The sequence below is a fragment of the Brachycentrus maculatus genome, unplaced genomic scaffold, assembly GCF_059751285.1.
Source record: "Brachycentrus maculatus isolate JH-2025_06_01 unplaced genomic scaffold, ASM5975128v1 h1tg000061l, whole genome shotgun sequence".
NCBI classification, from domain to species: Eukaryota; Metazoa; Arthropoda; class Insecta; order Trichoptera; family Brachycentridae; genus Brachycentrus; species Brachycentrus maculatus.
In genome coordinates this window covers 1245659-1317747 of record NW_028280815.1, presented here as the reverse complement: position 1 = coordinate 1317747, position 72089 = coordinate 1245659, and the positions used below count along the sequence as shown (strand labels likewise).

The 72089-nt window shown below is 33.1% G+C and overlaps 5 protein-coding genes and 1 long non-coding RNA gene across 8 annotated transcripts in view; 4 read left to right on the top strand and 2 right to left on the bottom strand.

The window, feature by feature from the left end:
* Window positions 1-8688, top strand: part of LOC148311532 (uncharacterized) — a 167082-nt gene extending 158394 nt beyond the window's left edge. Inside the window, exons 2-3 of the mRNA XM_088256536.1 lie at window positions 5015-6710; window positions 7735-8688. Coding sequence (XP_088112662.1) covers window positions 5015-6622 — 1608 coding nt within the window. The 3' untranslated portion in view covers window positions 6623-6710; window positions 7735-8688. The remainder of the gene's footprint in view (window positions 1-5014; window positions 6711-7734) is intronic.
* Window positions 8689-15684: 6996 nt separating this feature from the next.
* On the bottom strand, window positions 15685-22840 carry LOC148311531 (sn-1-specific diacylglycerol lipase ABHD11-like). The gene is made up of 3 exons (XM_088256535.1): window positions 22319-22840; window positions 20853-21220; window positions 15685-20428 (listed from the first exon to the last, which is right to left on the bottom strand). The coding sequence occupies exons 1-3, from the start codon at window positions 22757-22759 to the stop codon at window positions 20290-20292; spliced, it is 948 nt and encodes a 315-aa protein (XP_088112661.1). The 5' UTR covers window positions 22760-22840; the 3' UTR covers window positions 15685-20289.
* Window positions 22841-24725: 1885 nt separating this feature from the next.
* On the top strand, window positions 24726-37710 carry LOC148311530 (phenoloxidase subunit 2-like). The gene is made up of 13 exons (XM_088256533.1): window positions 24726-24803; window positions 25536-25655; window positions 27071-27263; window positions 27956-28064; window positions 28678-28798; window positions 29239-29450; window positions 29838-30090; window positions 31352-31504; window positions 31598-31732; window positions 33181-33362; window positions 34028-34170; window positions 34604-34821; window positions 37311-37710. Exons 2-13 carry the CDS (start codon window positions 25545-25547, stop codon window positions 37536-37538), a joined length of 2058 nt encoding a protein of 685 aa, XP_088112659.1. The 5' UTR covers window positions 24726-24803; window positions 25536-25544; the 3' UTR covers window positions 37539-37710.
* An 8653-nt stretch (window positions 37711-46363) lies between these two features.
* Window positions 46364-53726, top strand: LOC148311528 (very long chain fatty acid elongase 7-like). Its single transcript, XM_088256524.1, has 6 exons — window positions 46364-46502; window positions 47445-47635; window positions 49276-49416; window positions 50827-50932; window positions 51963-52099; window positions 53456-53726. The coding sequence occupies exons 1-6, from the start codon at window positions 46442-46444 to the stop codon at window positions 53618-53620; spliced, it is 801 nt and encodes a 266-aa protein (XP_088112650.1). The 5' UTR covers window positions 46364-46441; the 3' UTR covers window positions 53621-53726.
* On the bottom strand, window positions 49443-51375 carry LOC148311529 (uncharacterized). Its single transcript, XR_015837233.1, has 3 exons — window positions 51220-51375; window positions 50989-51115; window positions 49443-50081 (listed from the first exon to the last, which is right to left on the bottom strand). It is a non-coding gene; the product is annotated as an uncharacterized LOC148311529 (long non-coding RNA).
* Window positions 53727-59390: 5664 nt separating the features above from the next.
* LOC148311527 (uncharacterized) lies at window positions 59391-69136 on the top strand. Of its 3 annotated transcripts, XM_088256520.1 has the most exons (6): window positions 59402-59944; window positions 60075-60129; window positions 63046-63175; window positions 64371-64577; window positions 66062-66298; window positions 67174-69136. In XM_088256520.1, exons 2-6 carry the CDS (start codon window positions 60108-60110, stop codon window positions 67793-67795), a joined length of 1218 nt encoding a protein of 405 aa, XP_088112646.1. In that variant the 5' UTR covers window positions 59402-59944; window positions 60075-60107; the 3' UTR covers window positions 67796-69136. The 3 variants fall into 3 exon arrangements, with proteins under 3 accessions (XP_088112648.1, XP_088112646.1, XP_088112649.1); XM_088256522.1 differs by lacking the exon at window positions 60075-60129 and having other exon boundaries at window positions 59391-59944; XM_088256523.1 differs by lacking the exon at window positions 59402-59944 and having other exon boundaries at window positions 59951-60129; window positions 66062-66281; window positions 67174-67305.
* The last annotated feature ends 2953 nt before the right edge of the window (window positions 69137-72089 follow it).

The window sequence follows — 72089 nt, the reverse complement described above, 5'->3', positions numbered from 1 at the left end:
TAAATCTTCTTTTGTTTAAACTAACGTAATCCGAAATTACACTATTTGAGTGTGCCCAAATCTTTGCTCGCAAATCCTGGTTATACCCCACTCAGGAGTTAATTTTTTTGTTCATTGTTTTTTGGTGATACTCTGTGGCTCATTTTGTAAAATTTATTAAACCAAAGCTTGTTTTCAACTACTTTATTTTGAATAGATTTATATTATCCACTGACACTTCGTGATGGAATTGCATTTTTAATTTATTATTAGATTAAAACCAATATTTTTAGCTTTTCCACTTTTTTATTTGACCAGCGACCGGGTTTCGTCGTTACCGACATCATCAGACTGGTGATGTCTGTCCCAGTCTGATGATGTCGGTAACGACGAAACCCGGTCGCTGGTCAAATAAAAAAGTGGAAAAGCTAAAAATATTGGTTTTAATCTAATAATAAATTACTTTATTTTTGGTACCATTTTTCCAACCGGTTTCAGTAAATACGTTGTCTTCTTCAGGGATAGATATATAATAGGTTAAATCCATCCCTGTCAAAACCGGCTAAAACTGGGTTACTTCTCGAAATTCGGTGATGGTTTTCCAAATTTTTATTTATTTAAATTGTCAGTGACAGGGACATTGTCGAAATGTAAATTCACTGTAAAATTGGTACATTACTTTTTTTTTAATTCGCTACTTAGTTATTCTTTTCTTTTGCTTTACAAACGAGGGTCTGACAGAAAGCCAAGAGCATCTGTATTGAATCCGGGAATGCGGCGAGAAGCTTTTAAAGTTAAAACACACAGCCTTTCTTCAGAATAAGCTTTCTATGCCTGAAATAATAAAGTAGCATAAACCTTCATCAATGCATGTGTGATTTTTTTGACATCTCAACATAGATAAAGAAGAATATGGAAGTCTGGGCATTAACGGGGCTTACGACCGTCATAGGCGGTAATAATATTATAAATAACTCCTATAATTGGAGGTAATTCAGGTTTGTGAATAAGTATTTGAACTCACTCCAAATGTTGTTAATGCATGTGTGGTTATTGCATGCATATATAAAAATACAATTTTTTAAAATGATTAAAATAATCGTGACGAGGTACTTACTTTTGCAACTTCCTTATTTACAGTAGGCCTATGGTGTCATCTCGTTCTCTTGAATTCTAGTGTTGCCATTAATTTTTTATATTTTTTATATTTACTTCCTCATCATGAAATCACATTGTACAAACAAGTAAAGTGCCTATCGACATATTATCCATTTGTTATTCTCTTCAAATATCTACTAACATGTTTTTACCATTATTATATAAACAAAAAAGTTGATTAATGCCAAATACAAAAATAACATATTTGTCCAAATTAGGGTTGCCATTCGTGTTGATACATCAGGATATGAGATATGATATCATATTAATTGACAGTGATGTCCCGAGGACTCGATGATTTAAAAAATGTCCCGATGTTTATTCGAAATATTGTACATTGCCTTGCAAGGGCTACTACATATTAAGTTTTTCAATTTTTTTTATTTGACCAGTGACCGGGTTTTGTCGTTGCCGACTTCGTCAGACTGGTGTCCGGTGTCATCAGATAGATTAGTTTGACAATGTCGCTAATGATAAAACCCGGTCAGTTATCACTAAATATATGTGGAAAGAACTATATAGTTGTTATTTTATTATTTACAATGCAGTCCCATCAAGAAATATGTCAAAACAAAACTTAAACCTAACATACAATCGTATTTAACCCTAGACCACGGGACTTGTTTCAATGTACTATTAATACGGGACCATCGCAAAATGTACGACGGTAAGAAAAACTCACATTTTACCAAAAAATTTTGCTAAATACATTTGAAAATAAGTGCAACATGTTTTTTGAGAACTTTATATAAAATACGAACATTAAATATCGATAAAAAAAACTAAGACACATGCTATTTGTCACTACATACTTTACACGTATTGCCTCGGTGCTCCCTACAGATTTGATGTCCGTCGTAAATTTTACGAATATCCCGTAATCTAGGGTTGTGTACAACATTTGTTAAAAAGTCGATTTTTGTCATCTGGTTCTTGTAAATTAAAAAAAAAATCAATTAAAAAGAGAGAAATAAATAGTGGTATATATGGTATGTACGAATATTAGTTCTGTCGCTCTTATTAGCAGTGGGTAAGAATTTATGCCTTAGCAAACACAATTTAACAATGCAAAGCGTATGCGATTGGTAATGAAATGTAATCATCTCGTATTGTGTTAATCCAAGATGATGTCACGAGACTTTGGTTCTGCTTACAAGTACGTGTGGAAATAATCATTCATTGCAATTTCAGACATTTTTACAATAAATTATACAAAGGAATAGGTACTTGCGCGAACGTTCTTACACGGTGCCTTCTATATTATAATATGGTTTGTGCTACTACCTTCCAATATACACTATTAATGGGTAGGTACCTATGATATATATTATATCATATCGCATCGCACATATCGCTCACTCCTTTCAAGAACGTCATAAATCAAAAATCGTCAATTTTGAGTTGTGCATGTTTTCGTAATGCCCAGAAAATGTACTATATTCCAGCAAAAGAGGCATATTTTTAACTTAATATTTACCTGCTACAGGGCAAAAAGTGTTATTTTTGCATTTTGAAGAAAAGGTATTGTTTAATTATTTTCTTAAATATACTTAATATTTTTCAAATGGAGAAAAAATATTCAGGTTTTACCTAAAAAGATCTGTTGCACAGTAAAAAGTTAAATAAGTGGCTTGATATTTATTTTTAATACATTGTATTTTATATTTGAACTTTAAAAACGTTCTTCTGAAAAATCAAGTTTTTTGATTTATGACGTTCTTGAAAGGAGTGAGCGATATTAATCGTTAATTGAAATTTCGTGTTAAAATTTATCCAATATTTTTGTTTTAGTTACAAATGTGTGACAAGTTGTTAGGTTACTTTGAAATGCTTCTAATTCCATATTAAGTAACTGACCATCATGCCGTTTTCCCGATGTGGTAGGCAGAGAAGAAATAGTCATGATAGATCGCCACTCTCCTCTGTCTTTCCAGACATGCTTCGCTTTTTCTTCATAGATACATCCCTTCATACACTCTTGTCGATTCTGACTAAAAAAATTGGAATACCTACTTGATCGTGTCATGTTTTTTTTTCGATCATGTTGTATATATTATACATTGTTTTTATATAGTAGGTATGTCGAAAAAAACATACTAACGTTATTATTAGCTTTTGTATAATATCGGGTTTTGTATTTAGCTAAAATTTATTGTTTTTGCTGTTGTTTTCCCTATTATAAAATAGTCAGTACCCAATGGAACTGATGCCCGGTTGCCAAATCCATCTCTCATCGCGTTTATTTTCCAGAAGGCACTGATAACATGGGGTACGTACCTACATCCACACGTGATGCGCGCGCATCCATGTCTTGAGTAAATTTAAATTTAATACCAACCTAACGATAATAAATAAATACATACATATTGCGATGTTCCCTTTTCGTCAAGGCCGCTGGATTACCAACGTATTGCTAATTATATCTATTTATATACTGAAAAACAATTATATTTTACTACACGCAATTCAAGAAATGGGTAGTTATAAATTCGTCCCGTTTATTTATGGCCGCGTCATTGTTTTATCACGTGCTGGTAAACATTAAGATGTTTTTTTTAGCAGGTAAAATGTATTGTTATGTTTCGTTATGCATAAAATTACATCCATATAAATAATATTCTTGGTCTTCATCTTCGCTTACCTTTATTATCGTTTACATCATAAGTAGGGACTTAATATGTGGTTTTTAAGTACCTACCTAATACCCATGTTAACATTTAAAAAATTGTGATTCGTTTTAATAATTATGTGTAATTTTATGATGTTAAAAGCAGGCAGGTATCATGCCTAGATGCTAATCATCATCATGCTTAGAAGGCTTGAATTGAGATTGGTATGAAGAAGGCTCAAATTTTTAACTAATTATTTCATGCGATTTTGCCGTTTTAGAAAATCATTTTTTTAATGAGACCTTCGGCAAAATTTGGCGCTTATAGCCTTTTCGTTGACTAGTGAAATGCCAACGAATTCTGCAAATGAATAAGATTTTATTATATCCATAATTGCAAATTACATTAATATGCCCTCACTTAGTTTTCCCGTGCTTGAAAAATGGAGAAATTGAAGAAAATTGTCTATGACATCCAACCAAATACGGCATGGCCAAATGATACGATCTATTTCAGTTCTACCATCTTCCATTATCCGTTTATGAATAGCTCTTTTAAATTTAGTTTCTATTTTTAACGACTTTATGGATAACGGATTTATTAATATTTCGGATTATTATGAATACAAAAAAATTCAAAAGTCCTTTAATTTGTGGATTATGTTAAGTCCGATAGTCAACCCGAGTGAAAATATCCCATTTAAATAAGAGCGTATTTAAATAAAGCCAGGCGCCGTGGCATAGTCGGGTAGACGCTTGACTGCGAAACTGGCGTTACGGGTTTGATTCCCGCCAGTTGCAAAATAAATTCGAGAAAGATTTATTTTCAATTGGTCTGAGTGTTTGTAATCTATTTTTCAAATCTACATCCATTTCCTAACTGTCCTACCTGCAGACAAGCCTCTAAAATAGAGGCTTTGCCGGTTATTTGTTAAGAAAGAGAAATAAATTTAGTTAGAGAAAATAATTAGGTTAGGTTTTCTTTCTGTTAGGTTAGGAGTTTCTGGTTTCGAGCCCACTCCCACAATTTGATACCTATTTTTAATAATGAGCCGCTTAGGGTCACAGAAATAGTATGAAATTAAAATATTTTTGTAAATTATAAAATACACAAATATTTCTCTTTAAAAAAAAATAGTAAAAAAATACGCGCAGTAAGACTCTTAAATATTTTTAAAAATAATAAAAACAAAAATATATGTTTATAAATTTTTTTAAAAAAGTTTATGAATGTGCAAAGTTTTAATTGTCATACATTTTTGTTTTTAGATAAGCCGACGGAGTGGACTATGGCGCTGGGGCATGCTGATCCTGGGCTGGGGGCTGCTGGCGCTGCTGGCGCTGCAGCTGCACGCGGGCCCCCTGGGCGGCGACCCGGGGCGCCTGGGCGGGCGCGGGCTGCTGCAGGCCGCGCCGCCCGCGCCGCCCGCCGCCACCGCGCTGCCGCTGCTGGAGCCGCGCGTGGACCGCCGCCCGCCGCCCTCCTCCGACTCCATGGCCGAGGAGATCGCCGAGCGCCTGCCCAGCCTGCCCATCGCCTACTGGGAGAAGAACAAGAACAAGCAGTCGCAGAAGTTCTTCAAGAACAAGACCTGCGCCGCCTTCCCCACCATCTACGACCTGGAGTTCGACAACGTCTACTGGCAGAACTTGAAAACGTCCAACGGGTCCTTTCACTTCTTCGGGGCTTACTACGACGTGCGACCCATGAACCAGCTCGGCCCGACAGTGAGAGTCCTCTCCATGATCGACAGAATAGAACCGACGGTCGTGACGCACTGTCAATTTTGGTTCGAAAATCAAAACGAACCGGTGATCGTCAAATCATTCGAGTACAAATATATCTGGTACAAAAAGTGGGGCAATTACAAGCAAGGGATCTTCCAACCGTACCTAATAGCCTGCCAGATCCCCGCGACGTACAAAAAAGTAGTCCCCGCTTCTGTTTCTCTGGTTGAAAAACCTTGCGACAAGGCGACGAATAACATACGAGTCATATACGATAAACCTGAGGAAAAAAAGAAGTTCGCCGTGTGCGTGAAAGGCCTCGATTTCCTCCACGAAGATTTGTCTGTAAGACTCGTCGAGTGGCTGGAACTGTTGAATCTACTGGGTGCTGATAAAGTATTCTTTTATCAGCTGCAAGTGCATCCCAACATTACGAAGGTTCTAAATCATTACGTGACTCAAGGAAGAGTGAGCGTCACTCCGTTGACTCTTCCCGGCGGTCAGCCGAATATACCGACCTTCCAGCATCTCTACTTAAAAAAGAAGCTGAATCACAAGAGACAGAACGAATTGATTCCGTATAACGATTGTCTGTACAAGAATTTGTATAATTACGAGTATATAGCGCTGCTCGATATAGACGAGGTGATCATGCCGTTGAAAGAAGATAATTGGTCGGCGCTGATGGACAGAGTTGTGCCGTTATCTCGCGCCGGGAGTGCTACGCCGAGAGCGTCGTACAACGTACGAAACGTGTACTTCCTGGATGATCTGCAACACGCGCACGGATGGTTCCGCGAGATACCCCAATACATGCACATGTTGCAGCACGTATACCGCGCCAGAAACTTCACCAAGCCCTTCCAATATGTGAAGAGTTTCCACGATACCGAGAGGGTTCTGACGCTCCACAACCACCTCCCGCTGGCTTGCCTCGGGTCCGGTTGCGTATCCTACTCCATCGATACGACAGACGCGCAGCTGCAGCACTACCGCGCCGACTGCGTGGGCACGCTGAAGAAGAGCTGCCACGAGTTCAGGCAGGAGAGCGTGATGGACTCGACCATCTGGAAGTACAAGGAGCCGCTGATAGCCCGAGTCACGGAGACTCTGAAGAAGCTGGGTTTCTTCGACCAGTCAGATTCCTGATCTCTACAATATTCCTTATCCCTAAGACTGATTATTTATTCTAAAATAATTATGTGATAATTATCGCAGCGAGTTTGCTATATATCAAGTAAGTTGTCTCTTCTTCTTTATCTCTGTTGACTTCTATAAACTTCTTGGTTTACATTTGTGGAGGTCCTCACCAAAAAGTTACATTTCCAATATTGCACAAAAAATCCTATAAATGCAAATCTGTTCTGTTTACTGTATTCTATCGAAAACTTGGCCGATCCTGTGTTAAACAAATATGAAATCATTAAATCGCACTAAAACGTAACAATTCTACAAGCTAGAATCCCTGATTACTTAAAATCTTTTTGATGGAAATGTAACATTTTGGTGAGGACCTCCACATTTATTGCCATTATGGCAAAGTAAATGGCATCTCTAATTGTTCAAATCCCGAGCGTAATATCTTATCAATGCAGGTGGTTGGAAGCATTTTACAATAATAATTTTGCCATCATTTCTCAGACTCATGGTAGATTTTATTTATGCATATATGATCACGGGTCAGGAGTGTGTACGTATGAGGAGATGCATGAATGTGAATGAGGCGAAGAATTTTTGCAAAGACAGAATGGTGTGGAGGGAAAACAGAACGAGGACGACTGAAAAAAACTTGGCACGATCAGATCAATCACAACCTAAAATCTGAGGGTGTCAAAAGTCTGCGTAATAAGAGGGCATATATGACTAGATGTATGGATGTGAAGGAGGCGAGGAGTGTATGTCAGGACAGAAGAGTGTGGCGTTCCATCCTCTCTGCCTACCCCTGTGGAGAAACGGCGTGATGGTAGTAGTAGTAGTAGCAGAATGGTGTGGTATTCTATCCTCTCTCTCTATTCATGGGTTAGCTGGCATAGTGTTTTTCTTAATTTTTTTTTTACTTATATATGTCAAACCCATACATAGACATCTCAAACATAGAGCATTGTCACTTTTTTCATTCTGAGATGCATTTTGATACTTAATTATATTTCTAAGAACTAAAAAACATTATATCTTTTACAAAAATGCAAAAACAGGCCTGGTTTTGTTGCCGAATGTTGTCAAATGATTTAGTGGTTACATTTTATTTATTTCTTTTACAGATCAATTCCTGCAGACATTTAAGATTTTTCTAAGGGATTCTGTGCCTTATCTTCTTATATGGACCCCATTTTCTGACTGAGAAATGCTGCTACTAAAAAAAACACATTGCTACTACTATATATACGAAGAAGACTTTTAAAAAATCTAGTGAAAATGTAAATGACTATAACAAAAGTGTCATCATCATCTTCTAAAGGCAGCGCCTTGTAGTGTCAGCCACTTGTCTCTGTCAGTCGCCATCCTCTTGAGCTGCGAATAGGAGGAGACGTCCATGAGCCGCTTCAAATCCTGGAAGTATGAAGTTCTTGGGCGGCCTCTTGTTCGTTTTCCCAAGATTCTTCCTTCGAAGATGTTGCTAAGAAAGGTGCTATGTCTAATTGAGTGCCCTATTAGCTTGGCCTTCCTCTTCAAAATATGATTTAAAAGCTAACAAAAGTGTATTGAACATCTAATGATGGTGATTTCAATAAATAAACTTGTGCCAACACGTGTTTGTGAAATTGTGGAATAATTTTGTAAATAATTTAATATTTAACATATCAACATGGGAATGTGAATGCTTGTGCATTTTGTAGATATATTTTTGTTTGATTTGTATGTATTTTTTATTAGGTAGGTTTATGCATATATTTACAAATTGTGACCAAAGTTTCAAAATAAACTCAGGCTTATTTTAAAATGTTGATGTTGAGTTTTGTTGCTGCGATGCGTTGTCAATTTAACAAGATTAATTATTTGTCATGTTTTATCAACTTTGTGACTGTCAACTTGAAAACATTTTTTTTTTAAATAAAGATTTCCGCTAAACTACACTCTAATTCTGTATTAAGATAGGAGATACGTTCCAAAAAAAATTAAAAATTTGTGAATAATGCGTTATGGAGAAATATGGAGAAATTCATATATTTAAAATTTTATTTTATACGAAATTGAACAGTTTGGTAAAAAAAAAAGGAAATATATTTCAACTTTTTATGTTTTTTTAAAAATCTTATTATCTTGTTACTTTTTTTAGACAGTAAATTTACATGTAATTTTTTTTAGACAGCAAATTTTTTAAATGTGAATTTTTTTGGTTTTCTGTAATCATTGAAATATGCTCATTTTCAATTTAAATCAAACCATGCCATTTTTTCATCAGGCGTGTGATGTTTGTTTAAATACTAGAAATTTTGGAACAAGGGTAGAAATGTCCAAAGTAACGGTTTTGATTCCACATCATTCGCTGTACTTGAAACGGTCCTTTTGTTGTTTTAACAAAATATGTTTTATTTTAAGTTGCGTTTGAATAGTTCTATTCCATTTTGAAATAATGAGATCAATTTATTGGAGTGTAGTCAATATTGACTACACTCCAATAAATTGATCTCATTATTTAATTATATTTGTTAAATAACTCAAAATAAAAGAAAATATAAAGAGAATCACATTTTTGGACTGTGTTGAACCAATAAAAACAGAATTAGGTGTACTATATTTGAAAAAAAATGAGAATTTTATTTCTTAAATAACTTAAAATCATTCATTCTCATTCAATAATGAATGAGCTAGTTATGATTTAAATTAATTGAAAAACATACATATATAATTAATTGTTATATCCAACATATGTAGAATCAATATGACAGTCCATATGATGGATATTTCAATGCCATCAGAAGCTTTTCATATCTTTAAAAAATCATATTTGCTTTCTTTAGGTTCCCCTGGTAAATTAAAGACTGGCCAAAACAATTTTTTTTTGTCAATGCCCAATATTTTTCAATTTCATTTGGAGATTCTTTGTCAATGATTAAATACAGCTGTAATAAAGTAATTTATAACAATATTAAAACTGAAGTCCCTCTTATCATCTCACAAATATGCTGCACTATGTATGTTGAAATTTGGTTTTTACATGTCGCTCACTCCTTTCAAGAACGTCATAAATCAAAAAACTTGATTTTTCAGGAGAACGTTTTTAAAGTTTAAAAATATAACACAATGTACTAAAAATAAATATCAAGCCTCTTATTGAACTTTGACTGTGCAACAGATCTTTTTAGGTAAAACCTGAAGGTTTTTTCTCCATTTGAAAAATATTTAGTATATTTAAAAAAAATAATTATACAATACATTTTCTTCAAAATGCAAAAACAACATTTTCTGCCCTGTAGCGGGTAAATATTAAGTTAAAAATACGCCTCTTTTGCTGGGATATAGTATATTTTCTGGGCATTCCGAAAACATGCACAACTGAAAATTTACAATTTTTGATTTATGACGTTCTTGAAAGGAGTGAGCGATGTGTGGTTTTTGTCCCAATGTCTTCAATGGTGTTAAGTCTTTTGTAAAATAAATGTCGCATTCAAACTTAAATTGCATATATTTACTATTATGTATATTATTCTTTTGATAGATAAAAATGTTGTATTGTTTTGTAATGTAAATAATAAATTGAAGACATGAGTGGATGCATGCATAAGTTATATTACTTTCAAAATATATTTACTTTTTTCGTAAATATTTCTTAAATACACATGGTTCAACTAGCTCAAAATTTTGATTTTGTGGTTTGTGAAGTAACACCGTTCTCCACTTGTGTCTTCAACTATTCATAACTAAGTCAAAATAGGTGTCTATTTAATTTTCTAAAGGTATTCATAATAAAACTTTTTTTATTTAAATAATGCCTTTTTGACAATAAATGCAATGCCGAGATGGCAACTGCATATGTTACTATAGTAATTATTATAAATATGGGTTGTGTGAAAAATTAAAAATGGTTTATTATGGTATATAAGATTTAAGATTGCTAAACGTAAGCTGCCATTTAATTCATATATCAGGCATTGATTGTACAATGTTATTTTCTTCATCCATCAAACAAATAAGCAGACATTTAATAAAACCAATATAGTCTAAACCTGACATTTATCAGTGATTATATAAAACAATATTTAAATAATCTGTGGAGAAATCCATAGAAACTGACATAAAATAGAAGAGAATTGTGAAGATTTCAACAGACTTTTCTTCTGTATTATAATAGTTTCTGTGGACTCTATTCATAGACTAATTTTCATATCATATTTTTTGAGGTTAGGTATTAGATCCCCAAATATAAGTTTTTTTTTTTGTAACAATGTATAATTTAAATATTTCAGTACATTTAAAAATATTAAATATTGGTTAAAATGAAAACTGTAGAGTTACTAGTTTTTACCTTTAGGAAACTTAATAAAATTAAAACACCAAAGACATAAGTAAATAAATAAACCCCTAAATAGGGATTGAAAAAAGGAATTTTATTTAAATTAAAATCGATATTTTTATCTCAGTCCACTAGACTTCATGATAATTTATGTATATAATGTAAATTATATTCGAAGAATTAGGGTATTTATTGGTAACAAACATGGCAATTTCTAAATCTGAATACTTTTAATATATTATTAGATTAAAACCAATATTTTTAGCTTTTCCACTTTATTTTTATTTGACTAGCGACCGGGTTTCGTCGTTACCGACATCATCAGACTGGTGGGAGGCTGTACAAATTAATAACATAATATAATAACATAACAATTTGTATTACCTCCCACCAGTCTGATGATGTCGGTAACGACGAAACCCGGTCGCTGGTCAAATAAAAATAAAGTGGAAAAGCTAAAAATATTGGTTTTAATCTAATAATATATTAAAAATGCAATTCCATCACGAAGTGTCAGTGGATAATATAAATCTACTGAATACTTTTACAAACTTGTCTGTTTTATTTTTTTATTTGTATTTTTACGATGGATATATAACAAAGTCATATTTTTTTGTACATAATTTTTGTTTTGATTTTGCTACTTGCCTTTGACTATGATTGTTCTTCACAAAAAATCAAAGATTACTCCCTAATCTTTCAAATAAATGCATAAAATCTTTTTAAATCATTTAATCCGCAACATCTTCAAAGTTTTACGCATTGGTTCAATATATAGCTAAGCTTATATATATGTAAATATTTCAAATGACTTAGCTTGGAAATAAAGTTTCGCCTTTTTTGAATACATGAAACATAAGTTATAACAAAAATATATGAGTAACCAGCTATATACTAGAAAAAAACAGTAAAAATATTTAAATGTAGATGAGGATAGTACTTTATTTTACTTCTCTTCTAGAATGTGACGATTTCTATGGATTTTAATTGTAAAATTTACCAGTGTGTAGATACACACTAGTTTCATATTCAAAGTTAGGTATGCACATTTAATAGTAACATGTTACAAGATTTATGATTTGGAGATTGCCATCTCTGTTACTATCTGTAAATTAATTACCCTTAAATAAAAATAATAATTTCTTTTATTATTGGCAATACTTAATATTTCCTATTGCAAATTTTTCTTTGATATTTTTAGTCTACTGATGAATTTCAAAACTGTTTTTGATCTTAAGGATTTTTCTGTGCCAAACATAAGGTATTGTTTTCCTAAAAATGTTTTATTCTCTACTTTATTATTGTAAGAATTTAATAGGAATATGAAAAATCCAAAATATATTTGTATGTTTTGGTATTTTGTGTTTTGGGATATGGATTACACATATGTACATAGTAACAGGTTATTTGTATGTCAACTTAATTTTAAATGAAAGGTGTTATGAAAAATAATGTAATTTTTTATGCATATAAAAATGGAACTTGTGAAATAAAAACATTTCAGCAATTCATCTAAATATAAGCGCCTATAGAATATTTTCATAAATTTTTTAACTGTTTGGATATGAAATATTTAATACCTCATTTATAATTATCTGATGGAAACACACTTTTTTCACGTGGTGTAGTCAATAAATTATATTAATACACACTTATAAATGGTAAACGGTCCAAATATTTATAATAATATTTTTCCTACACTATATTATAGTTTGATAAATGTACATATATAAATATAATATAATTTAATGTTTTTGTTATCAATCTACTTCATTCAATTGTTTTGTGTTTCTTCAGTGAAATTTCCAGTCATATAAAACTTATAAATTTAGTTTTGAGTTTAGGATCTATAATTTTTTTATCTTAAGGTATTATTTTTAGCATTCATTTTTTAATTTATTCGCAAAAAGATGTGCTTGTTTTCAACCTTAGATACAAAAAGACGCTGAGCGTGTATAAAATTTATATTTCACATTATTATTTTCACATTTTGGATTATCTAAGAATTTTTTTAGTTTGCATAAGCGTTTGTTAAAGAAAGGAGATTGATGGAGTTTGTGTCTTTTTCTATTTAAAGTTGATTTAGCCTTCTTTTGAATGTAAAGCATTATTAAAATTTAATTAATTTACAATATACAATGGTACTTGAAAAAAAAAATGTAAATAAAAAAATGTTAATAAAATGAACAATAATTCTTATATAAATGAATATTACTTCTATATGAGAGTACTTTTTAAAACATCTGTCAAAGTTAAATGCTTGTTAATGAATTAAGTCATTCAAAATGATTCGAATGTAATTTTGTCATCCACATATTGCCAGGAAATTAAATTATTTATTCAAAACATATATTCACAAAAGTTGACTTTATATGAGAGGGATAATAATGGAAATGTTCACAAAAGGTTTTTCTAAAAAAATACATAATATTGTAACTGTTACATCACCGGGCTGCAGTATCTTAAAAACTCATCTTCTGACCTTTATCTGCATCTAAAGGTGTACAAGGCACTGCATCAGAATAATTATATAAGGGCAGGTATCATTCCATGATAATTTAAAATAAATATTAAAGTGAAAAATCTCTTATAATAATTTTTACCCCCCCTGGGAATAAAACCTGGAACCTTCAGCATAGTAGCTAAATGAGTTAACCACAATATGGAGGTGGGCTTATGAAATAATATATTTCAATAAAGCTACAGTAATCGATGCTTAAAATGTTACTTTTTTATTATTTATCAGTGTTTACAATTCATGGAAGTAACGGACACATTGTTGGTTCTCTGTACCTCTTATAAATGAAAATATACACCAGGTTCAAGTAAGATAGCCGATTTAAAAATATTGACTTTAAAAAACAACAATTACGTTGTGTATAATAAAATTAGAAATATCCAAACAAAATTTTCTTTTTAACAGCAGTGTGACATTTGAAAATGTCACACTAAGTTTCACTGTTAAAAAGATTATCAAACAATTATTTCAAAATAAGAATTTCATTGTTTATGGCTATTACAATATTTCTGATTTGCCGATTTACCGCTGTCAAAAAAAGTTATGTTGGCTATAATGACAAATCACAGATAAATCATTTGTAAAGTAGGCACTTTGCTAAACCTGACAATATGTTTATATAAAATATAATGCAATCTATTTTTGAATGACTTGTACCTATTGTATGTTGCGTTTATAGGTTGAGTCTCGTTATAATGTTGAATCAAATCAAACAATTTAGTCGTTTGTATATGGATACAAAAAAAACCTGAATAGATATCCCGATTTCAATGAAATATTTTGATTGTTGGTTTGAGGTTCATTTGAAACACTAGAAATCGCTAGTAATTTAAATCACAGTGTCTGATAAACTAGGGTTTATCCCTCCAGATAAAAAAAAACTTATAAACAAAAGAAACCATAAACAGCAGAACAAATTGTGTAAAATAAAAACAAAAATGTTTTTTATTGAATAGAATTTTAAAATAGAAAAAGGAAAAAAATAAGTATTTATAATTTTCTTGTAGATTTGTTATAATAATAATTGAAGACCTTGTGACAAAAATGACAAATGTCCATTTTTTTAAATTTCTGGATTCCTTATCTATGAAACTACCAAACACATTTGGTTTTTACTATCTCTTGTAATTTTTTTTGTGACTTTTGTCCCAAGATCTTCAATTGTTTCTCTGTTTTGTATAGCGAGACTTAACCTTAAATATAATATTTATTGATGCCATTTCGATGAGTCAATCATGTAAAATATTGTGATGTTTTGTGGGGGTATGTATGTTCCCTACACAATATCAGCCATATTATATACTTCCCGAAGTAATAAGCGAGGCAATGTGTGCTTTATATAATCAATAAAGTATTTTTGAATATCGAAATGCCTTTTATTATTTATTTGCATATGTTATTTCTTATTACCCATTGCTCAGTGCTCATACTTACATTGAACATGCTCCAAAAATGTAAGAAATATATATTTTACTCTGAAAAATATGTAGCCTGCGAATGTGTGAGTATAAAAGTCACAATTTTCATACAAAATAATGGAATATTGACAAACAATATTGCCATTACTCTGATATTAAAGTTTAAATATGTGATGGCATATGGACCTACTTAAGTATATAAAGCTTGACAGCCATAAATATGATATTTTATCATCTGGCAACCCATCCACTCTTCAATAGCTTTTTGAGTATCTATCTCTTTCATTCCTATCTTTTTTACATTACCCTCCATATATATTTACAAAAAATATTATTAGGCTGGATATGATAGACGGACAATAGTCCGCCTCTATAGTGTAGTGGTTAGTGCGCTTGGTTACCATACTGGAGGTCCCGGGTTAGATTCCTAAGACGGTCAAAATAAATATTACTGTTTTTTCAGTCTAAATTTATATAATATGACCCCTGAAGCGGAAGGCTGATCATATTTCCTTTGTGTATTTAACGATCAAGATAAACACTGTTTCTACACGCTGCAGTGACCTATGCACCATTAAGTGCGGATAAAGGTTAGAAGTATGATAGACATATTCTATCTCTTTCACTGATAGTCATTAGTTACATTGTTGTAAGAAGAATGAAGGTATTCTAGTCACATCCTTATCAGTCTCGGTTAATTTTTCTGATAAATTAATCCTTCTTTTTTCTCTTTTTACCTTTTGGTAAGTCTTCTTATTTTTCTTATTCCATGTCTTTGTCCTTTACACGCACATTGTTAATATTTTATTGAATCCGCCGAGAGCCAACATTTAGACTCCTACATCTTGTAAAATAATAGGATAAAAAGAATAAACAAAACATAATAACAATAGGAAACAAATTTTTTCAGGGAAAATTTATTCTTTGAAATCACAATATTTTCCATACCGAAAAAGGTTGTTTTGTATACATTACAGTCTGGCATATCAAAAATCTACTAAGGTCATTGGTAAGTTGCATTCAAAGCTACATAATACAGCTGTGAAACATAAATTATTGTAGAATTAATAATTTACTGATTCAAAATAAGAAAAGAAAACTTTTAGAACAATCTTTTCGAATAACAATGAATGTTTGTATTTAAAGAACCCTTAACACTTGGCGGAGTGGCAGTGCCCTTTAAATTTATCAGCCCTTCGAGCCAGCCATCCTCTGGGCTAATTGTGTAATGATAACAATATATTGATCACTCCTTTCAACAACGTCATATATCAAAAAACATGATTTTTCAGGGGATCGTTTTTAAAGTTTAAAAATATAATACAATGCATTAAAAATAAATATCAAGCCACTTATTGAACTTTTTACTGTGCAACAGATCTTTTTAGGTAAAACCTGAATGTTTTTTCTCTATTTGAAAACATTTTGTATATTTAAAAAAATAATTAAACAATACCTTTTCTTCAAAGTGCAAAAACAACACTTTCTGCCCTGTAGTGGGTAAATATTAAGTTAAATATATGCCGCTTTTGCTTGGGATATAGTACATTTTCTGGGAATTTGGAAAACATGCAAAACTGGAATTTGTCAATTTTTGATACATGACGTTGTTGAAAGGAGTGAGCGATATATCAGAGGTTAAAAACTAATATCTCTCGTAATTTACCAAAACAATGTGTAAAGCTTCTAGACAATTTTCATTTGATTATAATCCAATAAATAGCTCGTAATAGTTCCAAATAATACCGGAGACTAGATGAACATGTTTTATGTGTGAGCGCCCACCTGATATTAATGACTAAAACACCTACTAATAAGTAATCAAACCAAAAAGTGTTCATGTATTTTTTTATTAAAAATTTTACAGTCTTAAAAAAAGGTATCATTCACAATGTATATGAATTATTGCCCAAAAATACATTTTTTAATAAATAATAGTAATAAAAAAAGGAAATTTGAGGCTGAAGAGTCAAAAAAAAATGGTAGCAAATAGTTAAAGATATACCATCCAAATAAAATATTTTAGAATGCTTTCTTTAATACAAACAAAGGTTCAACTCTACGATGTCAATTAAAAAAAATTCAAATCAGATTTTTAATTTAAAAAATTATGCTTTCACTTCTTAACGGATAATTTTGGCTGTTAAAAACATCGTAAAAGCAAGGTTCGTAAGAAGAGAGAAAATAATAATAAAGAAATAGGGTTATGTTAGAGAAGTTTTCAACATTGACATTAAAATGCTGTAAATAAAAATTATAGTTGACAAAAAAAAACCACAGAATATGGATAAAATATAGTCTGTTTCTGGATAAATTACATCAATTATACTAACACAAAATAATGTTTAATAGGTAAAAAAAATAGTGTATCATATTATAAGGTAATTTTTTTTACATACATAAATTATTGCTCTAAAAGACGACACAATTAACAATGGTAAATTTAGGTTTAAAAATAGGTAAAAAAAAACAATCAGTACATAACAGGTGTGTACCAAGTCACAGGTATTTTTTTTGTGAAAGACATTCATTCTACCACATCACATATACCGAATCACAGATATTTGTGAGTTTGCTAAAATTAAATAAACCTACTTATAATTTACGAGTAGAATTAAATTCACAGTGAATTACTTATTTTAAGTAAATATTTTAATAGGATGATACGTAGAGCTTCCAGTTTTTGATGGAAGTGCATGTTGACTGACATCTATGGGGATGGTGAAGTATTAACAACCATCAGCTGGTGCTTGCAAATAATTTACATTTGACAGCTGTAACCTTGATCTGTCATTTTTTGAGGTTATATATTTCAGATTCATCAAATTAAGTTAATCATTGGCCCTTAATTTGACAAATTCAACCATCTTATTAATATAAATGAAAAACATAATTTATAATTCTATTGAATTTATTGATTATCGTGATAGCTGCTTCGCCAGCGAGGATATAATCAAACTGTGCAAGATGAGACATCTGTTACATGAAAAAATCAGTAGAATTATATACTGTGCTTTCATTTACAAGTATAATACATTTCTTTTTACCCTATCTGCAGCCAAAAGTAGATAGGACGCCGCATTGGATCGACATAGTGTCAACTTTATTGTCAATTACATGAGCGTTTGGTGATCAGTCCTGTTCTCTAAAATTTTCAACATAAGAATGAAATATTTTATAATGGGATACAGATGACTTGAGTGAAGCAGTTCAGATTGAAAGATGAAGGACAATTAGAAGATTGGATAAAGAGAATGGAATAGACACTCGGGATTGCGTACCCAACCTTGCACTAGCATGTATAGGTTTTACAATTGAGCAGTAATATTGATAATAATTCAGTATTCAGTACATTAAAATTATAATAATTATTTTTAAACCAAAAATTATTCAAAATTTAAATGGCTACCATAAATAGTTGTATCTCTCTGTACATAGATGTCAGGCAAAACTGTTGATGTATTGAGGGGCGCTCCCTTGTGTTTTTGCAATGTTTTGAGTATTAACATAGTAAAGTATTTGTTATAAGAAAGAGTATTTATTGAATATTATATGGTAAGAGGGCAAAAACCAATGATTTTATAGTTTTTGACTTTTAATAAATAGTGAAATAAAGGCAGAATACTATTTATTCATAGATTAAATGTTTAAATCAAACACTGATTTTTGAGTCTATTAAGTTGTATTTATTGTAAAAACCACATTAAGAGATTTTTTTCTGACAATTGACCTTTTTCAAATGAATGCCATAACAAGGCAAAACAATTGTCACAAAAATTTATTTTTGTGTTTTTTTTACAATAAATACTTTTTAGTAGACTCAAAAAATCAGTGTTGGATTTTAAAATTTAATATATAAATTAAAACAGAATACTATTACTCATTCAGGTGTAAAATTCTTGAAAATATCTGCGTTTTTAATATAATTCTAGCAGACAGCGATTGCAAAATGCTGACTGTGGTCTGCTAGTATCACACCATTTTCATAAATTTTAAACACATAATTTATTGTTATAAAAGGCTAATTTTATGACCTAATGGGGTCATAGCTCTTAATATAATATTAATTGTACATCTAAATTTATCTTATACCACAATGAACTATGTACACACATAATGAAAACTATTTATATAAATAACTAAAATTTCCATCATGTTCATACTAAATATGATATAAGTTGAGACTTCATTACATTATATTAGGGTCATTTAATAAGTGTAATAAAAAATAAATATATAATACAATTTCATGATCCTCACCAAAACGTTACATTTCCATTTAAAATGATTTCAAGTAATCAGGAATTCTAGCTTGTAAAATCACACGTTTTGGTGCGATTTAATGAATTCATACTGTTTTAACAGACGATTGATCACGTTTTGTCACAACGTTAATTAAGATTTCGATAGAAAACAGTAAACAGAACAGATTTTCATTTAAAAGATTTTTTGTGCAATATTGAAAATATGTCTTTTTGGTGAGGACCTCCACATTTGATGACATGACAGTTGAATACCATCTTATTAAATAGTGTCATGTCAAATTTCTATCAGGGTTAACACGTTGATGTGCGCAATCACTAAAATAAAACTTCGTCAATGGCGAATTTCAGAAACCAGGCTTTTAATTGATGCCTCATGGACTACATTCTCCAGACTGACTTCTTCCTTCTTTTAGCTTAGAAATTTGACTCCGATTTTTTGCCTGGTTAGGTTGTCATCCCTGCTGTTCATCAAAAGCAATCTCTTGAAAAGCACTTTATCTATATAGATGTGAAATACAATTTAAAAAAGAATAAATATGTCAAAACATAAGTTAAGTAATGCTGTCAATTTTAGATACACATTTTTGAAACATGGCTGACAAAAACATTTAGTTTTCTAAGGGACGGAAATACCGCGAACCCCTCAAATTTAAATTATCCTGAGACATAAAATGCATATAATTGATTGATTTGGCATTAAGTTTGTGGAATAATATGATTTTAAAACACTGTTTTTTTATGGGATGAAAAAACCGGAAAGTCCTCAATTTAAATTATCTTGAGAAATAAACATGATGATTTAAATATATCACTTGTATAAGACCACTTTTGTGTTTATAAATGTAAACAGAATTACAATTCTTTTCATCAACAGTTTTGTATTTTCATCTTTAGTTCTCAAAACTAGTTGTGTTTATATTAACAATGTCAAAAGTTGTCTTATTTACGTATATTTAAAAATTATGTATTTTTTTAAATGGCAATTTTAATAATTTATACAAGCCTTTTTGGTTATCATAGTTATCAAATGACCCATGTATGATGTAGTTTAAAATTAATTAATAAAGATATTAAGTTTAGTCTCTCATACATCTCTTTCGAAGTTATCCTATACATAATTTGGCTATATTTTTTTCAGTTATCTAAACACAGCACTTAAGTCAATTTTTCAGTAGGAAGTTACAAACAACTTTCAGGAATTGCTCTGGTTTTTGACTATGAACCCAGTGACCAGCGCCTTCGATGAATACGAGGTCAGCTTTCGGAAACATGTTTTTTAGGTTAGGAAGTTCATCTCGCCTGTAAAAGTAAAAAATCAGTCAACATATTTGAGTTATCGAAATTTTAATGGTATGGTTCTTATAAAAGCATGAGTTTCATTATTGTTTTTTTTTGTGTTAGCTATGTGATTTTAAAGCTGTATGATAAAAATAAAAATGGTTTAATTCGGCATGACTAACTGGTTGCAATACTTATCAACAACGTAATGTTCAGGTTTTTTATACACAATTATAGAACTAAGAATATAAGTTCTCCTGAAAAATCAAGTTTTTTGATTTATGACATTCTTGAAAGGAGTGAGCGACATGCACCATTCGCGAACACTGCTTGATCAAAACAACATCTTAGATCTCGCATATCTCTCTTATCCTGGTGTTCCTTATTCTATCTCGTAGACTCTAGTCAGATATGCTAAATAAAATGTTGCAAAATTAAAACTCACCCAACATAATCAGACAGTCCCCCGGCAACAAACAGAGTAGAACCCGGATACTTGATATAGTTCAAATTTTTGGGAAAACCGGCTATGTTGGCCCGGAAATTCTTCTTCAGCACCGGTAGGTTGATTCTCCAAGTATACTCGTTGGAATCCGACTGCACCAAGTTGGTAATGATGAAGCTCCGGATGGAGACGTCTGTGACGACAGCGGACAGCTGGTCGTCGGCAGTTTTCCTCGCCTGGGAGAGTGGAATCCCTTTGGGTATGTTCACAACGTGCATCGCATCGAAGAGCTCGTCCATCGAGAAGATGTTGGGACTGGTCTTCAAGGGAGATATGTCACCAACGATGAGATTTGATACAAGGTCCGGCTGCGAAAGTAATATTCAATGGTTATAATTTAAAAATTGTCCCCCTCCGTAGTGGCCAGCACGCTGGGCTACCGTACTGGAGGTTCGATTGGAGGCTACCGTACTGGAGGTTCCCGGGTTCGACTCCCAGGGGGGGTTCAAATAAATATAAATGATTTTTTTAACTATGATATTTATTCAATAATACCCTGGACTGGTACCTGAAGCGGAGGGCTGATCACCTTTCCTTCATGTGTTGACGATCAAGAAAACACTGCGTTTTCATGATGCAGTGGCCTATCCACTGTCAGGTGCAGATAAGAGTTTAAAAAAATAATAATTTAAACCGAGAAAAACTTGGCACAATCAGGTATGTCAAATACTTGAAAACGGAAAGGTTAAGAGTCGAAATAATCGGCGGGTATGCATGAGGAGATGCATGAATGTGGAGGAGGCGAATAATGTTTGCAAAGACAGAGTGGTGTGGCGATTTATTCTCTCTGCCTACCCCTGCAGAAGCTGCGTGATGGTTGTTACTATTAATTATGTGTACTAACTGATGTGTTTTCATATTGGTGTCATTACAAGAATAATGCCGTTTTCCAAAATATATGAATTGAGGGAAACTTGGCACAATCAGGTATGTCAAATACTTGAAAGCGGCCGGGTCAGGAGTCCTAATAATCGTCGGGTATGTATGAGGAGATGCATGAATGTAGAAGAGGCAAAGAATGTTTGCAAAGACAGAGTGGTGTGGTGTTCGATTCTCTCTGCCTACCTCTGCGGAGAAGCGGCGAGATGGTTAGTTAGTTAGTTAGAAAAACAACATTGAGTTATACAATTTTGCGGCTATTTGGATAATGAATATCTCGCTAAAAGAAAGTGATTGAAAATCTGTGATTGTATATAATATGGGCCAGTTATAAGAATGCTTTGAGCCGTGTTGCGCCAAACAGCCGCAACTTGAGTTACGGCTAGTTGCCTTTACACATTAGTGTTGTGGAAATAAGGAAACAAAATAACAAAATAAGAAACACCCTTTGGTGACGATAAAGAAACAAAATGACAAAATACGAAACACCCTTTGGTGCAAATTAGGAAACAAAATAAATTGAATACCTGTATAAGAGCTAGTATCATAGCTGTTCTCCCGCCCATACTGTGGCCCAGCAGAGAGGTCTTAGGGATGTTCAGCTTCTTCATCAGGGCGATGACATCTTCGGCCATATGTCTGTAGGTATGTTCGTCAGAATGCGGGCTGTCTCCGTGGTTCCTCGCGTCGATGGCAATCACCTTCCTACCAGTGTTCTTGTGTATAGCCTTACTCATACTCGTCCAGTTGTTCTTAGACCCCAATAATCCGTGCAAAATTATCAAGGGAGGTAGCCCTTTATTTTCAGAAATAGCTGTTTCGTAAGACGCGTACGCAAGGTCGACCGTTTTAACGGGGGATGTTTCATTTTCTGTGTGTGTCGATAATGTCTTCGCTAAATTTCCGCTCAGACGGGAGATTTTCAAGGAATTGGTTATAATCGCACTGTAATTTTGGTATTTGATCATTTTGAAATAGGCTATGCACTGGGTTGATTTAGATTTAACATTGACGTGCCAGAAATGTCATTTTCAAAATAAGAACAAGGTTATTTTAATATCAGCTGATCGTAGCTGTCAAAATATAAATATTTTATTCTTTGTAAAGCTACTCAGTGCATGAAATAACTAGACACATGGCTAAATATTTGTTTAGTACTTACCTTTTTCTGTAAATATGGGGTAAAATGTAATATATAATTTAAAATATTCTTATTTTGAATGAAAAGTCGCATGCAATAATAAAATAAATTCAAATACCGTATCATTTTCGGGTACCTAGTAAAGTTTCATATATTTAAAACAAACATTTCTCAATTTTTTTATTGGTATAAGCTTGATACGATAATAAGGATGGCAATGAGGATAGCCTGGAATGACTGGTTGTGATTAGTAGCTTAAAGAGGAAAATAAGGATATGAAGATCCCCACACGATGGACCAATTAAGTTGGAATAGCAATAGGCACCTAAGTAGTTGGAACGCTACTTGCAACGCAGTCAAGGGATAACTTAAGAAGAGTCATTGCTTCGACAAGGATCACAGCCCTCAGTAATGAGGAATAAGAGGGAAAAGAAGACAGAAGAAGCAACTATGAGTGTCCTAGTGATTGCTGTTATTCTCCTTGTTCTCTCATATAACTTCTACTTCTTCTTGATTTCTTTTCTTGTATAGCAGTAATGTCCTTCACCCTGAGCATCTGCATTCACGTCATCCCGTAAAATATATTCCACTCCCAGATCCTTAAATCTGGAGCTCATGACTGATCACTTTTAATCAATGACTGACACCGTGGCATTATTTTGTAAATAACCACAAAGACAATTTTTATTGACAGTGAGTGATTAGACCACAAACCATTTTTTTTTATCAATTGATTTTTTTATCCTTTGTAATTTGTTTTCAAATAAAAAAAAAATTGTATGGGTGTATCCCTATTATACAGAACATAAACCACAGTTTATCTGTCTGCATAATTTAGTGGTTAACACATTTGGTTGCCATAACAGAGGTGATTTTTCACTCTGAAATGAATTTTATATCACCCTGGGATTGGATGGTACTTGAATCGCAGAACTGATCACTGATGTCTTCATGTAAATAACAATCAAGATGATACTGCGTCAATTTGATGCAATGCCTTATCCGCCATTGGGTGTAGTACCTGTGCACCAATTATTAATAGATTTTTAACTTCTTTAATCTATATATGTGCCCAAATAGTGCATAGGGCACCGCATTTCATTGACATGGTATTAACTGATTGTTCAACCACTTTAAAACTCTACATCACGATTACTGGTTTCGGAACAACCATTCCCTCATCAGGTTAACTAAAGTTCATAGTTGATAGTTTATAGTTTAAAATCTAAAGTTAACCCAATGAGGGAATGGTTATTTCGAAACCGATAATTGTGAAGTAAATTTTTCAAGTTGTATCATACGAAGTGAACGATGAATGATAAAAAGAATGTTATACTACCATACCACAAAGTTAACAATGGTTTTAAAATGCAAAATAAAGGTAAAAAATGAAGACGGGATATTCAATAGCCCGTAACTTAATTTTCTTTAACTTTTAAGGCAATTGAATTTTTTCTTCGAAATATATATATATGGTTTTGAAAAAAAAAAAAGCTATTGAAAGGTTAGATGTTAAAAAAAATAATAAGAATGTTCTTGAATACACATAATTTTTTTTTTATTCCAATACATATTCATCAAAAAGGCATGCATTTGGTCTCTTACTAATTCAGTATATTTGCAAGTACCCCCTTAAGAGTAAAATATTAATTTATGAATGATAACGAGAGTGTACTATATACCTATAAAAAATATAATCCTGCTTGTTTTTTATTATGAGGTTTTGCACTCGATAATCGTTTCCTCCTTCTGTGATAAGAACTATATATAAGACATTTAACAGATGTTTTTGTGGTTGATGGGTGCTTGTTATTTTTGAAGTACAGATCACTTTGTGATTCATGTGACTTTACAGAGTTTTACAAATACCCGTAAGTCCATTCCACTCAATTGTTTTATTAGACTATACTTTTATAAATCATGAAGTCGCTTCCGACGGATCTGGTATTTCTCAAATAATTTTGGTAACCAGAGGGTTTTAGTACTTCCTTATCTATATTTGTTCCCTGTATGGAGCAAATAGAGTCCATAAACTGCCTTCTGGCTTTTCTGTCGGCCGCCAGCTCCCTTGCATCCTTCCAAGTCAGGTCACCATTCCAAAGTTCAGCTGAGAACTGCCAACGATTGTCAGCTGTGGACGTCTTGTAAAAGAGCCAAGCTTGATGGCGGTTTTCATGAGGCATGCATATACATGGCCTGGCCAACTGAATTATCTTTTCTTGGCTTACCTGTATCACTACAAAAATGCTTACCTAATGGTTAAAACCCAACTAGTCTTCTTGATTCTAACAAACAGTACCATTAACACAATTTTTACGGTGTGCACATATTTGTGCATTTCACAAACTGTATGTCTAGGTGGTGCTCACATTTTTGTGCATTTTGGTTACCTTCAACTTCAAATACAAAAAACATATATTAAATATTTGATTTCTTATCATGTTCCTTTGTTGTGTAGTGGATAGACGTCACTATAATATAAAAAAATATTATTGATTATTTTCTGTCATATTGCTTGTGTCAAATTATATTTCTTTAACAAACTCCACCGTAACCAGTGTTTATATATTCTAATAATAAAAAAATTAACATAATTTTTACAGGCAACCAAAATGGCTGATGTGAAGAAGAGTATTCAACTGCTGTTTGATCGGCCCGGTGAGCTGTTGTTCATGCCCAAGGGCGAAGAGAATAGCGTGTTTGAAATAACTCCTGAGTTTCTGGTAGGCATGCAATTTAAGAAATACATGAAACATTACTATCCATAGAAAGTTCCAAAGAACCCTAACTGTTCATTATATCATCCCTTCTTTGGACATCTTTTCCATCAATTCCTTGCCTGATCATGCTCCCTGTGTCTTGCTTGTTTTCATAAATTTACAGATTCATGAATCTAATTACATATAGTGATGTATGTTGTCATTAATACTTCAAATCCTTCATTTTTAATGTCCATACCCTTTTTCCTGTATATTTCCACTAATTCATGTCTGTGTAAGCGCCCTTGAGGTAGCATTTTACGAAAAATTTGCTAAATAAATTATCCAACTTATTATTAGTATTAACTGATGATGAATTTCTACTGGTTTAACCTTTTTTGAGTTCGTACCTGGTGGGTGAACTAAGAGGCAGCTCCATCCCAGACAACAGTCAAGCAGCATCTGACCTTCCCACAGACTTTTTATTTTATTTTTAAATATATAATGGCGTTGCATATAAAATATATTGCTTTTGCCAATATCAAGTTAATTAAATAATATTACTTAATTATACAATATGATAGACTTATTATTAAACTTTAAATTAATTCCGTGCAATTTAAAAAAAATAACTAAAAGTTTGTAGATAATTGGGTTCCTGCTCGCCAGGATGAGATGGATATCTGTAGGGAGGAGGGAATAAGCAGGCATCAACTTTGGACTGGTGCCATTCTGTAGTGAGGGAATCAAAGAACGCGATGCTGTTGGCGGATTTTAACAGGCGCTGTTTTAGTAGTTGGAGACTTTATTTTTTTAATCGCCCTTGTATAATTTTAAATAAGAAGAAGACATGACAAGCGACTATCGCTTGTTGTCTTTCTCTCTTCTCATATTGTATATCTTGAGGTCAGTGGCGTGCACAGAGAATTGATTAGAGTAGGCAGTAGAGGTAGGTAGTATGGTAAGCTAGTACTACTTACTAGGGTAGGTAGTAACGTAGGGTAGGTACTGGTTGCGTTTTTATATGTTATGCAGGTAAGTTAGGATAGGCGCTGCTTTTCTGCTTATATGGGCGTTTGTGCACTACACGGAATTTTCCGTCCGGCATGTCAGTCGGCGTTTTAAAACAATGATTGGCTTGGATTGGCTTGTGCTTTTGTCCATCTTTCTTGGAATCGGTACTCTTGATCGGTGCGTGAACACCTTGCGTGTAAATTCGATCATGCCAAACTGTCATAGTCGCTTTCATTTTTCTAAACCGGACTACCGGACAGTAAAATTCTGTGTAGTGCACAAACACCCTATGGAATGCACGCACCTGCTTGAGATAGATATTTGAAATTCTATTGGGAGTTAACAAACCTTGTATTGGTAAATGTGCATCATGATTAATGTGTGCAAGTGCACAAAATATAATCATTTTATGTTATTTCTTGTAGACCAACCGGTATGCGGATCTCGGGATTGCGTTAAGCAATCGATTTGGTGAAGATGCGTCCAACAAGATTCCTTTGAAGTCAGTAGCGATGCCGGATCTCACGGTACCTGCGATGCTTCCCAGAGATGCCAATTTCTCCCTCTTTATACCAAAGCACCAGATTTATGCAAGGGAACTCATCGGAATCTTTATGTGTAAATACGATTTGAATAACAATATTTTTTAAAAAGATATTCATAAATAATAAAGTTGATTCTATGAAGATTTTGTCCCTATTAATTCTTTTAAATAGAATTTTTTTATTACATTTCATTTCTCAATGGTACATTATTTGATTTTCACGTGGTATAATATAATTTGTATATTAAAAGCATTGTTTACTTTGTGGTATGGTAATACATATAAAACTCTTGTTATCATTCATAATTCACTTTGTGTAATACCACTTAAAACATTACTTCATGACTACTGGTTTCGGAACAACTATGCTATCATCAAATCTACTTTTGACCTGATAATGGAATGATTTTTCCGAACCCAGCATTCATGAAGTAGTGTTTTAAGTGGTATTGCATAAAGTGAACGTTGAATAATAAGGTGAGTGTTATTTTAATTTAATTAATATTTTTTTAAATGGCTGGCAAAATAAGATTAAGAGTAGGAAATCACTAATTTACGTGAATTTGAATTTCCACATCTTGATATCTATTTTTTTTGTTATTAATAATCAACTGATCTAATTTGAAGCATTTAAAATAATTTAAAAACCACAGCAACATTTATGCATTGGAAGTCTTAAAAAACAAAGTAGAGCTATTAATGTTATTGAAATATTTAGAACAAATAAAAAAAATAGATCTATTAATGTAATTACATATTCTTACAGCTGTGCCGGAAAATCAACTAGATGATTTTTTGTCTATTTGTGCCATATGTAAAGACAGAGTCAACCCAAAACTTTTCAATTATTGTCTCTCTGTTGCATTGCTACACAGGTAATTATATTTTTCTACAACTGTTTTACACCATCAAATTTATCAAACTTTTCTAACCCATGATGTTTATTAACTTTTCTAACCCATGATGTTTATTAAATAAATATTACTTAGAAAACATCTTGGAAATAAAATATAATCATTCCAATGTACTTTTGTATTAACAAAATGATATTTTTGTCTGAGACTTAGTCAAAGTTACTTTTAAATTGTATGACTGGTTAAATTCCATGAGTCATTAATATATATTCTATATGTTTTGTAATGGAGTCTAGGGTTGGAATTACAGTGACAAGATAACACTCTTTTTTAGTTGCCTTAATTTTAATATTTATTAGTTGTCCAAGAAAATTATCCTTGCCTATTACTTACAAGGATTTATAGCATATTCAGTTTAAATATCTTTAAAATGATGGTTAATGTGTATAGTAAATAATAAATGACTAAGGTTGATCCCTAAAAACAATACAATAGATACCATACAATACAATAGATACAATGGATTCAATATCTTATATCAATCAAGATTTGTCACATAGTTTATTTATTTGTCTCATTCATCTTGCCACTTCAAGTATGTACATAGTAGAGTATATTAATAATTGTATTTCAGGCCAGATACAAAAGACATTCCTTTAGCTAACTTCGTGGAGACCTTTCCAGCAGAATTTGTAGACTCTGCAGCATTTCAAGAAGCAAGAGAAGTCAGCAAGGTTGTTCCAGCACCATTACGAGTAAGGAAGAGAATCAGTAGCTCATATTAGTCATGACTGAGTCTAAAAATATTGGTTATCGAGAGGCAATGGAGTGTATTGTATAACTCCCAAATGGACAAAACCCAAATTGTGAACAAACATTTGGATGTTGAGATATCAATTTAACAAAATATAACTCCTAAGTGTACTTGATCCACATTTGTGAACAAAGATTTGCATTTTGAGATATCAATTATAACTTCTAAATGGACAAAACCCACATTTGTGAACAAGGATTTGCATTTTGAGGTGTCAATATAACTCCTAAGTGAACAAAACCCACATTTGTGAACAAAAATTTGCATATTGAGATATCAATATAAAAATATAACTTCTAAAACCTTTGTGAAAGATTTGAACATACTTGGAATTTCAGTGAGTTTTTTTTTACTAACTTTTGTTGTATATAAATCTTTCAGACTCCAATAATTATCCCAAAAGACTTCACAGCCACAGACTTGGAGCAGGAGCACCGTCTGGCCTACTTTCGCGAGGATATCGGCATCAACCTCCACCACTGGCACTGGCATCTCGTGTACCCCTTCGACGCCCCGGACAATATGCGCTATATTGTGGACAAGAACAGGCGGGGAGAACTGTTCTACTACATGCACCAGCAGATAGTCGCGAGGTGGGTTTACAATTATAATATACTGCCAAAAATGTAACTAACTAACTAACGTTTACGGGACTTCTCTGCGGGGAACGGCCGAGAGAATTAAAAGCGAAAGCACTTATCAAAATGAACATGGGTGATTTTCACTCTCATATTTATTTCATATCACTCTGGACTGGTAACAGAAGCGCAGGGCTGATCACCTTGCCTTCACGCAATTAAAGATCAAGATGACGCTGCGTAGCTACAATGCAGTGCCCTATGCACCATTGGGTGCGGATAAGAGTGAAACTCACCCATGTTTATTTTGACTCCCCTAGGAATCGAGCACATTTTATCAAACTATTGTAGAAATCCATCCGTAATTTATGTACATAACTTACCATTTCATTTAACTTCAAGGTATAACAATGAGCGGCTCTGTAATAACCTGCAACGTGTGAAGCGGTTCAACAATTTCCGTGAACCTATTCTGGAAGGCTACTATCCTAAACTGGACAGTCTTACCAGCCGGCGAGCCTGGGTGCCTCGCCAGCCAGGAATCGCTTGGCAGGACCTCAACAGGGAGGTGGACGGGATCAAGGTCAGCGTCAGCGATATAGAGAACTGGAGGGACAGGATCGAGGAAGCCATCAGCTCCGGGATGGTGCAAAAGGTAACATTGCTGTTCCCTTTGGGGTGCAGTTAATTTAGAACCGGTCACAAACTCGAAAGGAATGGAAATATATTTCCTTCTATTTAATACAAGGGTGGCCAACCACGCGCTATTACGTGCGGCTCGCGGTTAAGTATGACGATTTAAAAAAATTATTATATATTTTATAATGTATTTAAGTTATTAAAACTAATCAAGTTTCTGTAATTACATGAAATGCATACGCGTATATTCTGGTGAAAAGAAACCAAATCTGGCACTGAGTGGCTATTGATTTATTGGTTTAAATAAATAAAATTTATAATATTGTTTAATTTTTGTGTCCTAATTTATAATTTTGATTGTTAAAATTTATAAAAATGTTTATTACTACATTCTTTGTTTGTTTAATGTGTGTTTTCTTCTCACATCTGGTTGTAGTAATATTTTTTTCACATTTATTCTGATTACTTCAGCATTGTAATTATTTATAATATTTTTAATTAATGGTTTACTTAGTAAATACCACTATTTCTTAAAATCTACTGTGACACGTGTTTCGATGCATTCCGCATCATTTTACGGTGTTTGAAAATGATGCGGAATGCATCGAAACACGTGTCACAGTAGATTTTAAGAAATAGTGGTATTTACTAAGTAAAACATTAATTAAAAATGGATAGATTTTACCACAAAGTGACTGCCGAATCAATTAATGAAATTATTTATAATGCTTACAAAAAAATCAATAAGTATGAAATTCGTTGTAATGTATTCTTTTAATTATTACTGTCTGTATGCGGCCCTTAGGAAAATTTTAGGTCATCGATGCGGCCCAGGATGCAATTTGGGTTGGCCAGGCCTGATTTAACACACTGGTTATAACGAAACAACAATCCTTATTCTCCATAACTGTGACACACTCGCCTGCAAACAAAGTCATATCCTTGGAGGACCACTACTGGACTCCGAGAAGGTGAAACTCCTACCACCAAGACAGGTCGTGAGCTACATGACTTATGGAGGTCTTGAGAGTGAGCCATGATACTGAGGGAGATCACAATAGACCTAATATGGTCGCAGTGACATAAGGATGTAAGATCCAGTGACGCAGTGACGCAGGGATGTAAGATCCCTTGACCTTCTAATAATTAAAAAAAAAAACACATTGGCCATGGTAAAGTTTGTTAAAGAAATGTAATTTGACAGACATTGCGGTAATAAGCAATCTCAAAATTAAATATAAATTCTGCACCAAACATATTCATTTGTATTCTTCCAGGCAGATGGGACCACTCAGAAACTGAACATTGATACTCTGGGTAACATGATAGAATCTAGCATCATTAACCCCAACAGAGCTTATTATGGACAACTTCACAACTATGGACATCTGTTTACTGCCTATGTACACGATCCCAATCACCAGTATTTGGTGAGTTCTAGTAACAGTGCAGTTTGAGTAACATTTGGCAGCAACTTTTTATAGTGGGATATATATTCTTTACGATTTCTTTAAACCTTCCAGGAAACAAATGGTGTGATGGCTGATGAAGGAATCACTATGAGGGATCCGTTCTTCTACCGTTGGCACGGTCAGATAGATTATTTCTTCCAAAAGTTCAAAGGTTCTCCATTTGTGCAACCATATTCTCGAGCAATGGTAAATCCTTTTAAATGACTAAAAACCAACAAACTAACTATCCACTACGACGCAGGGGTAGGCAGGGAGAATAGAATGTCACACCAATCAGTCTTTACAAACAATTTTCGCCTCTTACACATTATTCGCCGAATATTTGAACTCCTGACCTGACCGCTTTCAATTATTTGACATACATGATGTTAAGTTTTCTTCCGTCTTCCTCTATTCCTTTTCCCAACTACATTAGCTTCATAAATTTATTTTACCGTTCTTTCCTCACTCGTTCGCTCCACATGTTCAAATCCAAACATAACTTTCTAAATTTTATCGATAATGCTTATCTCAGCTTTGAATTCTTTCCTTCACCATTCAAACATCTATCATACATCATTTTGCCGCACAATCGTCAAAGGGTACAAAACGATATAATTAATTAGAAAATATGTGATTTTAAATGGATGAGGGCATGATATACATATATAGGGAGTAAAGATCTGATTAATCTCTGCAAGGAATGTGGGTATGTTGCCGACAGTGGAGAAAACAACATCCGGTAACTGTCTGAATACACACGTAGTCTGTCAATGGTCATTCGAGATTAGTCTCTCCTTAAAAGCAGTCACTCACTTAGAGCTACTATTAATTTATATTGCTCACTCCTTTCAAGAACCTCATAAATAAAAAAACTTGATTTTTCAGGAGAATGTTTTTAAAGTTTAAAAATATAATACAATGTATTTTATTTATTGTTTCGGCATTAACTTTGTGGTAAGACATGTTACATGTTACAGTGGCCAGTACGGCAAATAAGGCAAGTTACAAGTTACATGTTCTTTGTGGTAAGACATGTTACATGTTACAGTGGCCAGTACGGCAAATAAGGCAAGTTATTATACAGACCTGAATGATGGAAGTTTAACTTCTGAAACATGTAGTCTATAATAAAACTCAAGTGGTAAAAAACAAGTGTTTTCTTTAATCATTAATACAATGTATTAAAAATAAATATCAAGCCACTTATTGAACTTTTTACTGTGCAACAGATCTTTTTAGGTAAAAGGTTTTTTCTCTATTTGAAAAGTATGTAGTTTATTTAAAAACAATAATTAAACAATACCTTTTCTTCAAAATGCAAAAACAACACTTTCTGCCTTGTAGCGGGTAAATATTAAGTTAAAAATATGCCCCTTTTGCTGGGATATAGTAAATTTTCTGGGCATTCCGAAAACATGCACAACTGAAAATTGACGATTTTTTATTTATGACGTTCTTGAAAGGAGTGAGTGATATATAGAATAAACTAAAGTCAAAGAACACACAATCTTTTACGGATATCCTTCCACCGCATGAACCAACAACAATCTCTTTTTGTATATTTTTTTTACAAGGTCAAACTTTTAACAGGAACACTTAAGAATACCGCCATACTGCTAACTAATTTTGAAAACCAAAATATTTATTTACAGCTCATGAATCCAAATGTGACTGTCACATCCATCCAAGTAACTGATGATCTTGGAGCCAACACACTGCACACTTACTGGATGCAGAGTGATGTGGACTTGTCCAGGGGTTTGGACTTCGCGGAGCGAGGGGGTTCTGTATATGTCCGCTTTACCCATCTGAATCATCGCCCTTTCACCTACAAGTAAGAGTTTTAATAAATTTAAAAAATTAGACACCTGAATAATACTACTTATTGAGTTTAATTTCATTACACATGGCTAGTTTCGAAAATTTTGAAATAATCAACACGTCATTCTACAAAGTCAATGCCGAAAAATTTACATAAAAAATAATCATAGCAGACTATGTTGATCAACCGTTGGATATATATCTCACCCCACGCCTTCTCCATTCCATTCAATTTTGTGCCTTTCTCATTCATCAATTTAAACCTTTAAGCCTTGTCCATTCATCTTTTCAACTTGTGTGTAATGTCTTCTACAAGAGAGATAAAATGCAATTCATAGCTTATTGTCAACGTTTTTTCTTTCTTTTACACTTTGTAGGGTATAATTTCCGCCTCATTCATCACGTCCGCCTCCGTAGTGTAATTGTCAGCACGCTAGGCTACCGTTCTGGAGGTCCCGGGTTCGATTCCCAGGGGGGCTCAAATAAATATGTTCAAGTGATTTTTTCACTCTGATATTTCCCGCAAATGATTTGTTAATAAACAGTTTATTTTTTGTGACAATCATCAGTAGTCTAACTCCGTTGGTGAGATATACCATACATTAAATAACAGAGACTATTATACATCAAAGATTCTTATAAAAAGGTTTCAAATAAATATTGTACATTTCTTTTTAGCATCAATGTGAATAACACTGGTCCTGCCAAGCGTGGTACTGTCCGCATCTTCATTGCCCCGAAGACGGACGAAAGGGGACTCCCGTGGAGTCTCACTGAACAGAGACTGTTGATGATTGAGCTAGACAGATTTGTCACAGAATGTAAGTTAACATTGGTCATACTCAAAATCCTTGAATGAACTATTTATAAGTAACTGCTTTTTACATCTGAGCATACAAGAAATTGATCGTTCAAGAACAATCTGGTTTTGATGATCCGTTTATAAACATTGTTGAGTGACTGGATCCCAATTTTGAGTGAATCTTATGCGTAAATGTTGACCTGTCCACCCTTTAAATGATTCACAGCTACAATTCACTGTTTTTTTACTGATTGATCTCAAAAAATACACCCTCATAGGCACCATTTGTCTAACGAAAAACTCATTGTTCAATCGATCTAGTTTTAGTAAAGATCTTACTTACCTATACAGCAAAATTACACTACGATAAACACTTTAATGGTCAAACAATTGGAGAAGGTGTAAGCGATACATGTCACAATCTGTTAATTTCCATTAATCTTTGTTTCTAGTGAAAGCTGGGCAGAATACCATCACAAGACGTTCCGATGAGTCATCAGTGACCATTCCTTTTGAGAGGACCTTCCGATCTATTCCTGCTGGTAATAGAACTGATGAATTCAACTTTTGTGGCTGTGGTTGGCCACAACACATGCTCATTCCTAAGGGAACTAGCACAGGAGCTGCCTATGAACTTTTCGTCATGGTTTCTAACTATGATCATGATAAGGTAAGATTAGTAATTATATGGACCATGTATGGGACGGCCAATGCATTGCCAGTGCAGAAAGGCATTCTGGCTAGTATAATGGTATTTAACTTACTGGCTAGGAATGCACATTTACAACAACCTAAAGATATAGAGAGTAGGTACTGACAGTTCTTAATTAAAAAAAAAAAAAGCTTGCTTTCTTTCTAATTTTATGCATTGGCAACAAAAATTTATGAGAAAAGAAGATGGCGGAATAATTGAATAGATTATTTTATAAAACAAAACAAATGAAATAAAAATATATTATAAAAATATAGTTTTGTTTTATGAATAAAAAATACAAAAAGTCCCGATAAACTGCTAATGAAGCAGTTTGTCATTGGGTTTTTAAAGTAATTGTTTTTTCAAAGTATAAACAATGAGTATAATATATGTTTATAATAAATATATATATATATATATATATATGTATATATATATATATATATATATATATATATATATATATATATATATATATATATATATATATATATATATATATATATATATATATATATATATATATATATATACATATATATAAATATATATATATATATATATATATATATATATATATATATATATATATATATATATATATATATATATATATATATATATATATATATATATATATATATATATATATATATATATATATATATATATATATATATATATATATATATATATATATATATATATATATATATATATATATATATATATATATATATATATATATATATATATATATATATATATATATATATATATATATATATATATATATATATATATATATATATATATATATATATATATATATATACATATATATATATTTATTATAAACATATATTATACTCATTGTTTATACTTTGAAAAAACAATTACTTTAAAAACCCAATGACATATATATATGTATACATATATATATATATATATATATATAAATACATAAATATATATATATATATATATATATATATATATATATATATATATATATATATATATATATATATATATATATATATATATATATATATATGTATACATATATATATATATATATATATATAATACATAAATATATATATATATATATATATATATATATATATATATATATATATATATATATATATATATATATATATATATATATATATATATATATATATTGTTTTCTAGAAGCATGTGTGCAGTAATTATACGGGATTGCAAAGCATTGATATGTTATATTGATCGTTAATGTAATTTACAGGGAGATATACATAAATATTAGGGTGAAAAATCATATCTATTTTCTTACCCCTATGGAATTGAACCCAGAACATTCAGCCCAGTAGTTAGCTACCAGGCTGAAACTATTTATTTGTTGCTAAAAAACTAAAAAATATTTATTTGTTGCTTTAGAAAATTATCCTTGCCTTTTATGTACAATGATTTATAGCATATTCAGTTTATATGATTTAAAAATGATGGTGGATGTGTATAGTCAATAACAAATGAATAAGGTTGATCCCTAAAAACAATACAATAGACACAATGGATTCAATATCTTATATCAATCAAGATTTGTCACACAGCTCATTCATTTGTCTTATTCTTCTTGTCATATTTTCTAAATAAGACACCACTAAATCTTTATGTCCTATTATCTCATAAATTTTTGTCAACTGCATACCTTCATTGAACATTATACAGTGGTACCTCGACATATGAGTTTAATTCGTTCCGCAACCTTGCTCGTATCTTGAACTACTCATATCTCAAAGCAAATTTCCCCATACAAAACAATTGAACTACCATTAGTCCGTTCCAACCTCCAAAATGTCACCCCCAGTTATTTTTGTAACGTGGTTTTGAATAATAAAAACGTATTTATAAATATCAAATATTTATTGCACAAAAACAAAAAAGAGAATGTAAAGAAATAAATTAGATATCCTCACTGGTCTTTACCTTTTTTGCTACATTTTTCTCGCTTTCACCTGTAGGCCGTTTAGAAAAAAACATGTCCAAGGAGGTTTGTTTCTTCCTCCCTCTCAGAATGTTCCGGAAATGAGTTGGGCAAGTGTCATTAAAAAGGTCAGATGCACGACCTGTTGCAACTTTTTCTGGGTGTTTTTTTCGAACCGAACTCGTATCTCGAATTTCGCTCGTAACTAAAAGCAAAAAATCACTTGCTCGTCGGCTCGTATCTCGAAAAACTCGTATGTTGGGGCACTCGTATGTCGAGGTACCACTGTATTTCCAATTTCAATCTTTCTTTTTAAAAAATTGGACATACCCACAGTAAGTGAGGTGACATCTTGTGATGACGTCTCATCACATTCACAAGTAGAGTTTTGTCTAATTATAATTTTCTATTTCAATTATTAAATCTAGTTTTTCCAACATTTCTTTATTATTATATTTTAATATTTCGGTTTTTAATTTTTCTTTTTTTGCAGGTGGATCAGAGCATCGATGGCATTTCTTGCGCTGATGCCTCCAGCTTTTGCGGCATCCGGGATCGCCTTTATCCGGACAAAAGATCTATGGGATACCCTTTTGACAGGCCTCCGAATACTAATTTTCCTACCCTGGCCGACTTCCAGCAACCAAACATGGCCATACAAGATGTCGTGATTCAATTCCAGGATGTTACTGAACCCAACCCGAGAAATGCAATGCCTTAAACAACTGACCTGTTTTCCAACCTAACCTACATATAATATTTTACTAATGAACACTAACCTAACCTAAATTTAATCTTAAATTTCAATTTCTATTTCAATTTATTAAAAAATGAATATATATACATTACAAACTAATATTTAAGGCGTATACATTAAAAAAACAAATTAAAAAGTAAGCAAGAAGATTCTTGTTAAATGTGTAGAAGAATCCCGCTTCGGAAGACTCCTTCGGACACATGAAACAGATCAATATCCAATGTGATATTGTTCAACATAGCGGTAGCTCTTCCTACAGGCATAACCATCGGCAGGTTGGTCCTGTGTATAGGAAAGTGAAATAATCTATGCTGACGCTGTCTTAGGTAACTATCGGGAACATACAGACCAATGCTCCGGATAATTTCAGGATTATGAAATATGAGCTATGCAATAGATGTGAGTTGTTTGTGAATGGCCCAATCATTATGATCTCTTGATTTGCATTGATCACTGCCTGATTGATACCTAGATCCTAATTATGAGTGAATAATATTCACCATAGTAATATCATTTATTATATCGACACTGGATTTATACAACCGGTATTTAAAATAAATATTAGTGATTTTACACTTTTGTTCGCCTCCGTAGTGTAATGGTCAGCACGCTTGGCTACCGTTCTGGAGGTCCCGGGTTCGATTCCCAGGGGGGGTCAAATAAATATAAGTGATTTTTACACTGCAATATTTATTCAATATTGCCCTGGACTGGTACCTGAAGCGGAGGGCTGATCACCTTTCCTTCATGTGTAAACGATTGAGATAATACTGCGTTTATATGAAGCAGTGCCCTATGCACCATTTGGGGTGCGGATAAGGGTATTATTATTATTATTATTACACTATAGTATTTATTAAATATAACCCTGGTCCTTGAAGCGCAGGAGTGATCACCTTTCCTGCATGCAAGTACGATCAAGATAACGCTGTGTAAGTACGCTGTAGTACCCTATGCACCATTGGGTGCAGATAAGGGTTAGAAGAAGAAGATTTAACAAGTGTAATTTAAATTGAAAATGTATTATTTTATATTGAAAATGATTCTTACTTGTAAAGGCATGTATTTTTTAATTAAAATAAAAATGTGTTTATGATAAGTGATAGTATTTTATTTTTACTTTTAATAAAGATAAATGGTTTTAAATAAAAATAAAAACAATATGTATAATAAAATTTATGGGTAACAATAAAAACATCCAAACATATTTTGTTTTATTACATTATTCTTTTATTATTTTAATTATTTTTTTATTTTATTATTATTATTATTATTTAATTTTTTTTTAATATTATTTTTTGACATCTCATCAAAGATGAAGAAGAATATGGAAGTCTGGGCATTTACGGGGCTGACGACCGTCATCAGCTGGTTTAAGTGATCACTTTACACACGTGTAACATTCACCAATTCTACCCATTATTGACAACCACACTACTCAAATTCTTGGAAGTTCTTTATACATGAACCAATTTAGAAACCTTGTTCTTGAATCACTAGAACTTCACTAGAGACATCTATTGGTGAGATGTAAAGAAGCTTTTTATTAAGCAGAAACTCTTATATTAGTTCTTATATTATGGACACACTCAAAATGTTGTACATTATTCTTATTTTGCTATCTTATAATAGCCTCCATAGTGTAGTGGTTAGTAGATCTGGTTACCATGCTGGAGGTCCTGGGTTCCATCCTCAGAGGGACCAAAATAAATAAAAGTGTCTTTTTCATCCTTATATTTGTTAGCTTGTATGATTCTTCTCTCGGTGATCCAGAGACTGGCAATGTATTCTGATATTACATAGCCTTGGCCAGCTTGCGGGATCCCAGGGCAAGCAAAGTGAAGCAGAGGAAACAAGTTCATCCAAGGTTGTAGGTCCTATAACCTAAGGAGGAGGAGAGCTGACCCCAACAGTCTACATAGACAATAAGTTGCGATGGAGCCAGGAAGAAAAAGAGATTTGTTTAATATTGCCTTGATTATTTTTTGACATCTCTTCAAAGATGAAGAAGAATATGGAAGTCTGGGCATTTACGGCGCTGACGACCGTCATAGGCTGGTTTAAGTGATCACTTTACACACATGTAACATTCACCAATTCTACCCATTATTGACAACCACAATACTCAATTTTTTTGGAAGTTCTACGCATATGAACCAATTTTTAAACATTATTCTTGGATCACTAGAACTTCAATAGAGACATCTATTGGTGAGATGAACAAGTATTTGGACACACTCAAAATGTTTTACTCTTGATTATTACGTGAAGTGGAGATCTGATCACCTTGCCTAAATTAACTAACTAATTGAATATGGTGTTTCCTCGCAGGGATAGGCAAAGAGAATAGAATGCCATACCAATACATGTCTTCAAAAAATCTTTGTTTCTTTATCATTCATGCGTCTCTTTATACATACCCCCCGATTATTTTGACTCCTGAGTTGACCGCTTTCAAGTATTTGAAATACTTGATCACGCCAAGTTTTTCTCTGCTTCTATTATCAAACACATTTGCTTCATAAATTTGATTTACTGTTCTTTTTTCACTCATTCGATTCACATACCCAAACTGAGGTGGTATGGAAATGTGGAGTGAACTGACAGTTGGTACACTCATTCGACATGCCCAAACCATCTCAACACACCTTTCTTAATTTTAAAGATAATGCTTATCTCAGCCTTGCATTCATTCCTTATATTGCTATTCGAACATCTATCATACAATGTTTGTCTGAAAGATCGCATATCAAATGTATTCAGTCTACTTTCATCCTTCTTTTGACAACTCCATGTTTCACTTCCATACATTAAGGTCGGAACCAGGATTTAATTGTGCACCTTATCTTTATATGATAAATAATGTGTACCATGGGTGTAGGTAAGTGTCATTAGTAGCAAAGTATTTATATTATTCTACATTTATCTGCATTTAAAAGTGCAAAGTGTAATCTGTTGCATTGGAAACATTCTGGGGTCCCGGAACTCACTTCATGTTAAGCTTTATACCTCAAAAAAAATAAAATTTAAATACCATTTAAATATTTATTACAATACCATATTTTATCATTTTGACAAATTATATAAATATAGATTGTAATTATATAAGCATACACATTGTTACGTCTAATTGATTTTGAAAATTAACACACTAAGGAAGGGAAAGATATTTCTACCCGTTCGGTCGATTGATGCTTAAGGACGGGAAGGGTATTTTTACTTTCTGCACCGGCCTCATTTCAAAGGCAGAAAAGAAGGAATTGATTAATATTTTTATATAAATATTATGTATCAAAATCTTTGTTAAGGTCTCTAAACTATGTGTACATAATTATCAAATCCCTTCGGCAGAGGTCCACAGGCATAAAAAAACACCCGTCCGAATGTGTTTAAAATAAAAAAATCCATGAGTGGTGCTTGAACGCCGTTCTACCGCATTACAAGGAAAAAAAGCCTTGCCTATATTCCTACCAAGTTGTGTAACTTGGACATTGGTATTTAATACAACTTGTCTTCAACTATTTTTAATTTAAAATGAAAGCATAATTGTATTTTGATGTCTTAAAATATTACAATGTGTTCATTGTTGACAGGAAATGGATAGGTGTTTATATTATGCACGGAATTTCCATTCATTCAGAATGTAACGTAATAATATAAAGTGGTACCAGGCACTTGCATTGTATGATAATTGGATGTTTACAGTGTAAAATTTAAAATGAAAAGAGGATAATTACACCGGTGTCAGTTCAAGAAATATGATAATAATATTGTATTAAGTATGTCCAAATACTTGTCACAAATCTGAATTATCTCCAATTAGGAGTTATTTTTTTGACATCTTTTTGACGCAGATAGAGCCCTAAATAATAGGGTATCAACCTATCGTCCAGAAATAACCTTAATAAATAATAATAAATCGACCTGAAATATCGTAAACTTATGTATTTTGTTTAGAATTTTTTTTTTTATCATTGTTTAAAAAACCTTACATGGGAACCAATACAATAAACTTATTGTAGTCGTACAGTAGAAAGTGACCAAGTGCATTGTTTTACAAAAACGTGATCATTGACTATTTGATATCTTACTAGCTTAATATTACCGTGAAAAAATCCCAAAGGATTTTAAACTTGGAAGTATAATATATTGACTTGTTAAAAATGACTAACTGCATTGATGTTTATTTTCTTGCCAAGCAAAAGTGACTTAAATGGCCCTCCTGAACATTTTACGTTTTGTTAGTTGGTCACTTTCTCCTGTATGACTACGATATAATAAAGTACATTTTTAACATCTCAACATAGATGAAAAAGAACAATATGGAAGTCTGGGCATTTACGAACGTCATAGGTTGGTTTAAGTGATCACTTTACACACATGTAGCATTCACCAATTAAACCCATGATTGACAACCACACTACTCAAATTCTTGGAATTTCTGTATATATGGTTCAATTTGGAGACAGCGCTTGAATCAATAGAATTTCAATAGAAGCATCTATTGGTGAGATGAAAGAAGCTTTTTATTGAGAAGAAACTCTTTCATTTGTATGTAAGGTCCGAATCTTGGAATGCCAAGTATTTTTTCGTCCTTAAGGCCCAACATATGTTAAATCGCAACTTAATTTTATTTAAACCCAGGTAACATTTCACAAACACCTTTTTTATATTCAAAAAAATATTTATTCTTCTTAATAAATAATGGTTTTGAAAAGAGTTGAAAGGTTAGGAGTTAAAAATAATTAAAATATAATAATTAAAAAAATACGGTCGTGAAGTGACATCCAGCTGTCAGCGGAGCCGGGCACGTAATGAATTTTACTATTGCAATAAAACCCTTCAAATCAACACACGTTTTTTAGACAACATTTTTAATATTTCATTTATTATTTCAAAAGGAAATGACAATAATTTCCATAATTAATAAAATAAATTAATGAATTAGTAAAATAAAATTATTTTACATAAAATTAGAGTGTGTATTTTTTATAATTTATGCATTTAGTGTGGTTCAATGGCCACTGGTGTATCAATCCGTGCTCAAATTAAATGCTTAATGCAAGAATGATTTATATTCAACTAGTCTGGGTATTTGTCATGTCGCTCACTCCTTTCAACTATTAGTCAATTATTAGTTGTGCATGTTTTCGGAATGCCCAGAAAATGAACTATAACCCAGCAAAAACGCCATATTTTTAACTTAATATTTACCCGCTACAGGGCAGAAAGTGTTGTTTTTACATTTTGAAGAAAAGGTACTGTTTAATTATTTTTTTAAATATACTAAATATTTTTCAAATGGAGAAAAAACCTTCAGGTTTTACCTAAAAACATCTGTTGCACAGTAAAAAGTTCAATAAGTGGCTTGATATTTATTTTTAATACATTTGATTATATTTTAAAATTTAAAAAACGACGTTGTTGAAAGGAGTGAGCGATATGTATAATATACTAATGTAATATACTAAATATTTTTCAAATGGAGAAAAAACCTTCAGGTTTTACCTAAATACATCTGTTGCACAGTTAAAAGTTCAATAAGTGACTTGATATTTCTTTTTAATACACTTTATTATATTTTTAAACTTTAAAAATGAACTCCTGAAAAATCGAGTTTTTTGATATATGACGTTGTTGAAAGGAGTGAGCGATGTGTTTTCACATTTACCTTCCCTATCCTAAGTATCCTACCTGCAGACAAGACTTTAAATGTGGGTTAGTCCTTTAAAAAAATCTAATTTTTTTCTGTGTGTTTTTTTTTTTGGCAACTCAACAAAGATGAAGAAGAATATGGAATCACTACTTAACCACAGTATTAATTTTTTTTTAACTTGGACTAACCCAAAATGTTGGGAATAAAATAACCGGTCAAATTATAAGCTATATAAAAAATAAAAAAAATCCCGTTTTCAGGCTCAAGTATGCCAATTTAATCCAAGATTCAAACCTGGCATACAAATAGAAAGAGTATTTGCTTAATAAAAGCTGTCCATAATCCAACATAGATGGCTGTTGTAAACTCACATGTCCTAGGTCACGAGTTTGATCAATATATCTAGAAGTTACAAAAAAAATAAAAAGTGTGTTCGTCAATTATGCGAAGAATTGGTAAATGTTATATGTGTGGAAGGTGATCACTTAACCAAAAAGGCTATGACGATCGTAAGCCCCTTAAATGCCCAGACTTCCATATTCTTCTTCGTAAGCGGAGATAACCCAGATTTGTGAACAAGTATTTGAACACACTTAAAATGTTAGAGAAATAAATATTAGAGTGAAAAAATTACTCTTCATTTTATTTACATAAGTCAAAAGTAATGTCCATTTTGTACCACGCTGTAAATTTACTTTTGCTGTAACTCAAAATGCTGTAAATTTTCTTTTGAGGTTTCAGAATGGCCGAGTTTTTAAATGTGTATTTGGGCCACAAAAATGTAAGGAAAGTACTTACTACCAATAAACGATGTATGATTACATTGACAGGTAAGGTCAGGTATAGACTAAATAAATTATCCATACAATAAAAAAATATTTGTTGACATCTGACACTTGAAATGGATTGATTAATTATGCAAAAATTCTGAAAATAAATTGTAATGGTATATATATATATTTATATATATATATATATATATATATATATATATATATATATATATATATATATATATATATATATATATATATATATATATATATATATATATATATATATATATATATATATATATATATATATATATATATATATATATATAACGTGGTAATATTTTTCTTTATAAATTGGGTGTAAATAATATGTAAAGTGGGCGTATAATAATAAAATAAACAATGTGTTGCTTTGTAATTAAAGTTTATTCTTAATTTATCTTTATAATATATCTATCTATCTATCTATCTATTTGATTCTTACAGTTAATAATATTATCGGAAGTCTTTTGTTTTATTCTGAGCGACGCATGCGGCATCTGGTGGTAGAACTGTTTTATGTAGGTACTTTTTGTAAGTACTTAATAAAATGTATAGGTAGGTACCTAGGTATTTTATTACATATATATATATATATATATATATATATATATATATATATATATATATATATATATATATATATATATATATATATATATATATATATATATATATATATCTAAATCCTTATCCGCACCCTAATGGTGCATAGGGCACTACATCATATAAACACAGTGTTATCTTCATCGTTAACACATGAAGGAAAGGTGATCATCCCTCCGCTTCAGGTACCAGTCCAGGGTAATATTAAATAAATATTAGAGTGAAAAAATCACTCGAATTTATTTGACCCCCCCTGGGAATCGAACCCTGGACCTCCAGAACGGTAGCCGACCATTACACTACGGAGGCGGACACATATATATATATATATATACATATATATATATATATATATATATATATATATATATATATATATATATATATATATATATATATATATATATATATATATATATATATATATATTTATATATATATATGTCCAAAAATATGATTTAAAAAATCATATTTTCATATGGTGTACAGAGTGCGTGGATGTTTTTGGTAAGGGAAGGGTAATTAACTATGAGTATTTCCATGTTTTAGAATTTAGTACATAAACCCTGATGATGACAAGGTTCTTATCGAAACCGGTTGGATAAAGTGTACTAATAAAAAGTGGTTAAAACAAAGTTGTTTTATTTTATAAAGTTTCTTAGAAGATATTTATTGTTCAAATATTCATAATTCAGAAAGGTGTGTTGAGGTGGTTTAGACATTTGGAATGATGGAGTGAGGAAAGAATGGTAAAATAAATTTATGAGGCGAGTGCAATTGCAAATGGGAGCACATTACGATGTATGATTACATTGACAGATACATGAATGTGGATGAGGCAAAGAATGTTTGCAAAGATAGAACGGTGTGGCTTTCTATTATCTCTGCCTAAGTGACGTCAGTTAGTTGATAATAATAATCATAAATCGGGATAGTTTATATAGCGCCATTTTTGTCAAATACTACCTCAAGGGCGTGAATGAATTGGAGAAAAGAAGATAGTAGAAATGATTTAGCAAACATATCGCTCACTCCTTTCAGCAACGTCAGATATCAAAAAACTTGATTTTTCAGAAGAACGTTTTTAAAGTTTAAAAATATAATATAATTTATTAAAAATAAATATCAAGCCGTTTATTGAACTTTTTACTGTGCAACAGATATTTTTAGGTAAAACCTGATGGTTTTTTTCTCCATTTGAAAAATATGTTGTTTATTTAAAAAAATTATTGAACAATACATTTTCTTAAAAATGCAAAAACAACACTTTCTGCCCTGTAGCGAGTAAATATTAAGTTAAAAATATGCCTCTTTCCTGGGATATAGTACATTTTCTAGGCATTCCGAAAACATGCACAACTGAAAATTGATGATTTTTTAAATTATGACGTTCTTGAAAGGAGTTAGCGAAATGTGTTTTTAGTTTTTTTTTAAAAGATCATCTTACTCTCGCTATTTCTAACTACTGGTGGAAGAGCATTCCACGCCATCGGTCCCACGACAGTAAAGACACGCTCGCCAAATTTAGTAAGTCAGTTTTAAATGTAATGTAAAAGACAAATGTTCTAAGCCGACTCCTCCCAACAGAATGGTATTTTTGGTAAAGGAACGCTTAAATTATTCAAATTAAACGCTTGCTTACGTGGTCGTTTTAAATAATACTTTCTTTGTGCCAACAAAAATGATTGTCAAATCACTTGTTACATCAGAATGTTGTTGACCGCGGAGTGGTGACAATCGAAAAATATTTTGTGCATAGAATCTTCTGGAACAAGTCAGACTGTGTGAAAATGTTTATTGTTTTACATGGAATCTATGAATTTTATCGGTATTTAAATTATGATCTAAGTGGTGAGTACCACACAAATTATTATTATTTTTTTAAAAAAAAGATAAGATATGATAAGATAAATATTTGTGTTTTTATTATTTAAATAATAATAATAATAATAAAACCCTTATCCGCACCCCAATGGTGCATAGGGCACTGTTTCATATAAACACAGTGTTATCTTGATCGTTTACACATGAAGGAAAGGTGATCAGCCCTCTGCTTCAGGTACCAGTCCAGGGTAATATTGAATAAATATTACAGTGAAAAAAACACTTATATTTATTTGACCCCCCCTGGGAATCGAACCCGGGACCTCCAGAACGGTAGCCGAGCGTGTTGACCGTTACACTACGGAGGCGGACATATATATATATATATATATATATATATATATATATATATATATATATATATATATATATATATATATATATATATATATATATATATATATATATATATATATATATATATATATAAATATATATATAAAAAATTTATATTTATATATATATATATATATATATATATATATATATATATATATATATATATATATATATATATATATATATTTATATATAAATATATACATATATATATAAATATATATTTATATATATATATATATATATATATATTTATATATATATATATATATATATATATATATATATATATATATATATATATATATATATATATACATATATATATTATTATATATTATTATATATATATATATATATATATATATATATATATATATATATATATAAATATATATATATAAATATATATTTATATATATATATATATATATATATATATATATATATATATATATATATATATATATATATACATATATATCGAGTCTAGATCTTTATTGAAATATTAATAAAAATCTTTACATATTAATTATTGAATGCTTAAAGCATGTATTTGTGTCATTTCAGATCCCAGATCGAGAGATACTTGGTTTTTTCTAAATCCAGCATGCATGGTCTTAGCAATGATAGTTTATTACAAATTAGTCAAGGATTGGGGCCCAAAATACATGGAAAAGAGAGAGCCTTTCAATTTGGAAAAAGTTTTGATAGCGTATAATGCATTTCAAATATTCTGTTCGGCATTTATTTTTTTCGAAGTAAGTGTTAAAACCATATTTCAACCCTTACTGGTCCAATGTCCAATCTCATTCGACATCGATTTTTTCCTCTTAGGTCCCATATCGGATGTTATTTGTCATTTTTTTCATCATTAGTATTATTTATTAAAATTCCAAGCTTATATTTTTGTCACTCGTATCTATTACAACAGTATGTGAAGCAGAGGACAAAAGATTTTTTTCCAATTGGAATGTAACATGGCACGATCAGGTATGCCAAATACTTGAAAGTGGTCAGGTTAGGAGTCGTAACAATCGGCGGGTATGTATGAGGAGATGCATGAACGTGAAAGAGGCGAAGAATGTTTGCAAAGACAGAGTGGTGTGGCGTTCTATTCTCTCTGCCTACCCCTGCGGGGAAGCGGCGTGACGGTTAGTTAGTTTTTTATTGGAATGTAACTGTCTCCCTAGATATTTTTTTTTTCATTTTGGGGGACTGGAAAGGATTAAAATACATTTGAATCTATGAATTTACTTACACAATTGTACAAAGGTCGCCAATCTTGCGATGCCACAATGTTTGTAGAAAGCAAACATCGTGGTTTTGCAACATCCGCGACCCGACTGGGATGAGAGGAGTGGAGAAGGAGTAGGAAGAAGAAGAATTGTACAAGTGTGTTGAAATGGTGCAGTTAGAAAGATTTTCTCTGATTCCAAAGCATAGAGGTTCAAAATAACCACTTACTACTTAATATCCACATCCGCTCCTTATGTGGAACGTATGGAGTCCACAAACTGCTTCTAGGCTCTCCTGTCAGCTATCAACTTCCTTCAAGTCAGGTCTGAGTCTTGGAATTCAGATGAGAACTGCTAACGGATTGTCAGCAGTGGAGATCCTGGGTGATGGGATCCTTATGTCTTGTATAAGAGGCAAGCTCAATGGCGGCTCTCAGGAGGCATGCGATACACATGGCAAAGGCGACTGAATCGCCTTTTCTTGAAGACATGGGTTGCTGTATCCTATGTCGTATTCCCTCTTTCAAAAATCAAACCACCACATGCCTAAAATTCTTCGCAGGCATTTATTCTCATTGCTAAGTATACGGCTGGTCTGGGCCCTTCTAAGGTGCCATGTCTTACAGCTGTGTGAGAGAACAAGAACGAGGCGGGCTTTATATAGGTGGCATTTGGTCTTCACCGAGTACGAATCTGATCTTTAGACAGCCTTCATACTGTTCATGCGGTGTTATAATATATGCGGTCCTAAACACCAGTTCTGCCGGGCTGCCATGATATTCGGTTAAAAATAAACATTATAATTTTTTACGTTACTAACTAATTAACTAACTATCAAGCTGCTTCTCCTCAGGGGTATGCAGAGAGAATAGAATGCCATACCACCCTGTCTTCGTAAACATTCTTTGCTTCTTCCACATTCATGCATCTCCTCGTACATACCCGCCGATTAGTTCGACTCCTGACTCCTGATTGTGCCAAGTTTTCCTCTACTTCTTTTTCCAATTACATTTGCCTCATAATTTTGTTTAACCATTCTTTCCTTACTCATACGTTCCAGGTGTCCAAACCATCTTTACACACCTTTCTTAATTTTATCAATAATGCTTATTTCAGCCTTGTATTCTTTCACAGGTCAAATAATGCCTGTGATGTTTTTTCAGTGTATACGTCAGTTATGGTGGAGTCAATATTACAATATTCTTTGTCAACCCATTTCATGGGAATACACACCAAGGGAGTTGAAGATTGTTCAATTTGGGAGGTATTATTATTATTTGAAGGTTGTGGATTTACTTGATACGGTGAGTAATAATAATTAATTCAGAACTTGAATATTTGAAGCCAGGCATCCATTTGGTAAAAATCTGATGATGCCAATCAGCGCACTAATTTGGTTGCATATTGCACAAAGAATGGTGATGGTCCCAATAGTGAAAATTTAAAGATAAGTACAACACTTCAATACGTAGTTCCTTCCATTTTTAAGTTGTTGCCGACAGAGATAAGAGAGCAAACAACAATATGGATCAAAGGTAATATAAAGGAATGGGTACATAAATAATCAAGAATTAGTTCTTTAAAAAATAGATAATTAGTTTTAATTTTTACCCTTTTTTCTTTTCTTGTGTGTATATTACATAAAAACAGGTATAAATAATTAAACAAGTATGTAAAAAAGAACTCTACTGATACACATAAGGTGTCTTGGTGGGTATCCGCCAAAAAAAGAATGGCTACTTATTAGTCACAGCCCTAGTCTATGTGATGCAGTTGTAACATATAAATATCCATGCTGCCCGTATGATGGCACCACTACTTAGTCTGTGGAACACGTACTGAGATCTTGCCCAATGTTTGAGCAAAACAGGTGGATTCTCCAACTGGAGTGTGATACTCACAACATCGACTCCCTGAACCCGCAGGAGATGCTAAGAAGCGGAGTCGTCCCCAAGTGTACATGGACTACCTGGAAAGTATAGTTGTGGAGATGAAAAACTACAATGAAGGAGGATAAACATCAGAGCCGGGAATTGTAGAACAACTATGACCGATATTTACGGAGCTAAAGTGTAGTGGAGTGGAGCAGCTGAACGCTGCTCTACCCTCTTTTTTTTCTCCCACATAATGCATACTGGAAAGGACTTGTGTCCGACCCATCATGACGTATGGAATCGAAAGTAGAGCAGACACCGCTGCCACAAAAAACGCGCTTAGAGTGTCAGAAATGAAGACTCTGAGAAGCATAACAGGCAAGAGTCTTCGAGATAGAATCAGAAATGCCAGGATCAGGGAAATATGCGAGATCGAAGATGTCGTTAGGTGGGGAAGGCAACGAAGGAGACAATGGTATGACAATGTGAGGAGAATGGAACCATCCAGACTCCTCCACATCGCACTGTACGGCCAACCCCATGGTAGATGACTCCCGGGCAGACCACCAAAGAGATGGGTCGATAGCTGGGAATCGACGTCGCAGGAGGCTAATCCCTCTTAAAAACAGGCTGCAAGGCCTATAATAAGAAGAAGAAGAAGAAGAAGAAGAAGAAGGAAAGGACTATAGTAAGAGTGTAAGAATTCCTTACCCGTAGCATGACCTTGCATTTATAAGCAGGGTGCAAAAATGGGGGGAAAAAACCATTTGATATGAAAAAAATAATATAAATCCGTGAATAAATAATATTTTCGCATTATCAATGTTTGTATATTTTCAGGTTTTCTTTGTACTGAGAAAGAAAAACAATCAAGTGACATTTCTTCATGTGTACCATCATATTCTGATGATATTTTCTGGATTTATGTCGGTTAAATACATACCCGGTAAGACATGTTTTTATTATTTTCATTTCTCTGTATTAAGTAAGATCTTCATTCACCTTCTTCTGACTCCTATGTTGGCTTTGTATCAGCGCGATGTTGACTCAATCGTGATTATATGAGGGAAGGACAATCAGTCCTGTGGTCCAGATTCATGGATATAGGAGTGGAATGTTACTGATTATACTGAAAAGAAATGAAAAATAAAATGGTAGATATCATGGGAGAAAGATCTTGGAATAGTATCAATGGTAAGCTGGTAGGGGTTGTATTTGCGTATTCATACTAACTTGTATAATTTATACACTGCTAAGGTGTGCAAATTCCTTGAGATACAAAGGAGGAGTGGAATATGTTTGATGGGATGCAGATGACATAATTCGGAGGAGATCAGGGTGAAGAATATTACTTACTATACTGAAAAGAAATGAAGAATGAATCATAGATATTATAGGAGAGGGAACATAGAATAGCATCAATGGTTAGGCACTAGGGATTGTACATCCGTATTTATACTAGCTTGTATAATTTATACCCTGCTATGTGTATGAATCCATTGAGATATAAAGACCATCTTCTTTAGCTTTCTGTCCTCCACTGCTTGATATAGGCCTCTTCCGTATCCTTATATTTTTCCGTCTTTTGTTGCTTGCAGCCAGTTTATACACCCCACAACCGCTATGTCGCCAGACCATCTTTTTTGAGGTCTTTCGACGCCTTTTTTATTCTTAGAATACACAGACCATAGGCAATTAAAAATAATCTCCATAGAAAATTCTCTTATGAAAATTTGCTAAATATTACTTTGAAGTTTCATCTTGAGTTCTTTCAGTCGCGTCAACTATATCCCATCAATTTACAAGCGCAGGACCAATCACGTCGCCTTCACATAATTAACGCTCTAGATAACACTGCGTCAATGAGATACAGTGTCCTTTGCACCATTCGGTGCGAATTAGGGTCAGCAGTTGTTATTAGTTGTGTGTATGATGAAATAAAGAAATTGATGTGATTTTGTTTACTCTTATTTCAGCTGGTCATGCAGCCATGCTCGGAACAATAAACTGTTTTGTCCATGCAGTTATGTACAGTTACTACTTGCTAACTGCCATGAGCTCAAAAGACAAGAAGATAATTTGGTGGAAAAAATACCTCACGCAAATACAACTAGTAAGTGTTCTTAAATTGGAAATGCCAACATTTTATTTTGTGTCCAATTTAAAAAAAAAAGGCAGATTCAAATTGGAAATAGAATGTGCGAAAGAAGGCATGCAGTTGGCAAAAATAATTAGGCAATAGGACATAAAGATCCATCAGGTTTAGTGGTCTCTGCAAGTCATTTTACATTTACTTCATATATTATTATTATTCTTTTTGATGTAGGCCTCGTGGCCTGTTTTTAAAAGGGACTAGCCTCCTGTAATGTCGATTCCCAGCTCTTTGGTGGTCTGCCTGGGAATTATGTACTTTGGGACTGGCCATGCAATGCAATGTGGGAGGGTCTAGATGGTTCCATTCTCCTCACTTGCGCATTGTCTTCTTCGTTGCCTTCCCCACCTAAAAACATCTTCGATCTCACGTGTTTCTCTTATCCTGGTGAACCTTATTTTATCTCGTAGACTTTTGCCAGATATGCTCCTTAGAGTCGTTATTTCTGACACTCTTAGCTTGTTTTTGAACTTTGATATACAGATTATCCTTGATAAACAGAAACTAATATGAAAGCAGTAAATTGCACCAAAATGTAACAATATTATAAGCTAAAATTCCTGATTACTCAAAATAATTTATAATGTAAATGTAACGTCTTGGTGACGACCTCCACGTTTGTCTTCTTTCTCTCTTTCAAAATTATAAATTAAATTCTTTCAACTGTCCAGCCTTTTACATATGAAAAACATCGCGTAAATTCAATATCGGAGTTAAAGAACATCTAAGGTGTCTTAATAATAATAATTTTTCGGTATTTGCTAATCACCTTATATCTGAAGACCATAATTTTAATAAATCAATGGGTATAGAAATTTTAAATGTAAATAAAACTGGCCTTTGTTTGTCCACTTTTGAAAATATTCCCATTATGATTCATTTGTCTTCTTTCTCTCTTTAAAAATTGTATTTTTATACAAATGTCAAATTGTAATAATTTTATTTTAATGACCTGATGATAGAATGATTATTTCAGTTAGGACGCTTATCCACTACCCAGAATTACACGGAATTTTACCGTCCGGCACGTTAGTTGGCGTTTTAAAACGATGATTGGCTTGGATTGGCTTGTGCTTTTGTCCATATTTCTTCGGATCGGTGCGTTAGCACATTGCCCGTAAATTCGATCGCACTAAACTGTCGTAGTCATTTTCATGGTGAAATCCGTGTAGTGGACAAACGCCCTTAGTCACAAATAAGTGTTTATAAAAGTGGTATTACACAAAATGAACGATGAACGATAAGGAGAGTACTGAATAAATTAATTGGAAACTGGATATTTAATCGTACATTACATATAATACTTATTTTTTCCAGTTGCAGTTCATATTACTCTTCATCCACTTCACACACGTCCTCTTCAGACCAAGCTGTACCTACCCAAAGTGGATTTCTGTCGCTTTTCTTCCACAAAACGCTTTCATGATTGCCATGTTTGGGGAATTCTACTATAGGGAATACATCAAGAAAAAAAACCATTGAAAACCACAAGCATTAGTGGTACTGTAAACCAAACTTTTAGAAATTAAAGAGTTAGCACATAAGATAATAATATTATACTAAATGCAACATCTTGGGTGTGTCCAAATCCTTGTACATAATTCAATTCAATTTATTCATAATTAACATACACATTACAAACTTAAAATGCAAAGCGTTTACATTAAAATACATCAAAATCGAAAATTTGCAAGAATGAGATATCATTAAGATATGATAAATATGTTATCTAAAGGTGTAGAAGAATCACGCTTCGGAAAACTCCTTCAGACACATGGAACAGATCAATATCCAATGAGATATTGTTCAACATAGCGGTAGCTCTTCCTACAGGCATAATCATCGGCAGGTTGGTCCTGTGTATAGGAATGTGAAACAATCTATGCCGACGCTGTCTTAGGTAACTATCGGGAACATACACACCAATGCTCCGGATAATTTCAGGATTATCGATCATACCGCGCAACAATCGATAAAAATGCGTAATCAAATACACATTCCTTCTAGTCTCTAAACAAAATGAGTTTATCCGCTTAGGAATAATTTTTACACTTTGACATCTCAACATAGATGAAGAAGGATATGGAAGTCTGGATATTCACCATTCTACTCATGGTTAACAACCACACAACTCAAATTTTAAGTACTCATACATAAATTATATTATTCTCACAACGCTTCATGTGTCAGTTGGCAGCAGTATCATGGCAGTTTGATTTGAGTAGTGTTATTGTCGTTTAAATAAACCAGCTCTAAACGAAACAGTGTTCAACAAGGTCACCTTAACACATCCCTGACCCTCATTAGTATACTAATTAGGATCGTATACTAATCACAAGTAACCGCAAACTCAACTCCGATCTGTACAATGTTTTTTGACATCTTGCACTGTACCAAAAGTAAGCAAATAGAACGCTTATAAGCATCTCCCGTTCTCTACCATCAGTATGTTAAAGCGTTTCCCACAAACAATTTGTCAACACATAAATACTTATTTTATGGATTTTAAGACCAACTTTTCCTTTAAAAAAATGCCTCCAAAATTCTGTGTGTTTGTCTTATACTAGTATTTGATTTCAAATCCTGGTAATCTTAAAAGTGACAATTATCTGATGCCGCAGGAAACCTATCTCTATCTGGCAACATTCTAGTGATGGGATTCATATAATTAAAAAGTCCAGCCCACCACACAACACCACACGTGCATTTGTAGTACACAAAAACACACTATAATTGTGTTGCCGTGTTTTCTGAGGCAAACACCCCCCACTCCAATAAGGATTCCACGAAAGCTCCAATTTATTTTAAGGATGTTTTATTTGTTTAGCTTTGAAAACCAATAGTAAAAATGTTATTTTAAAAAAAATGCTAAAAAATTAAGGTGTGTCTTATTAATATAAAATATGGTACATTTGATAAAATACAGTTGTTTTGATATGTACAGTAATGATATCAAATGCGTCATGAGATATCAATATCATGTGTATTACACTTTTTCTTTGTGTAGGGCTTGTGGCCTGTTTTTAACACGTTGACTGCCAACTACGAGATAACTCGGAGATTGCTTTCTTTGCTAGGACGCCGACTAGGAGTTATCTCCTACTGTGTTTACTTGCTATATTCGTGCAGCTATGATAAAATTCCTAGTAGATCAGTGCTAATATGGATAGATGGCGCATGGGAAGCGAACGAACAAATCAATGCTGGCTCACATGAATAGAAAATTTATTTATAAATGAACAGAAAATATAATTATGTAGTATAATGGTCCGCCTCCGTGGTGTAATGGTCAGCACGCTCGGCTACCGTTCTGGAGGTCCCGGGTTCGATTCCCAGAGGGGGGTCTAATAAATACAAGTGATTTTTTCACTTTAATATTTATTCAATATTACCCTGGACTGGTACCTGAAGTGGAGGGTTGATCACCTTTTCTTTGTGTGTTAACGATCAAGATAACACTGCGTTTATATGATGCAGTGCCCTATGCACCATTGGGGTCAGCAGGCTCAGCTACCGTGCTGGAGGTCCCAGATTCAATTTCAAGGGGGGGTCAAATAAATATAAGTGATTATTCCCTGTAATATTTATTCAATATTACCCTGGACTGGTACCTGAAGCGGAAGGCCGATCACCTTTCCTTCATGTGTTAACGATCAAGATAACACTGTGTTTATATGATACAGCACCATCGGTCGCGGATAAGAGTTTTTACTTATTACTTACTTATAACCCTTATCTGCACCCAATGGTGCATAGGGCACTGCATCAAATTGACGCAGTGTTATCTTGATCATTACTTGCATGAAGGCAAGGTGATCACTCTTGCGTTTCGGGAACCAGTCCAGGGTAATATTAAATAAATATTGCAGTGTAAAATCACTAATATTTATTTTCACCCTGCCTGGGAATCGAACCCAGGACCTCCAGCACGGCAGCTAAACACGCCAACCATTACACCACGGAGGCAAACAAACGGGTTTTTAGAGTTTTTAAAAATATACTATGATAAAACGAAATTGGCTTCTTAGACCGGAATTCTAATAATTGCAGTGGCAGTCAATGTGTTAAAAGGGATTAGCCAATTGAGATATTGATTCGCAGCTGTCAATCCACGTGTTTCATAATGTGTCTTAATACTACCATGTTATCTAAAAGAACTTAATTGGAGCAATGTTGAGTATGGTTTTACTGTTTATCCTTTGATAAAAAATCTTCCGTTTTTTTTATCATCAATGACATCAGCTTTAAGTACGGCAGATAAAATATTCGTAACAAAGATTAAATGATTTCCAATTGAACTATGAACTCAAATACGGGTATGTATCTAGAATATTCTTTTAATTGTAACAGTTAGAATTGAACAATCAGAATTGAACATTTAAAAAAATGGTTTATTAATAAAATCAACTAAGTAAAAGTTTTTTCTTTTTCTTCTTTTAAACCCTTATTCGCACCCCAATGGGGCATAGGGCACTGCATCATATAAAGGCAGTGTTATCTTGATCGTTGACACACGAAGGAAAGGTGATCAGCCCTCCGCTTCAGGTACCAGTCCGGGGTGATATTGAATAAATATTAGAGTGAAAAAATCACTTACGAGTAGATTTATCATTTATATACACACATATGTATATAGGTACTAGTATGTATATATATATATACAGGGTTTTATTAATTTTTATTTTTTTAACTAAGCTTTTTTATTATTTATTGTAGTTTCAATAATAATAATAATAATTACTCTTTATTCCAGCTTGACTAAGTGGTGGGTCCAATACTTAGTCAGCCATATATGCTTTACAATATATTTTTTTTACAATGAAATTAAAAATAATGAACAAATAAATAGCATGGTGTTCTCTCGCACCCCAGTGGGATGTAGCGTGACTGTGGACGGCGTCTTGGTAGAGCAGGTGGAAAAGTTTAAATACCTGGGTGTGGACCTGTGTGCTCAGACGGATCTGCGATGCGAAGTGATGGGGCAAGTGAACAAAGCTGCAGCCATCTCAGGATGCCTGAAAAATGCTATATGGAAAAACCCTGAGATGAAGATCGGCAGCAAGATCAAGATATACAAAACTTGTGTCCGACCCATCATGACGTATGGAATCGAAATTAGAGCAGACACCGCTGCCACAAAAAACGCGCTTAGAGTGTCAGAAATGAAGATTCTGAGAAGCATAACAGGCAAGAGTCTTCGAGATAGATTGAGAAATGCCAAGATCATGGGAAATATGCGAGATCGAAGATGTTGTTAGGTGGGGAAGGCAACGAAGAAGACAATGGTATGCGCATGTGAGGAGAATGGAACCATCCAGACTCCCCCACATCGCATTGTACGGCCAACCCCATGGTAGACGACTCCCGGGCAGACCACCAAAGAGATGGGCCGATAGCTGGGAATCAACGTCGCAGGAGGCTAATCCCTCTTAAAAACAGGCCGTAAGGCCTATAATAAGAAGAAGAAGAAGAAGAACAAATAAGAACGTGAAAGAAAAAAAAAAATTGGAGAGATGTAGATGAAAATTAGCTCGCTGGCAAACGCAGCACTGTGCTGCCACATGTCCTGCCCCCATCTGTGCTCCACAAGCCGCTTTATGATGAGGTTGGAGCTCTTCATCAGCCTCTCCCGGAAGCCTGCCACTCGGTGCCTTAACAGGCCATCCCAATGTGGTAGGCCCACTGTGGCAAACATACCACTAACAATATAATAATAATATTTCACTTCAAGTTTCAGAAGAATTCAAGATAAGCATTATCAATCAAATTAAGAATGTTATGTTGAGATGGTTTGGGTATGTGAATCGAATGAGTGAAGAAAGAACAGTAAAACAAATTAATGAGGCATAAGGTTGGCAAAAGAAAGATGAAAGTAGACTGAATGCAGTCAAAATCCAAATGTGCAGCAAAACGTGTGATAGATATGTACAGTGTGACAGTAAAACAAATTAATGAGGCATAAGGTTGGCAAAAGAAAGATGAAAGTAGACTGAATGCAGTCAAAATCCAAATGTGCAGCAAAACGTGTGATAGATATGTACAGTGTGACAGTAAAACAAATTAATGAGGCATAAGGTTGGCAAAAGAAAGATGAAAGTAGACTGAATGCAGTCAAAATCCAAATGTGCAGCAAAACGTGTGATAGGTATGTACAGTGTGACAGTAAAACAAATTAATGAGGCATAAGGTTGGCAAAAGAAAGATGAAAGTAGACTGAATGCAGTCAAAATCCGAATGTGCAGCAAAACGTGTGATAGATATTCGAATGGTGATATAAGAAAAGAATGCAAGGTTGAGATAAGCATTATCGATAAAATTAAGAAAGGTGTGTTGAGATAGTGGGCATGTCAATCGAATGAGTGAAGAAAGGATAGTTAAACAAGTTTATGAGGGGAATGTAGTTGGCAATAGAAGCAGAGGAAAACTTGCTATTATCAAGTATTTCAAATAATTTAATTGGTCAGGTCTGGAGTTGCAATAATCCCCGTTTTTGTGCGAAAAGATGTATGAATGTGAAAGAGGCGTAGATTGTGTGCAATGACAGATTGGTGTGGCGTTCTATTCTCTCTGCCTACCCTTGTGAAGAATCGACGTGATGTTTATTTAGTTACTAAGTTTCAGGAGAGCAGTCCTTCCATCTACAGGTAAATTAATAATGTCTGATAAATACAGAAATATTCTTAGGGAATAAGGTTTTGTCCACCTCCATAGTGTAGCGGTTAGAGCGTATGGCTACCGTGCTGGAGGTTCCCGGGTTCGATTTCCAGGAGAATGAATGATGAAAATATAATCTATAGTTTTTTTGTATTAACCTATCCGGTACTCTGCAAAGTAAGACTAGAAATTGAATGTTTGGGACGTGTTTTTTGTACACGAAGTTGAAGGTTAACGAAATGCACAAATATGTGCGCACCGTCGCAACATAAGGTTTCTGAAATGCATAAATATGTGTACACAGCCGCAACATAAGATTACAGACGGTTCACAAGACAAGATCAAAGACTAACTACTTAATTTTAAACGACTCATTTCTGCTGTTTAAAATGTAAAAATTCTATTTAAAATATTAACCCCGTATAAAGTTCCCTCCGATAACGCGGTACTTTTCTCAATGTTATAGAGGGGTTTAGTGATTAAACAAGACGTTGTCGTAAACAAGACGAGTCCGAACTAGTCGTGTGACGTCATAGCTGTCACGTGACTCAAGAAAAAATCAAATACATACATATTATTGTTAATAAAGTCACGAACTTCAAAATATTTTTCAATTATAATAAAATTACATATAAATATCCACAGATGTCATTGCTATGCAAGTTATTTCGTATCAACTGACAGATGGACTTTGACGTTCATTAGGGTCGATTTTCCTCTGAGGAAAAATCGCACCGCGTTTTTGTACGTCCATACTCCCGGAAAGGTTAAAAAGAACAATATATATACGTGAGAAGAAAAGCTATGGAAAAACTTGTTGTCAAACCATCTTTTTATGTTTTGTCGTACGCGAAATGTTTACCATTTTTGACATTTACTTTCTTCGGTTCAAAAGAGTTTAAACTTTAAAGTTTTTTGACTAAGCAATCAACGATTGCCGAGAAATACTTCGATGAAAAAAAAATAACGCCAATGAATTAAAAGTTTAACTTATTGACAATCTGGAAGTGTAATAAAATATAAATCAAGGTCCAATGTCCAGTAAAGTGATACATTTATTATTGTCATGTTGTATTGTCAGATAAAAAAAATTGAATTGACCTTTGCAACAGTTATTATGTATGAAAAGATAACTGAATCATTCTTATATAGGTATGTTTTATAATACTTTTTTCGATAGGATTGTTTAAATCGTTAAATTATCTTATCTACTCAGAGATAATTAATTAGTTTAATTTTATTTATAAACTGTTTGTTTTTGGTATCAAATGTCAAACTGAAGGTATCATTTTTAAAACACACACTTGTCAACACAATGGCTGCCCAAAGTGACTCGGGTAAGGTTATTTTCAATATAAATATACAGGAGAAAGTGACTGACTAACAAACAAAACGTAAAAAGTTCAGGAGGGCCATTTAAGTCACTTTTGCTTGGCAAGAAAATAAACATCAATGCAGTTAGTGATTTTTAACAAGTCAATATATTATACTTCCAAGTTTAAAATCCTTTGGGATTTTTTTCAGGGCAATATTAAGCTAGTAAGATATCAAATAGTCAATGATCACGTTTTTGTAAAAAAATGCACTTGGTCACTTTCTCCTGTATGACTACGCTATGTGTTTTTTTAAAAATAAAACATGATGCATAATTTTCACAAATTTGCAGTGTTTTCAAAATTTTCTTTACATATCTGACTTTTCTCCACTTGTGAGTTATATTTTTATATAAATATCTCAACATAGATGAAGAAGAATGTAAAAGTGTGGTATTCTAATATGTAAAATTATTAAGGAAGAATACTACGAATCTTACATACATTTCTTGAAGGAAAGTTTAGTAAAAAAAAAACTTACTCAACCCAACCATAGATGGCGTCGAACATTCGCACGTAAAAGAAGGTGTCGATTGAAGTATAAATACAATTTTGTTTATACATATCGCTCACTCCTTTCAAGAACGTCATAAATCAAAAATCGTCAATGTTCAGTTGTGCGTGTTTTCGGAATGCCCAGAAAAGGTTCTATATCCCAGCAAAAGCGGCATATTTTTAACTTAATATTTACCCGCCACAGGGCAGAAAGTGTTGTTTTTGCATTTTGAAGAAAAGGTATTGTTTAATTATTTTTTTTAAATATACTAAATATTTTTCAAATGGACAAAAAACCTTCAGGTTTTACCAAAAAAGATCTGTTGCACAGTAAATAAGTGGCTTGATATTTATTTTTAATACATTGCATTATATTTTTAAACTTTAAAAACGTTCTCCTGAAAAATCAAGTTTTTTGATTTATGACGTTCTTGAAAGGAGTGAGCGATATATTATTATTCATGTTTTTAATATTTTATTTTATTTTGTGGTTAGTCATTTTTACTTTTTTACATTTTTTGTTTACATAAATGTTAGTTAATGTATAACCACTCACCGAGATTTTTGTTCACCAGTTTCGAGACATACCTGTCTCGTCCGTCATTGTCCTGATGAAGAGACGGTTACATCTCGAAATTAGAAGACACAAATCTGGGTGTGTTGTTGTGAACTAACATTATAATATAATAATTATAATAAAAATAAAGCCAATTAAACAATTCCACATTTATGTTATAATAACTATTAAAACATTAAGAGGTAAAAAAAGAAAAAAAAAGTGGGAGTGTGTGTGTGAGGAAGGGAGTAAAAGGGTAAGGGTATGGTATAAAAAATAGAATTTGCAGGAAGGAAAAGGAATGGAGAGGAATTAATGAGAGTGGTTAAAGGATTTTTTTTTCTACGTAAGAAGATTGTAGCCGTCTGGCCACGCCATTTGGTGTTGTCAGGTTGACAACACTGAATTATTCTGCTACTGTCAGGTTGACAACACTGAGCGGATTCAACAAAAGCAGCCAACCGGAGCGCGGGGGCGAGAATCATCTGCCATCGCTTGGTGACTAAAGAACGTATATTTTAGCTTCATATTTCATTCAAAGTTCAATAATCAATTAGATAAATTATAATAAGTTAATATCAAATCGTTATCAAATCGTGTAAGAATTTTATATCAATAAACAAACTGTAAGTACGCATTTCTTTTAAATATCCTACTCTGGCACTCCCGTCAATAACACACACACTAGGTCTCTAAAAGATTAAAAATAAGAATATATTTATAAATATACATACATAAATACAGATATTGAATCCATTGTATCTGTTCATGCCAAAAGTTGTGAATTTTTATAACTATTTGTTTATTTAAATTGTAGGCATAAATGTATTCAAGAAGAACAAAGAGACGCAGTTCATTAAGTTTTAAATGCTTACAATATTATCCCCACCACATGCAACTCTTTTAAAATCGCATATAAGGGATGGAGGACCAATATTTTTGTGCTCAGATTAGATTAATATTCAAATGTGTATACGTCGCGCTCGCTGTTTTTCTATTGGTGTTGCTTTGTTCTTCTCGCCCCAATAAGTGTTATAATTTTCGATATATTGGTGTCGCTTTGTTCTTATAACTTTGTATTTTTTATAAATAAATAATTTTCACAAGTGTTCCAGTACAATTAGACGAAACAGTATCTATTGTATTGTTATTTTATTTATTGTTTCGGCATTAACTTTGTGGTAAGACATGTTACAATGATTAAAGAAAACACTTGTTTTTTACCACTTGAGTTTTATTATAGACTACATGTTTCAGAAGTTAAACTTCCATCATTCAGGTCTGTATAATAACTCAAATATAAAATTGTTCTATAAATAAGGAGAGGGGAAAGTAATGGGAAGGGGTTAGTCAAGAGGCGTATTCACATAATAGATACTAATCACTCATTTCACTCTCATAAATTAAAATTATTACACCTTGTTCCATATAAAGGCCAAATTATGAATTATCTTGAAAATTTAGAAATCCAAAAAAACCTAAATTGTAATAATAATTTATTAAATAATATATTGTTTCAAAATTCTTCACCTTTGCTTTCCATTTTTCCTTTGTTTTCAAACTCCGCCCCTTGACTAACCCCTTCCCCTTACTTTCCCCTCTACTTATTTATAGAACGATTTTATATTTTAGTTATTATACAGACCTGAATGATGGAAGTTTAACTTCTGAAACATGTAGTCTATAATAAAACTCAAGTGGTAAAAAACGAAGTGTTTTCTTTAATCATTGTATTGTATTGTATTGTTGTTAAGTATTGTAATAATATATTAATGTAAACATAAAATTGGTATTAAATGTAAATAATATTATGTATTTATTATTTCTAGTTTTGCCAGTCGAAGAGCATATCAAATTGCTTGTATTTGGAGAAGCGCATGATCACCCGTGTGACACTTGCAAAGTGTCGGAGATAGAACACAAGCTTCCTCCCTGGCATGACAGCCAAAAGTATAAGAGGTAAGCATTGAGATGGCAGCGCCATCTGTTGAACATAACAGAGACACACGCAATACTAAATATTCCTAATGGCGGCTCCGTGCTTCTTGATATCTGTTGTCACATTTTATTGAAAACTGTACCGGCGATCTCCATTCTGCATTTCGTTTTAGTTTCACCTTTTTAACTACGTAGAAACCATGTATAATGAATGCAAAATATATATTAAATTAAAGTAATATAACACCCTTTGGGTCCGTCCAAATCCTTGTTCACAAATCTGAGTCTCTTGGGAGTTATTTTTTACATATATTTAGAATCTTGCAAACCTCTAAATAAAAAGGTCTCTGCTAAGTAAAAGCTTTCTCAAACCGACCATAGATGGCTCCCTCAAATAAAAAGCATCGTGAGATTTATGATGTATGTAGCAGTTCCAAAAAAAATTGTAGTGTAGTTGTCAATCATGGGTAGAATGGTGAATGTTACGTAAAGTGATCACGACTTAAGTGATCAAAGGTCATAAGCCCTGTTAGTGCCCAGAGTTTCATATTATTCTTTTTCATTTAAGTTGAGATGTCAAAACGTCTTCTTCTTCTGCTTGGTGTAGGTCTGTTTTTAAGATGGATTAGCCTCCTGCGATGTCGATTCCCAGCTGTCAATGCATCTCTTTGGTGGTCTTTCTGGGAACCGTCTACCTTGGGGTTGGTCGTGCAGTGCAATGTGGGGAAGTCTGGATGGTTCCATTCCATGGGCGCCCGCAAGTTTTTTTTTTAATAATGTTTTAATGTAGGTAGTTTTAATTTACTGTAGCGTATTTGTACGGTGAACGAACGGACAGGACACTGTAGTTGTCTCTCCACACTTTCTTTATGCTAACACATAGTGACTATCTAACTAACTAACCATCACGCCGCTTCCCCACAGGGGTAGGCAGAGAGAATAGAACGCCACACCACTCTGTATTTGCAAACATTTCTTGCTTCTTCCACGTTCATGCATCTCCTCATACACACCCGCCGATTGTTTCGACTCCTAACCTAACCGCTTTCAAGTATTTGGCATACCTGATAGTGCCAAGTTTTTCTCGGTCAACACAAAGTGATTTGAAATAAGAGTTACATTATTTGACTATTTTCTATCAATCCAGGGGTTTGTTTTCTTCGTTGTCTTCCCCTAATGATGTCAAAATGTAAAAGTACCTAATATAACTTGTCAGAGGTCAGCGCTACATAATGCAGAATGCGGCGGGCCACGCGCTGGGTACGCTGTGCGGGGTGATGGCCCTGTTTGGGGTGCCCAGCATCCTGACCATCCTCATGAAGACGCATCGTTCCTCCTCAGCGTACACGGCCTACAGGAGGTATTTCTCCACCGCCATGCACTTCCACTCCTGGTATGTCAACGATCTCAAGCCGGGCACCGAGTAAGTATAATCTAATATAATTTGTATTTGAAGCAATAACTTTGTGATGTCCATTTTATAAATAAAATATAACCTTACAATGTAAAAAAAAAAAAAAACTCTTTTATACCACTTTTAAGTTCTAGTTATGGCATTTCAAACATTTGTTTGAAAATGCCATAACTAGTCGAAGTAATTGTCACAATATAAATTTTGATGTGTTTTTACGTCCGCCTCCGTAGTGTAATGGTCAGCACGCTCGGCTACCGTTCTGGAGGTCCCGGGTTCGATTCCCAAGGGGGGTAAAAAAAATATAAGTAATTTTTTCACTGTAATATTTATTCAATATTACCATGGACTGGTACCTGAAGCGGAGGGCTGATCACCTTTCCTTCATGTGTAAAACGATCATGATAACACTGCGTTTATAAGACACAGTGCCCTATGCACCATTGGGGTGCGGATAAGGGTTTTAATATAATAATTTAATTTTTAATAACATATAACTTCAAAAACGGGGTTACTTGAACTTTGATGTGTTGCTTGAGCCCAGTACAAAAAAAAAATAGATTGTGGTATCGTTCGAAGTATCGTGACGAAAAGTGTCACCTGTTAGGGAAACAATGAATCATGTCGATACGGTCATTATTGTAGACCAAATACAGATTTAAATTTTGTTTTGTACTGAGCTCAAGTAACACATCAAAGTTAGTCTTGTGATTTTCATATTAATTCATTAGTCAATAATCACACGTCGTGATCTTTCTCCATTACAAATTACAATTTACAGTAATGTGATTTCACTTACTTATCCCGTGCCGGGGCACATTTTAAAATATTTATTTATAAATTTATTTGAGAGAAAATTATTAATGATATACCCCGTATAGAAGTACTGGCCAAATATATCGCTCACTCCTTTCAAGAACGACATAAATCAAAAATCGTCAATTTTCAGTTGTGCATGTTTTCGGAATGCCCAGAAAATGTACTATATCCCAGCAAAAAGGGCATATTTTTAACGTTATATTTACCCGCTACAGGGCAGAAAGTGTTGTTTTTGCATTTTGATGAAAAGGTATTGTTTTATTAATTTTATAAATATACTAAATATTATTCAAATGGAGAAAAAACCTTCAGGTTTTACCTAAAAAGATCTGTTGCATAGTAAAAAGTTCAATTAGTGGCTTGATGTTTATTTTTATAACAATGTATTATATTTTTAAACTTTAAAATCGTTCTCCTGAAAAATCAAGTTTTTTGATTTATGACGTTCTTGAAAGGAGTGAGCGATATGTTACTCATAATCATTCTTTACCGAAGTTTAACGTAAGTTTAAGCTTAAGTTTCTACGGTACTCAAAAAATCTGTGTTTGAATTAAAAATCAATACTTAAAAAAAGGATTATCACATAAGCAAAATTTTAGCACTGATATGTTCAAGCAACATTTTATTTTTGATATCTTATTGATGATGGTTTGCTGCATTTTCGATTTGGTTTTCAGCGCTTGGAGGTCGTTGAATGTGGTCCGTGAACGTCACATCAAGTGGTCAAACATCTCCGTGCTGCGGAAGGATGGCCACATCTCCCAGAGAGATCTGGTTATCTCGATTAACGCCTTCGGGGCGCTCGGCCTCATCAGGCCGCATCTCCTCGGCATGAAGCATGACAACAAGGAGGACTTGGAAGCCTTCACACATTTCTGGAGAACTATAGGATACATGGTCGGTATCCAAGATAGGTATGTAGAGCTATCAGTGACAGATAAACTGGCAGTACACAGAGTCCTGCTTTCAACCCTAATGTATGGATATATTTTAAATGAAAACACTTGTTTTTTACCACTTGAGTTGTATTTATTTTTAACAACGACTTGTTTTGGAAGTTACAGATGCTTCCATCTACGGGTTCGAATATAAACTATATTCAAACCCGCATATGGAAGCATCTGTAGCTTGCTAAACTAGTCGTTAAAAATAAATATAACTCAAGTGGTAAAAAACAAGTGATCTCATTAACAATATGATCAAGTATTAGAAGATGGAGTTGGCATAAGGAGGATGAAAGTAGACTGACTGCAGTTGAAATGCAATGTCTCAGTGCGGTAAAACCATGTATGATAGATGTTCGAATGGTGATATAGAGAATGAATGCAAGGCTGAGTAAAGAGCATTACTGATAAAATTAAGAAAGGTGTGTTGAGATGGTTTAGGCATGTGGGACAATCCCTCTGGGATTCGAACCCAGGATATCCAGCATGATAGCCAAATGTGCTACGGAGGCGGAAAAATAATGTATTTAATCATCTACATAATTTTTTAAATCTTCTTCTTCAAACACTTATCCGCACCACAATGGTGCATAGGGCACTGCATCATATAAACGCAGTGTTATCATGATCATTAACACATGAAGGAAAGGTAATCAGCCCTCCGCTTCAGGTATCAGTCCAGGGTAATATTGAATATATATATGAGAGTGAAAAAATCACTTATTTTTATTTAACCCCCACCCCTTGGAATCGAACCCTGGACCTCCAGTATGGTAGCCTAGTCCGCTTACCACTACACCATGGAGGCTGACAAATAGCCAAATAATATTTCTCTTTTATTCTAGATATAACCCATTCAGACCGTCATTGGAAGAGACTTTACTAGTATCGGAGGCTCTGTGCGTTGGTGTCCTCAAACCGATGATGCAGAATCCTCCGGAATACTTCTATTTCATGAAATCGGCATTCATCCAAGGGCTGTGTTACCTGGACCCCACCATTTCTGAAGGAGCGCTGCACTACTTCACCTACAGGCTCATCGGATGTGAGGGATATGTCTACAGCCTCAAAGGAGCTGAAGTTTCACAGCTGAAAGAAAACCAAGCCAGACAAGACAAGTTGAAGAATATTAATTTTAGAAAGGGCCTGGGTTATTCGGAGTACGAAGGAAAGGGTTCGCATAAGATTGTCACGGGAGACAAGTTTTATGATAATCTCGGCTGGTACAGCAGGATAGTTCTCTTCTTCATGATTTTCTCTTCGGAGAAATTTAACCACACAAAAATTGGTAAATTTTTTATGGCTATCAAAGGCTTGTTCGTTATAATTCTTGCCAGATATTTTCCTGTAATGATATGGATAAAATTCGGTTTCAAAGGATCGTATGTCAACAAATATGATGAAGATATTAAGGTGGAAGTTCGTTGTAAAACCAATTCGGAAATGATCAAAGAACTACGATATTAGATGTTAAATGACGCTTTTTGTAACTAACTAACTAACCATCACGCCGCTTCCCTGCAGGGGTAGGCAGAGAGAATAGAACTCCACACCACTCTGTCTTTGCAAACATTCTTCGCCTCTTCCACGTTCATGCATCTTCTCATACATACCCGCCGATTGTTATGACTCCTAACCTGACTACTTTAAAGTATTCGGCATACCTGATCATGCTATGTTTTTGTAAATTTATGTATAATTTATTAATCTTTTTGTAAATTTATGATAATTTAATAGAATACCTCGTCCGCCCTTAAGGTGGAGACTGACAGGAGCATTTCGTCGTAACATAACATCGTAACATCGCTCGCGGCGAGCTTCAGCGAGCATCCGAAACTATGGATGGAGCGCTCGGCTCGGTGTACTGACTGCCTGAATGCTCGCATCGTAACGTGTTACGTTACGATGAAATGCTCCGGTCTGTCTCCATCTTTAGTGATCACCACTCCAGTTGATCCAACCATACCGACTGACCAAAACTGCCTTTAATAATTTTTTACTATACACTTCCTTTAATTTGTTTGTATGTATATTTGTATTGCTCTTTTTCAATAATAACAACAGCTTTTGTGCAGTTTATTGGGATGTTTTTATTGCTGTGAACAATACATACAGTCATTTTTGAGTTCAAAGATTTACTTACTTATGTTTACTTTACTATAAATACATATTTTTCTGTATTTTATGATAATATGACCTTTTTTACATTTCGACTATAATCCCAAGGTGGCTAATCAAAGAGATTCCAAACCAAAAACCAATAAAATATTTTGTTTTTTAAAAGCATTGTTAACTTTGTGGTATCGTAATATAGCGATGAATAATAAGGAGAGTGTTAATAAAATAATTTGTTTATTAACCCTTACTGGTCCAATGTCGAATCTCGTTCGACATAGATTTTTTTCCTCTTAGGTCCCATGTCAGATGTTATTCGACATTTTTTTCATCATCAATATTATTTATTTAAATTCCAAGCCTACATTTTTGTCACTCGTATCTATTACAACAGTATGTGGAGCAGAGGACAATTTTTTTTTATTGGAATGTAACTGTCTACCTAGATTTTATTTAATTTTGGGGGACCGGATAGGGTTAAAAGCATTGATAACTTTGTGGTATCGTAAATTTATTTTTAGATTGCTTAAGTGAAAACCTGTAAAAGGAAATTTATTTTTTTAAATTTTATTATAATATGTTATTTTTGTATATATTCTGTTGGTTTTCCAATAAATAAATAAAAAAAATTATAAATAAGTAATATTACGATGAATGATAGGGAGAGTATTAATAAAATATTTTTTACACAAATTTCTTTGTTTGAATGTAACTTGATGTGTGGACACAGGTCATCATGTTTAAATGTACATTACGCGGGAAATGATGGAGTTAGGAATAACGCTTCCTTGGTAAATTGAATGATCGCATTTACACATACGGATAAAAAAATGGGCTTTTGCGGGTTTGCTTGTACTTGGTACGGGCATAAAAATTTGACCTTTGTGGATTTTACACCAAAAACCAAAAAAAGATTGATGTCTAATTCACCTGGATTAGAAATCTATGGCTTTGAAAGCCATGGATCCTCGACCAAGGTTCCACAAAGAAGATTGAAGCATTCAATATGCTATAAGGTGGAGACTGACCGGAGCATTTCGTCGTAACATAACATCGTAACATCGCTCGCGGCGAGCATCACCGAACATCCGAAACTATGGATGGAGCGCTCGGCTTGCTGCACTGACTGCCTGAATGCTCGCATCGTGTTACGTTACGACGAAATGCTCCGGTCAGTCTATAGAGGAATACTGAAAATATCATGTGTAGAGATAGTTCTCAACGAAATCGATTGAAGATGCGTGTGAAAAGAGATAAGTTATAGACGCTTTAGGGAAAATAAATAGAGTGCCTTGGCCATTTTTGAGGAGAGAAAAATATGTAAAGTTTAATATTTTATTCTCTATTTTATAAGGCAAGGTTGGGGGTAAGTGCAGCATAGAAAAAAGACGCATATCCTAAATCGATTGCGGTGATCAGTACTGCGCTTTTGACTTCTGGGATACAGATTACGTAAATAAGGGAGAAATTTCTGCTTTATATGATAAATCTAATCTAGGGTTAAAAGTTAGGAATAGGAAAATAGTAGCGATTTCTAGACCACTCGGAATACCTGTGAACAAAAGGCGTGAAAGCCCTTCAAGACGTCAGGCCAAGACACAGTATGAAGCTGCCGAAGTTGGTGTTATTGCTCCTTGTTTTAGGCAATACGTTTAGCTCACTTGTTTGTCATTTTTCATTTTAGGGCGTTAAACAAAAGTACATATATATTTTTGTCGTCGGAAAAATTATTATTTAGAAATTTAAAAAAATAATTAAAAATAGAATGATTGTGCGATTGTGTGATCCAAAATTAGGAGTGAATTATTTTTAAAAAATGGTTACGTTAGGTTAGGTTAGCAAAATGGGGAGTGAATTTTTTTCATTATTTTTTTTTTGGTTACGTTAGGTTAGGTTAGGTTAGCAAAATGGGGAGTGAATTATTTTTTTGTTACATTTTTACAATTTCAACGTTAAATAATTAATTTCATTAATTCATATGGCAGAAAATCTTTCCATTTTTTAAATTTAACTTAATTTAGAAATTAAAAAAATTAATTAAAAATAGAATGATTGTGCGATTGTGTGATCCAAAATTAGGAGTGAATTATTTAAAAAAAAATTGGTTACGTTAGGTTAGGTTAGCAAAATGGGGAGTGAATTTTTTTCATTATTTTTTTTTTTGGTTACGTTAGGTTAGGTTAGGTTAGCAAAATGGGGAGTGAATTATTTTTTTGTTACATTTTTACAATTTCAACGTTAAATAATTAATTTCATTAATTCATATGGCAGAAAATCTATCCATTTTTAATTTAAATTTCACTCGGTAAATACCACTATTTATTAAAATCTATTGTGACACGTATTTAAATGCGTTCCGCCTTATACGTGTTAGGAAACGATGCGGAATACGAAATTGCATCGAAACGTTATACTATTGTGTCGGGTTGTGGTCCCGTGGTTAGTGTAGCGGACTCTTGAGTTTCTGGGTTCGAATCCACTTCACCACAATATGATACCTATTTTCATGGCCTTTCTTCCATGTAACGCGGTGTAACGGCGTTACGGCACCTTTTTCACGGATTGTATTTGTTTTATTAATTTTCAAAATCCTCAATGTTTTCGCTTACGTGATTACAATCTGCAGTGGAAACTCTCATAACGAGTAAGCCAAAAAAAAACAAAAAGTTGTTCGATGAGCAATATAAAAAATTCGTTTTCTTTCGGCCCGGAACGCATTACTGTATTTTACATTGAGTTCTATGGTAAATTAATGTTTCGCATAACGAGTGTTTCGCTTAACGAGTAAGATGCTGGAACGAATTAAACTCGTTATGAGAGGTTCCACTGTATATTTATATAATTCGTCGAAATTATACATTTTATTTAAATGATATTTGAATATGTTCAGGGACCTTTTTGTTTTAAAAAAAACCCTTCCTATTTTTAATAATGAGCCGCTTAGGCTCACAGAAATAGTATGAAATTGAAGTATTTTTGTAAAAAAATACAAATATTTTTATAAAAATAACATAAATATTCCGAACGGATAACCGAAAAAGTAACAGTTACCCGTCAGTCACATCGTTAGCGTTCGGTTAGAGATGTGACTAACCGATTACACAGTACACAGGCAGCATAATGGAGGCATGTTTGCCGACGGAAAAGCAAATATCTCGATGTACAATATTTGCTTACTTAATCGCCTATTCTGTGTTTATTTATCAGAACCATCGCTCGCTCAGTCGAGTGGATAAATTGAGAGGACATTCCGCACAAATTTGCATACTTTACCCAACACAACATTCCCGAGTACTGAATTCATTAACGTCAAATCGCTAAGCGTTGATGTGGTCCGACATAATTCGGTGTGAGGGTTAAAAAAATTGAATAATTATCACATTTTTTTGCAAGGAGACAAATAAATTAATGTGTTTATTTTAGAGGTCGTTTAAAATAGAAAATTAGTCCGTTTTCGTAGTGTATAAGATGGCACGTTTGATTAGCGTGCTGGAGGTCCCCGGTTCGATTTCCAAAGCATCGAAATAAATTAAAAATATTTTTACGCAAATGTTTATCTAATATTAGCTGTACCAGTCCAGGGTGATATTAAATAAATATTTAAAAAAAATCTAACTAGCCATTACACCGTTTCCCCGCAGGGGTA

Bases quoted from the DNA above. Each gene is read 5' to 3' on its own strand.
- LOC148311530 (XM_088256533.1), top strand. From the start codon at position 25,545: ATGGCTGATGTGAAGAAGAGTATTCAACTGCTGTTTGATCGGCCCGGT. The intron at 28,799-29,238 runs GTAAGGAAGAGA...TAAATCTTTCAG, and splicing joins TTGTTCCAGCACCATTACGA to ACTCCAATAATTATCCCAAA. The intron at 34,822-37,310 runs GTAAGATTAGTA...CTTTTTTTGCAG, and splicing joins CTAACTATGATCATGATAAG to GTGGATCAGAGCATCGATGG.
- LOC148311528 (XM_088256524.1), top strand. From the start codon at position 46,442: ATGTTTATTGTTTTACATGGAATCTATGAATTTTATCGGTATTTAAAT. The intron at 46,503-47,444 runs GTGAGTACCACA...GTGTCATTTCAG, and splicing joins TTTAAATTATGATCTAAGTG to ATCCCAGATCGAGAGATACT. The intron at 52,100-53,455 runs GTAAGTGTTCTT...TATTTTTTCCAG, and splicing joins ACCTCACGCAAATACAACTA to TTGCAGTTCATATTACTCTT.
- LOC148311531 (XM_088256535.1), bottom strand. From the start codon at position 22,759: ATGATCAAATACCAAAATTACAGTGCGATTATAACCAATTCCTTGAAA. The intron at 21,221-22,318 runs GTATTCAATTTA...TTACTTTCGCAG, and splicing joins TGATACTAGCTCTTATACAG to CCGGACCTTGTATCAAATCT. The intron at 20,429-20,852 runs GTGAGTTTTAAT...TTACTTTTACAG, and splicing joins GGACTGTCTGATTATGTTGG to GCGAGATGAACTTCCTAACC.
- LOC148311527 (XM_088256520.1), top strand. From the start codon at position 60,108: ATGGCTGCCCAAAGTGACTCGG. The intron at 60,130-63,045 runs GTAAGGTTATTT...TATTATTTCTAG, and splicing joins GGCTGCCCAAAGTGACTCGG to TTTTGCCAGTCGAAGAGCAT. The intron at 63,176-64,370 runs GTAAGCATTGAG...ATAACTTGTCAG, and splicing joins GACAGCCAAAAGTATAAGAG to AGGTCAGCGCTACATAATGC.